The 71,612-nt window shown below is 39.1% G+C and overlaps 4 protein-coding genes across 5 annotated transcripts; 1 reads left to right on the forward strand and 3 right to left on the reverse strand.

Moving 5' to 3' along the window:
• Nucleotides 1-11,296: 11,296 nt before the first annotated feature.
• On the reverse strand, nt 11,297-18,945 carry ngb (neuroglobin). 2 transcript variants are annotated; one of them, XM_081393974.1, is made up of 5 exons: nt 18,756-18,945; nt 18,278-18,513; nt 17,181-17,289; nt 11,979-12,098; nt 11,297-11,803 (listed from the first exon to the last, which is right to left on the reverse strand). In XM_081393974.1, exons 2-5 carry the CDS (start codon nt 18,373-18,375, stop codon nt 11,651-11,653), a joined length of 480 nt encoding a protein of 159 aa, XP_081250100.1. In that variant the 5' UTR covers nt 18,376-18,513; nt 18,756-18,945; the 3' UTR covers nt 11,297-11,650. The 2 variants fall into 2 exon arrangements, with proteins under 2 accessions (XP_081250100.1, XP_081250101.1); XM_081393975.1 differs by lacking the exon at nt 18,756-18,945 and having other exon boundaries at nt 18,278-18,574.
• A 9,898-nt stretch (nt 18,946-28,843) lies between these two features.
• fam161b (FAM161 centrosomal protein B) lies at nt 28,844-36,214 on the reverse strand. Its single transcript, XM_081394477.1, has 9 exons — nt 36,034-36,214; nt 34,617-34,927; nt 33,392-33,807; nt 32,279-32,610; nt 32,064-32,185; nt 30,100-30,267; nt 29,929-30,028; nt 29,674-29,840; nt 28,844-29,343 (listed from the first exon to the last, which is right to left on the reverse strand). The coding sequence occupies exons 1-9, from the start codon at nt 36,049-36,051 to the stop codon at nt 29,262-29,264; spliced, it is 1,716 nt and encodes a 571-aa protein (XP_081250603.1). The 5' UTR covers nt 36,052-36,214; the 3' UTR covers nt 28,844-29,261.
• A 190-nt stretch (nt 36,215-36,404) lies between these two features.
• On the forward strand, nt 36,405-47,559 carry coq6 (coenzyme Q6 monooxygenase). The gene is made up of 12 exons (XM_081394497.1): nt 36,405-36,948; nt 37,390-37,524; nt 39,225-39,283; nt 41,047-41,173; nt 42,431-42,561; nt 42,671-42,778; nt 42,901-42,963; nt 43,108-43,215; nt 44,877-45,079; nt 45,690-45,805; nt 46,508-46,674; nt 47,436-47,559. Exons 1-12 carry the CDS (start codon nt 36,753-36,755, stop codon nt 47,463-47,465), a joined length of 1,443 nt encoding a protein of 480 aa, XP_081250623.1. The 5' UTR covers nt 36,405-36,752; the 3' UTR covers nt 47,466-47,559.
• Nucleotides 47,560-47,700: 141 nt separating this feature from the next.
• Nucleotides 47,701-57,372, reverse strand: entpd5a (ectonucleoside triphosphate diphosphohydrolase 5a). Its single transcript, XM_081394498.1, has 13 exons — nt 56,872-57,372; nt 56,017-56,096; nt 54,626-54,769; nt 54,084-54,159; nt 53,458-53,493; nt 53,277-53,365; nt 53,108-53,187; nt 52,941-53,002; nt 52,751-52,852; nt 51,875-52,018; nt 51,712-51,768; nt 50,368-50,483; nt 47,701-50,162 (listed from the first exon to the last, which is right to left on the reverse strand). Exons 1-13 carry the CDS (start codon nt 57,152-57,154, stop codon nt 50,079-50,081), a joined length of 1,353 nt encoding a protein of 450 aa, XP_081250624.1. The 5' UTR covers nt 57,155-57,372; the 3' UTR covers nt 47,701-50,078.
• Nucleotides 57,373-71,612: the final 14,240 nt, after the last annotated feature.

The raw sequence follows: 71,612 nt of genomic DNA on the forward strand, positions 1-71,612 counted from the left end.
ATTTTTCCAGAAGTAACAACCCCAGAAACATTCTATAATTCTATACTAGTATGTTTGTTTTTACCACCGCTGGTCTGTATGCATGTGCTGAGATGTTCTTATGTGAGGACATTGACCCAACCATGGATGGATGGATGGATATAGATAAATCACTAATTTAACTGATTTTAGTGGGAAAGTTCAAATGTTACGATTAAAATAATCCACTGTGGACATAGTAGCACAACTTGTCTTTGCCAGGGCTTTTCGAGGGTTAATTACACTGATGTTTACCCTCAGCGGGGTGAGAATTCCCTGATGGTTGTAGTGATTAATATGTTGGAAGCATCAAATGTGGCTGAGTATATGCCACAGCTCACCTCTCTAATGACAGGCTGTGAAGAGCAGTGAGTCTGCATACTAATTACTGCAGTTTGGGCTGGCCCTGCATAAAGTCAACCTAATTATTAATGTGTGTGAGTGTGTATTTCTATAGAGAGATGGACGGTTGGCAGGTTTAAATGATAGTTAGTGTCATGGTTTTGCACTATTGTTCAAATGTTGCATCACATGAATCTAAATATTATATTTCACACTGAAAATGTGGCACATAAACACCACCTTGAAGTGGCATAAAAATATACAAAAGATATAATGCAACAATGAAGCAGCATTAATGTATTAACACAGGAATCACAATGTTTCCCGTTCTGGAATGTTTCTTGTCGATTCTCATGCACAAAAGCTAATTGTTGCCACCTAGCATCACCGTTAATCTCTGCTAAACTTTGATCCATTATCAACTGTAGTCATTTAACTTCCATTGAAAACTAAGATCTCCCGGTTACTTGAAAATTCTGGTCCTGTGTGAACGGCTCTTAGCTTTATGCAAATGAGTACCAATGGCATTTCTAATAATGGAGGTCATGTGATCTGTTTTCTTAAACAGTTGAACACTTTAGAAAAGTTGACACTAACCTAAACTCATCAATGTATAGACAGTGGTATATATTTTAAGTTAGTATTGTTGTTAGGGGGTAACAGTTTAGGACCCAAGGACCAGATGTTTGAAAGAAGACCCGGAGTCAGAATTATAATAAATTGAAGAAAAGTTTTACTGAAGATAGTTTGCAGTTTCATCAGCAGAAGTTCAGCTTCAAGACTTACACAGGAGTTCGTAGGCCGCCCCGCTTACAGTTACAAAGATCACAGCAGTTATACCCTTCACCAAGGTCTAAGCTACGTCATTGCTTCAGGTTGCAGTTTCTGATTGGCTAAGATATTTCCAAGGTTGGATTTGGCCAGACTCTAACTATAAACAGGAAAATCGTCTCAAAACATCAAGATAATGCGTTCTTTCTCTCAAGGAGAGCTACACTTTAGTCTAACTGGAAAGTAAGGTTTTAACAAAGAGATGGTCCCTTAAACTATAGACTTCATTGAGCCCTGTGACCATAGTTGTCAGAGTACCCTAGAAAAACAGATGTATGTAGTGACACATGTTGAAGACCTTTCTCAAACAAAACATCTTTCCATATTTCATTTCTGGAAGCCAGCTAAATGAGCAAGCAATGTTACTGCATTCATACCAAATACAGACATTAGAGAATACATGAAAAGAACATTTCAATAATCACACTGGTAACTTCTATAACAAAGTAAAATCTCACAAGCTTAGTGAACTCATGATATTTAGAAGGAAAAATATTGATTAATACCTTGATTATAATCACTCGTTACATATACATTGAAGTAGCAGTGGATTCCAATCCTCCCCCTTCAATGTATAGTTACAAAATGCCTCCTTTCTCAATATACAGTGAAAAAAAAATGTCCTTGTTGAATAAATGAAAGCAAAATAAGACCAAGCACAGGTACGTTTCATCAGTAATGTGCTGCACTCATGGGAGCGGTGGAGAAAGCAATTTTTCATACATCTGCCACAAGTGTCAACACAGGAGGAAAAAAAGAAATCAGCTTGACATTTTCCTTCTGTCTCCTAAGCAACCTTCCTGAGCAGGCAGTCTTCAGAAGGTGAATACCCCTGGGAACAGAACACGCTGCTTTCTCCTCCTCTGTGCCATATGCTTGGAATAGAACTGCTTCTGTTTTCCCTATTTGACTGCTACCTGTGTTTGTCTCCCCTGCTGTGCATGTGCATCTGAACAGCTTGATTTGTTATAAACCAAGCTGTTATGTTGGAATACTTGCATTTCATTTGCACAGGAATTTTGATCAAGTTAATCCTTCTTTGACTATATGCTTGACCATTTAGAGTCAAACATGAAATGGCATTCGCTACCAATTTTACATTTCGTGATTTTAGTTTCCATTGGTTGCTGTTGTATGGACATAAAAAAAACAATGAGATTTCTCAAAATATTCTATTTAATGTTCCACAAAAGAAAGAAAGTCATTCAGGTTTGGAATGGCATGACTGTGAGTAAATGATGACTTCACGACCGCTAAAGTATGGTTCTATATAGTATGAGTGTATGTAATATGAATGTAATCTGGATGTACTACATTCGCCATGTTGTCATTATCATGTGACCTACATGATGCCACTGTCAGTTACGTCGCTTCACCTGCATTCACAAATCTTCTCCCGTGGCCTCATGGGATAGCAAAGTGTCTATCTTTTGCACACTTCAGAATCTCGCCGGAAGTAGTAGGTCATCCGGGTACCTTTTTCCTACTCTTTTATGAGTACTGTGAATTTGGACATACTTTTTTTTGTTACATAATGTTTTCCACCTACTATAGGCAATTTCTATGGAATCTTGTTTTTGCCAAAGAATAAAAAATAAAGTCACAATTCTGACTTTTTTTCTCACAATTGCGAGTTTACATATCTCAGAATTGCGTGATATAAAGTCACAATTCTGAGGAAAAAAGTTTATATCTCGCAGTTCTGACTTTATAACATGCAAGTGCAACTTTATACAGTATCTCGCAGTCCTGAGAACTAAAGTCAGAATTGCAAGACTCACAATTGCGAGATAAAAAGTCGCAATTATCATTTAAAATGTTCTGTGGCGGAAACAAGCTTCCATAGATTTCGGCTGCAGCCACTGTGTTCCTGTTTTACCTACCTGAGTTCCTAGTTAGTTTCCTTGATTGTTTATTGTTAATTAATCCCTCACACTTTTCTGTTCAGTTTGATTACCCTCTCCATGTATTTAATCCCGGCATCATCTTAGTTTTGCTTGTTTGTGTTATCCTGTTCTCTTACGTGTATCTTCTTGGAATTATAATTTTTTCTGTACTCCTTCTTCCTGTGCTTTACTTCAACCATTAATTGACTACCTTTAATCTTTTAACTGTGCAGGCCAAGTTATCGAATACTGACTATACTGTATGTGTTATGTAAATATGGATGGTCATATGTCAGCATGCTCTTGGTTGTGACTTCATAATTGTGGTGATTTATTATGAATGACCCATTTTAGCAGCATAATTTCCACAAATGGTTCGAGTGGACTGGGAAGAAAGCCTTGCATTGTGAATGTCAGTGTAAATACATAGTGCATTACGCTCTTTTATTTTAAAAGAGCAGGAAAAATCTATGATTTTAAAGTCATTTAATTTTCATCTTCTTCCAGATATGTCGAGACGCACTGCTTTTTGAATTTTGGCATCAATGTGTAGTGTCAGAACTCTTTCTTGGATTTACAGTTACAGTCTGCTGCAATTTTCTTGGCAAACACACTATGACAACTTTAAATGTGCAGAGAGTATCTGATAACCATGTGACCGCTTACTGTGTACAGTCTTGTATTTCCTGTCATTAGTGGGATCCTGAGGGAAACTAGTGGAGATGTCGAGGAGAGGTGTGAAGACTTTGGCAGAGGCTGTGTCACAGAAGGACTCTCATTAGAAGAGGGAACATCAACACCATGTACAGTAAAGTGCCACATTAGTTACTGATACTACTGTAGCTAATCCACAACTTTTACGATTACGGGTGAAAGTTTGACTGTTCAATCTCATGGTCAAACTTTGATATTGTTTACCACACAGCAATGATTGGCTTATTCATCTAAAGATTACAATTCTGTCAAGCTGTCAAGCAAAAAAAAAAAAAAATCACCATTACAAGTCTCATCATGTAGCTCTTACCAGCGGTTTTCACAGCCCACTTGTGATTCGCAGAGTGGGGATAAGCGAGTCGTGCAAAGTGTGAGAATGTTGATGCTTTCATGCCACATCAGAAACATTTTTATTTCAGTTTTGCTGCAGGGCATTCACATATTTGGGTATTTACATATTTCTGCCATGATACACCAGTGTGTTGGGAAAAGCTGCATTGCTTTCCATCGCAGCGCTCCTCACGCCCTGTTTGTAACAACTTTGTTTGCATGTACAGTTTTTTATTTGCATCTAAGGTTCAATGATGAACCCTTAACATTCATGGAACCTTTGCATTGGGCAAAAGGTTCTTATGGAAAATGGTTCCGATTATTACATTAACACTAGGGAAAAATTTTTTTTTTTTTTTTCAACTGTTCACTGAAATGGTTCTTCTATGGCATCGCTGCTGAATCCCCCTTTTGGCACTTTTACTTTTAAGAGTCAACTATGTAGTCCGATTCATGAACAAATGATTCTTATGAGCCACTTCTTTCAATCAGACTATCAAAAAGACTCTCAAACTTAAGTATGCTGAATCTTTCTGACAAATCCTTCACTGAATGAACTCTTCGAATCCATCAAATGACTAATAGTGAATTGTAAGTTCCATGTGTGATTTATTTAATGTGGGATCTAGCTTGAAAATTTTGGGGTTTTGGTGTCACTGATTTCAAACCTAGCATGAAGTGACTTCATGCACCATATTTGGCAGAACTTTAAGTTTTTAGTGGAGTTATTCCTATTTTAGAATAACAGAGGCGTAAAGAGTACCTGAAAACCATACTTGAGTAAAAGTCAATTACCTTGCAGCAAAAATGACTCCATTGGCAGTTACAAGTCACCAATTCCAATGCGACTTGAGTAAAAATCTTTACTCTCGGTTTTACAGACAAGGCTTAAAGGAGAACTCCGGTCAATTTTAACATTGAGCTCATTTTTTTTGTAAATTTGGAGTGCTGTCAGTACAGAGAACAACGACAAAAATCGGCGATATAGTTCCTTCAATATCCTGTAGATGGCGATATCGCTTATTTTAAAGCAGAAATAAACTGCTGCAGAAAAAGTTAGGTGCCATGTAAAATCCCAGGCGGGTAATCCATCGACCGGAAGTTGAAGCCGGCCGCGTGCTGCCATCTTGTAGCAGAACTTCACTTGCGTTAGCATTCCATTGACTCCCATTCATTTTGCCGTCACTTTGATAGCGAATAACTTTACATCTGAGGCGTTTAAAGACTCCATTTGTCCATTATTTATTTCTAAAGAAACACGACAATGTATAAAGGAATCCATTACCTTCTATGTACATTATGGCCCTGTAAAAACACTTTTTGTAAAAATAGGCTAACGATTGCGCCATAACCACTCGACTCTCTGTCGCACAGTAGAGAAATTACCGTACAGACAGGAGGAGAAGCTCACAGGCAATCGGGGGGACGTCAAGGGAGAAGCCCATAGATATATTATACTGTCAAAATAATTAATCAGAATACTTACTCCTGCTCACTCACGCCAAAGAACTCTTTGCTCAAGCTCGCCGTCTCTGCAAGATTAACGTTGGCAGTTTGCACGCACAGCTACTAGAAGATTTACATCTGTCAGACAGGTTGCTCACGTCATCAAGCTTAGTTTGAGTCTGCGCGTCAGGAACGGAAGTGCTAAAAAAACACTAAAAACGGGTTTCACTTGTCTCAATTGAGTTCCAATGAGATGGCTCTGTCCACTTCTTATACTGTCTATGTGTAAAATGTAACAAATTATTACATTACTCATCACCAATGTATTATTGTAAAGAGTATGTAGTCAGGTTGAGAGTAAAAGTTGCTAATATCTTTGATACTCAGTAAAATGACAAAGTAGCCAAAAAGATAGGCTACTTTAAAACAGTAACTAATTATATTTACTTAAATACTGTACTTCACTGAGAATAAATAGCCATTTAAATTAGCCAGGAATTGTAAAGATATTGTAGATTTTTCATTATGAAACAAATAATGCTTTATACTTTGATGGTAAACCAGAACACTGTGACAAGTAAATGTGAACTGAATGCAGTCAGCGCTTAAAAAGATCCCAAAGTCACACTCCAGCACACTCCTGTCCTCAACAACTCTTCTCTACTGTCTGAGTCTTAAAATACAAACACTCCACTCACTCTCTCACTGTGCTTGTCATGGTTGTCATGGTAATTTCCAATGCCCTGCTTCCAACACATTGCAGACTTTCTAAAAATAATGATTTTTTTAGTCTGTTATGTTTTTATTATTATTATTATACTTATTACGCCTTTTTATCGCCGTCTCTCCCCTGCTGTCTGATTGTCTGTCAATTTTACACTTTATTTAGCTTTTGGGACAGATATAGCTGAAGTGTTTGTGGCTTCTATTCTTCTGTATTGTCAGAAATATTCTTAATTATAAATCTGGTATCATATAAATTCCAAATAGGAATCTCATAAATTATAAAAAAAACTAAAATAATGGTGTTATTATAGCAGTGTTGGATAGACGCTGGTATTTGCGGAGGCAGATTTTGCGAGGCAGAATGTGCCTAGACTTGACAGTCAGCCTTCAAGACATTTACAATAATGCAGTGTAATTGAATCCACAAACCCAGTGAGTAGCTCTCGCTTCTGGAGTTTTCCTCCATCTCATCCACTCTGACAATGTCACATCAGAGAGTGCAAAGGTGTGAACAGTGTTTCTTTTCTTTTATAACCATCTGATTGTTGGAACTGGGACATTGTGAAGAATAACATAAGTCAAATGCTATTTCTTTATACTTCAAGCCAGTGTGCCAGCGTTATATAAGGGATCATCCTCATTAAACAACGTCCTCATGACTTACAATTGATATAATTAACAAAAAAATGCCGCAAAAGACATTTTATTTATAAATTAAGATAAATCATTGGAATTCTATGAACTGTCTAGTTTATTTATTTATGCATTTTCTGAGAAATACCTTTTATTAAACCCTGTTATGCTGTAAAATGTCCTGTTTTAAAAAGAATGGGTATTAAGGGAGCACTTTTTTATCACTTTTGTATTATTATCTAAAAGTAATCAAAAAGTAGTCTGATTATATTACCAAAAATGAGTAATGTAATGGATTACGTTACTAACTACAATTTTTGTCATGAAATTTGGAATCAGTATGACGGACAACAATATTTGTAAGTAATCTCGAGTCGTGCAAAGTGTGAGAATGTTGATGCTTTCATGCCACATTTCAGTTTTGCTGCAGGGTATTCACATATTTGGGTATTTACATATTTCTGCCAGGATACACCAGTGTGTTGGGAAAAGCTGCATTGCTTTCCATCGCAGCGCTCCTCACGCCCTGTTTGTAACAACTTTGTTTGCATGTACAGTTTTTTATTTGCATCTACGGTTCAATGATGAACCCTTAACATTCATGGAACCTTTGCATTGGGCAAAAGGTTCTTATGGAAAATGGTTCTTCCGATTATTATAATGTTCTTAACACTAAGAAAAAATGGTTCTTCTATGGCATCACTGCTGAATCCCCCTTTTGGCACTTTTACTTTTAAGAGTCAACTATGTAGTCCGATTCATGAACAAATGATTCTTATGAGACACTTTTTTCAATCAGTCTATCAAAAAGACTCTCAAACTTAAGTATGCTGAATCTTTCAGACAAATCCTTCACTGAATGAACTCTTCGAATCCATCAAGTGAATTGTAAGTTCCATGTGTTTTATTTAATGTGGGACCTAGCATGAAAATGTTAGGGTTTTGGTGTCACTGATGTCAAACCTGGCATGATGTGTCTTCATGCACCATATTTGGCAGAACTTTAAGTTTTTAGTGGAGTTATTCCTATTTTAGAATAAACAGAGGCGTAAAGAGTACCTGAAAACCATACTTGAGTAAAAGTACAAATACCTTACAGCAAAAATGACTCCATTGTTACAAGTCACCAATTCCAATACGACTTGATCAAAAGTCTTTACTCCCGGTTTTGCAAACAAAGCTTAAGCCTACAGTTCCAGACTAAAATGCATGTTTGAGCTGTTTTAACTGAACGCAACTTTTTTCAACAATATTTGTAAGTAATCTACCCAGCACTGCATATTGACACAGTTGTATGTATATATGTATACTGACTGCAAATATTGTTGTGTGGTGCAGTGATATGTGCATACGCCCATTATTAGACATTTTTGCACTTAACCCTAAAACATTCAACACCAAGAAATGTAGTTCTAGCATGACAACTCTGGATATTTTTAGCATGGTAATGGATATGAAAATGTTAATGTATTTGGTCTCGGCGGAATAGATAATCAACTGCTGCTGCTGTTATTATTGCTGTTGTTGCTGGAGAGCAAGTACAGGAACATGTTACTGCCAATACAGATCTATACAGGTGGAGCTGGGGAAGGTGGAGGGTTTTAGACAAACTCTGAAAGCGCGCCGTAAACTGCTATAGTGAATGCTAACCAGCCATTTCAATGTTGAGCAGCAAGCTCATTGGCTGACATGAACCAATAGTGATTGGCGCTTTCAAAACACGCTTCATGAAGCTTCAAAACCTTTACGAATCTTTTATCAAAACTATCAAAGTCATGTGATTTCAGTAAACATGGTTTCGTAACGTCATAACTGTTTCAAAGCGTTTTGAATGGTTCACCGCTGGTGGCCGATCTCTGTAAACCCATTAATCATGAGGTTTTATGGGTTTTACCTGATCTCTGATCAGTTTTATACATTTGTACACATTTTAATTAGACATTAGTATAATTAAAAGGAATAATACTAGTTAATAGTGTCTTATTGCCCTGTTTAGCTGAGCCATCCATGGAACAAACAAAACAAAAATTGATAAAAGAACATATATTACATATAGGCCTACTTGATATTTAATCGTATTAGATTTAGTTAATTGCATTTGATAGATTTTACTTTCAATTAAACATTTGCAGTGGGTTTGTACAATGTGTTTTGTTGCATTTCCACTGTACTGACAAATAGGGGTCACCGTGGAGAAGCCTCGAAGCCTCGACACAATACGGCACTTTTGCTTCAACTGTTTTAGTGTTCCTCGAAGCCTCGCTCTGCCCACCACTACCAATCAGCTTGTGCCCAGTAGTTAACGCTGTAAATATCATCAGCTGCGATAAGGGCCGCACATCAGCCTAAGCCATCTAGAGTTTTATGACAGAACTAGGCATTAGGTTTATTCTGATTATAAGAATATTAATTTATTAACAGGGTTGAAATAATGTACTGTTTTAAGGTTAATAATAATAAATAAATAACATTTTAGCTACAGCAAGGCTGAAACTTATTTGGCATTCAGTGTAGCATCAAATGGTAGTTGCGTAGTCTGTCAATGGAGGGACAAAAATCTCTCAGATTTTATTAAAAATAACTAAATTTGTGTTCCAAAGTTCTCACGACATGAGGGTGAGTAAATTATGACCGAATTTTCATTTTTATTTTCAACCATGCCTTTAAGAATTAACCATAGAAAAATGTCACTACAGTATATGTCTCCTAAAGTTTGTCAAGTTCAGCAGTTATCCACTGTTTGCCGATCAACTGATCGATAAATATTATAAATAGCCTATTAAAAGGATATCTATCGAGAGTTCAAACATGCTAAAATGGAAACTCAATTCATTGATTTCGAGCAGAGACCTATAAACAAGTTATTCTTTATTTCTGTCGTTTATTACAAATAAGCTTCAAACACGTGTTTACATAGAGCCTTGACTGATCCTGATTCTAGTTAGATTGGTGACTGGCCAAAGAAACAGGATGTACAGTATAAGTGAAATATAACTTTTTTGGTTACTGAGTAGCCAGGTCATAACATTGCTGTTTAATATCAGCTGCTTCAGTGAGGTAGACATTGAGACAATTTAGTCACAGAATATCAAGAGAAAAAGCACAAAAGCAAACACTACACACAAACACACAATACTTCAATGGTCAATAAACATAGATTATCACAAAGGAACACTTTCACTTGAAAATGTTATAACCATTGCATCTTTGTAAAAGATTTTCAATACTAATAAGCGGATCATTCCATTAAGACAGGTTATAGAAAAGCCATTAGGTGGTACATATTCAGAAAAAGAGAACAGTCTTTGAAAGAGAAAAAAAAATCATACCTTTTACACAAAAAAAGTATCAGTGCACCATTGAGCAATACATGAAATTAAATAATCAATCCACATACACCTAAATATACAGAAAAGTCTATATACCTAAAGTAGGTATTGTCATATAAAGTAACATGTAAAATGTACCAGCAGTTTCAATATCTGTGACAGTTGTACTTGGCCTGAACCATTTAAAATGTAGAAATATCTCTCATATAAAGAGGACAACATTTCTACAAAGCTATTTAATGTTTCAATGATAGCAGCAAAACGGTTGTCATCGCTTTTAACGTTTTTCTATAGCTCATAATTATGGCAACAAATATTCTTATCTTAGATAAGAGTGTGTATGTTCTTAACTTACAAGGTTGTAATAAGCCAACTAATGCAATTTACTATTTTTAAAAAATATTATTCAGAAAGTTTGCTAACAAAAACTCTGAAATAAAGATTCTTATATATAGCTAACGCCCACTGGAGCGGATCGTTTATCATAAACACTCTTTGACTATCTACAATTCTAAATAAGTGAACAAATCATCTGGTTATGATATAACAGTCACTTTATGTTAAGTAACAGTCTACACAAGTCTTTCGTAAGTAAGCCTTGGAGTAGAGTGCTTCGATTATAATCCCATACAATGGAAATGTAAATTTATGACATGGCACAAGTTCATAAATTAACAGTCTGAAAATTCCAAAAGCTATTTCGGATGTAACAGTTCTCGTCATTTACTTTCATCGCCAGAAAGACTGATAATGGTTGATGAATGTGGCGAACAAAATTTCACATGAACATTTGGATGGCATCAAAACATTATGGCTACTGATTGCTTCATTTGGACCATATTGCCAAATACTACTATGCTCAGATAATTTACTGAACATCACTAAACTTAAACTAACATAGCACAGGCAAGACTATTGAATTAATTCAGTGTAATTTAAGGTTAAAGTGAAATTGTAGTGACTCCAAATGCCTTTATCTAAACTGATTCCAAGAGGCGACAGAATAAAACAACTTTTTCAAGTTGACCAAGCTCACATGTGCATAGTCAAACCTCAATACATTGAAACATCAATACATCAAGACAGTCATTTAAGATAGTTTGAGGAAATACATTTAGTCATTACTATATGTACAAAGCAAATTTTGCTTTTGAAGTTTCAACCATAAACTATCAATGTCCTGGACTCTTGAAAACCTTACAGGCTTTGTCATCTCTAACTACAATCTCAGTCTACATTTAGACCAAGCTACCAAAAGTTAGGACTTTTCAGGGAGCCAAAACACAACTCAGCTGAACTTACTTTCCCTTTTGGTGGTCCCATATCCAAGCCCCTCATTCTTTAAAAAAGATTTTTGAGAAGATACATCTGGTGACCTCTATAGTAACCTCCTTCTCAGTTGGACTTATGTTCACCATTCTTGGCCCAGCCTCTGGTCATGGCTGATACCACGATGCTGTACATATTGAGCCAGGCCTGGCGCAGTGGTGTTGTGTAGGCTGGACCCAGGCTGGACTGAAGCATATAGAGCAGGGACTCTCCAACCACCTAATGAACTCATGAAAGAATCCAATCAATCAACCATTGGTCTGAAAAATCACAATGACTGTGTCAATGTCAATCTCAAGGTCTTCTTTGACATTTGCGCGTTACGGCTGCAATTTCTAATTTCTGTCATCATAGATCACTAGTAAGTGATGACTAGACCTTGAAGTGTACTCACAGTGAAGGACTGGGGCTTCACCCCAACTGCCTGATGCTTTCTGCCCAGGTTCAACAAGAAGTCCTCCAATGTATGCAGGTCGTCAAGATGGCTCACGGCTGCATCGATCACTAACATGACCTGGGAAGATATACAACCACTCTTGAGCTGGTTTTAACATTTCTGTAAATTCAGTAGTTGGGCCAAAATTTGTATAAAAATAAACATTGTAGTCCTTATATAGCCCCACCCCTTTTCAGCGCTGCGCTCGTTGTGTTCTGCCTTCCGGTTTGTATTTCCGACGGTAAGATCTTACGGATTTATGAATGAACGGCTCGTTTTAAAATCTTCCCGGTCTATTTGTTATGACATCCGCCTCAAAAATTACAATGCTCATGATAACTTTTGCTAACTCCTACAATTAGGGCTGTCACTTTACGTTCGAAAATCGATTGCACAATCGATTGGACCAACCAACGCAAGGTTCGAAAACAAAAATAGGGAATCGATTTTAACGGTCTTTTCTCGGAGCGCGTCCAGCTCGTCGCGATACGCCCGCAGCGAACGCGCGTCACACAGCAACGGCAGGCTCTGACAAACACGCATAACAGCAAATTATCTTTCTGCATAATGCGTCTCTTTTTACTACAAAACTGAATTCTGCCGGTATGCAGACAGTCTCATGCATTCAGATACAAATTCGGGCTACGCGTCTACAATCGCCTACGTAGGCGAAATTTGTTTGACATTTCTAATCGTAAACACAGCCATGTTGAAGACTGAGGTAATGTTTTTCATTTATGCTATGGCAGTCCACTCTGCTTATTGTTTTTCGAGAATGTTGCACTCCTGTTTGTAACTGTGTACGAAACTTCACGCCAATAAATCATCAGAAATATTGCAGACTTGTGCACGCGGCGTCTCAAGCGCCCTCTTTACGTTCGTCCTAATGCCTGTTCGTTGTCCGTGGATTTGCCCATATTTTGCGTTTAAAATGGAAACGTCTTTAGACATGGAAAATCGATTTTACAATCGATTCAATGAACACTTATGTCTCAAAAATCGAATAGGATTTTTTCACAAAAGTGACAGCCCTACCTACAATAAGTAAATCCACTTAAGCTAAGTTCAAACACAAAATTTCTCTGGTGCATAAGGTCTATAGAAGTGTTCATTTGCCAAAATCAGTGGTGTCCAATCCTGGAAGGTCAACATCCTGCAGAGTTTAGCTTCCACCTGTGCCAGTACACCTGCTTGGATGTCTTGAGTAATCCTGAAGATTATGATTAGCTAGTTCAGGTGTGTTTATTTTGGGTTGAAGCTAAACTCTGCAGGCCCTCCAGGAGCAGGATCAAACACCCTGGCCCTAAATGATCAATGTGGCTCTATGGTGCAATAAACAACAACTAAACATATCAATGGTCTTTCGACAGATTTCGACAAATTAGTGGCCAAATTTGCTAAAGAGTGGTGCCGTGAATTTATTACAATACCCCTGAAGTAAGCTAGTGCAAGCTTTGCTGAAATGCATCATGGTCATGGCTTACTTCTGTAGATAGTAACCCTCATCCTATGGAAACTCTTAAAAGTGCATTTCTTACCACTGGTGTAGGGTTAGGATTAATTTGTCCATCTTGACAAAACCCTTGCTCCTTGAGGATCGAACCAGCAACCTTTTACTGGCCTAGCATATCCACTTTAGCAACGACGCCACAGCAAAGCTTTTTCTCAGTTCTATCTGAATGCAAAGACTGGTCTTTCCAGGCTACCTTGAAAGAGCTCGGAAGGACACAAGGGCACGGAACGCATCTTTGTGAGAACTGAGATGTGCTATGATCCTGTTGCAGGCCGTCCCAGCACAGTTCAATTACTTGCGTTATTTTTTTTGATTATTTTACCATGGGTATTTGTGCAAAGGAGTGTGGACAGTATATTAAATATTGCCTATGCTTTGCAAATATTAAGATTTGGTAATGCTTTATTTTACAGTGCCATTGTTACATATGTTACATGCACTATAAATTCAGCATAATTACCTGCAACTAACCCTAAACCAAACCAAACCCTAATCCTATAGTTGTCACGCTCATGGGTAGATGATGAAGATGATGAATGAAGGATGCGTAGTCAAAAGTACAAAAACAGCAAAGGTTTAATTCTCAATGGGCAAACAAACTGAACAGTGTGCTGGTGCACAAACAATAACCGACCATGATGAGTGAAAACCAGGAACTTAAATACACAGACAGATGAACACAAGACAGGTGATGCAGATGATGATGATGAACAGGTGGGTAACGAAGGGAGTGAGTTCAGGTGTGGAAACGAGGATTCTGGGAACTGTAGTGAGAACGAAGACAGGACGATGACAGGCGGTGAATGTGACATTACTCCCCCCTCCCGCAAGGCGCGTCCCGCGCTGAAGGCAGCATACGGGAGGGGGGGTGGGCATCCTGGAGTCCGTGACGGGAAGGTGGCACAGGTTCAGGAGTACGGACTCCAGGATGGTGGCAGGACAGACAGAGGAGGTGATCAAGACAGTGCAGACAGACCAGGGGACCAAGGAGATGCAGGCAGATAAGGGGAGCATGGCGGTGCGGACCCGTCGGGTGGCCGCGGCGGTGCGGGTCCTTCGGGAGGCCACGGCGGTGAAGACCCTTCAGGTGGCCGTGGCGGAGAAGACCCCTCAGGCGGCCATGGCGGAGACGACCCCTTGGGTGGCCATGGCGGAGACGACCCCTTGGGTGGCCATGGCGGTGCGGACCCTTCGGGCGGCCATGGCGGAGACGACCCCTCAGGTGGCCATGGCGGAGACGACCCTTCGGGTGGCCACGGCGGTGAAGACCCTTCGGGTGGCCACGGCGGAGAAGACCCTTCGGGTGGCCATGGCGGAGAAGACCCTTCGGGTGGCCATGGCGGAGAAGACCCTTCGGTTGGCCATGGCGGAGAAGACCCTTCAGGTGGCCACGGCGGAGAAGACCCTTCAGGTGGCCATGGTGGTGAAGACCCTTCAGGTGGCCATGGTGGTGAGGACCCCTCAGGTGGCCATGGCCCCTTGAGTGGCCAGGACGGAGCCCTATGGCCCCCCCCCAAAAAATACTTGGGAAAAGTCCCGGGTACCAGAGAGGGCTCGGTGCAGGGCAGCGATGAGGGCTCGGTGCTGGGCAGATCCAGCGACGAGGGCTCGGTGCTGGGCAGATCCAGCGACGAGGGCTCGGTGCTGGGCAGATCCAGCGGTGAGGGCTTTGTGCTGTGCAGATCCAGCGGTGAGGGCTTTGTGCTGGGCAGATCCAGCGGTGAGGGCTTTGTGCTGGGCAGATCCAGCGGTGAGGGCTTTGTGCTGGGCAGATCCAGCGGTGAGGGCTTTGTGCTGGGCAGATCCAGCGATGAGGGCTCGGTGCTGGGCAGATCCAGCGACGAGGGCTCGGTGCTGGGCAGATCGAGCGACGAGGGCTCGGTGCTGGGCAGATCCAGCGGTGAGGGCTTTGTGCTGGGCAGATCCAGCGGTGAGGGCTTTGTGCTGGGCAGATCCAGCGATGAGGGCTCGGTGCTGGGCAGATCCAGCGATGAGGGCTTGGTGCTGGGCAGATCCAGCGATGAGGGCTTTGTGCTGGGCAGATCCAGCGACGAAGAGGGCTCTGAGCTGGGCAGGACCAGCGGCGAAGAGGGCTCTGAGCTGGGCAGGACCAGCGGCGAAGAGGGCTCTGAGCTGGGCGGAACCAGCGGCGAAGAGGGCTCTGAGCTGGGCGGAACCAGCGGCGAAGAGGGCTCTGAGCTGGGCGGAACCAGCGGCGAAGAGGGCTCTGAGCTGGGCGGGACCAGCGGCGAAGGCTCAGTGCTGGACGGGACCAGCGGTGACGGCTCGGTGCTGGACGGGACCAGCGGTGAAGAGGACTTTGGCTCGTCAGGGCCGATGAGAGGAGGAAGGTCGCTGAAGACATCTACCCCATTCATAGGCTTGGCGGGCACGACGCTGTCAGTCACAGGCGCGGCGGGCGAGACGCTCTCAGTCACAAGGGCAGCGGGCACGACGCATACTGCCTTGGTCTCGGCAGATTTGACGTGAAGTGCAGGCTCGGCTGGACTGGCGTGAAGTGCAGGCTCGGCTGGACTGGTGCTCTGGATGAAGAGGGGTGGCTCAGCGGAGATAGCTGGTTCTGGATTAACTTCCACCGTGAAGGAGGAACCACACACCCAAAGAGTGCGGTCGATGAACTCCGTGAAGGGGAGGTGAAAATCGCCCCACAAGAGCATCTGATCTAGTGGATTACTCAATCCACTCCAAAACGTCATCTTCAGAATATGAGGATCTTTACTCACATCTTGGAAGTAGTCAAGGTATACTTCAACATATTCTTCCAGAGACAAACTCCCTTGCTCCATGTTTGGTTTTGGTCGGTTATTCTGTCACGCTCATGGGTAGATGATGAAGATGATGAATGAAGGATGCGTTGTCAAAAGTACAAAAACAGCAAAGGTTTAATTCTCAATGGGCAAACAAACTGAACAGTGTGCTGGTGCACAAACAATAACCGACCATGATGAGTGAAAACCAGGAACTTAAATACACAGACAGATGAACACAAGACAGGTGATGCAGATGATGATGATGAACAGGTGGGTAACGAAGGGAGTGAGTTCAGGTGTGGAAACGAGGATTCTGGGAACTGTAGTGAGAACGAAGACAGGACGATGACAGGCGGTGAATGTGACAATAGTAAGTACTTGTAGTTACTTATTATTACTTAGTACTTACATGTATAATAACACTGTAACAAAGACACCTTTAAAGAAATTGTAACCTAATATTCTTTTAAATATGCTAATAAAATGTACTGAAGGCTTTCTACATGTCATTGTCACAAAACAAAACGACAAATGTTTACTTTAATGAGCCACCGCACGTTTGTGTTTTTGTAGCGGTTTTGTATTGTTTGAACACAGTCTTCCATTTATCGTCCACGCACAATGAGTTCTGGGATTTCCAACTGTTTGATTCTCTCAAGTCTACATTAAATGCATCCTCGATATCAAGAACACATCCAGGTAATTTCATGCATTCTTTGAGCATTGGAATTGAACTTCGGCAAGTTGATGATAATGTTGAACGAGAACACAAGGATGCAAGATCGCATAAGAACGCATATTGAGAAATGGCCCAAAAGTAGGTTCCTGCACTTTTACTTTTTTAACAATTGTGACAGATTTGACCTTTGAGCTCACCTTGGTGACATGATCGAGGAACTCTGGGCTGGAGAGGCATTCAGGTGCGACCCCACAGTTTGTGCTGTAGCTGAAGAGAGTAAGTAGTGCTGGATCCAGCTCAAATAACCTATCAAGAAATGTTACACTTAATCAGTCAACATTACAGAGCCGTACACTGACATGGATCTTCAACCACAGGTGCCTATTTCTAGTGCTGTCAAATCGATTCATCGTGATGAATCACATTTAAAATAAAAATTTGTAAATATATGCGTGTATGTGTGTGTGTATATATATATATATATATATATATATATATATATATATATATATACATATACATATACATATACATACATATACATATACATACAAATACACATATATTTACAAACTTGTATCTTAGATACGATTAATCACACTACTTCACATAAAATTAAATTAGGTAATTTAAGTCATTTAACCTTGACTAATAGAAAACAGAAAAATGTGTATTATTTTTTTCTTTGTAGCTTTAAGTCCCTTCACTTTTTTCCCCAAATAAAGTCATTTTTAGACTTTATGGTGAGTTTGAAGAGAAATACTCAGGAAAGTGATACTTGGTAGCATCTTTCCTCCGACAAGGTGATTCTGATGAAAATGATTTTGCTGCTCCCTGTCGCCAAGCAACAAGTCAAGCCTCTTACTGAGCTGCGGTTAGAGGAACAGACAGCGGGATACTGATGGGGAATTTTTGATGGATTTAAAGAGATGACGCTTTAGTTTGTTGGTAATTTGTTATACCAACATGATTAGTATAATCTTTGAGTTATGGAAAGCAACAATCTTCCATTTTGATTGCCAATTACTGTACTGTATGCATTGTGCTTTACATAAAAAAACCAAACCATTTAATAATTTAAAAAATAGTTAATTATGTAAAAGAATTTATTTTATTTATTAAATTATTTTGACAAATGTAAAAACAAAAACACACAATGTACTGTAGATGCAAATGAAGTGCGCCACACAACTCTATTTGCAACTTTCTAAATAAACATGCAGACTAAGTCAAATAGCATTATCCCTGACTGCAAAAGAGTTTCAGCCAGCATGCAGTGCGACAAATACATTACCTCGTGAACATAACAATTCCATGTGGCACCTTGTTCTTCCCCAGACTCTCCCAGCTGTCCCGGATCAGACCCTTTTCTTTTTCAGAGAGTTTCTCCATTGTGACCCTCGGGTAATGCTGTGATTCCTGGTCGTCTTTCAGCGTCGTGGCATCAAAATGTGTTCTTCAGTTTAAAGCAGGACCTCCTGAATTCCCATTTCCAGACTTCCAGAGTTCAGTCTTCAGGTATGACCCACCCTGTGAAGTGCATATATTTGCAGATATCATTCGCCCAGGACAAATAAGACTTATCAGAGAAGCGTGCATGAGGGATTATAGGATCAAAAAGCCTTTCAAATACATTTCATTAATGCATTGTAATCAATTTTACTGCCAACGCTTTCCGACAAATGCTTCATGCACTCAACATCTAGAAGAGAAGAAACCTAACTTAGCCCTGACTTTATGGTCACAATAAACAGTGTGTGAAGCTGACGTACCGTTCCTTCACTGCTCTAGAGGTGACCTTCTTCTCTCACTGGCTTCGTCTGTCTTTCTCTGGCATTAGGACGTCTGTTTGTTCACTGCGAATATGTATATGTCAAGCCTGCTATCCTTGTGTTTGCTCTCTCTCTTTCTCTCTCTTTCTTTGTCTCACTCTCTTCCTCTCTCTTTTCCTCTTTGCTCCCCCCGCTCTCTCACACACATGCAAACACTCACTCACTTTCTCTCTCTTTATCTCTCCCTCTATCTGCTCCCTCTCCCCTTTCTGCTGCATGTAACCTCATAGATGCTGCTTGATGTGCGTTCAAACTAAGACGAAGAGACCGTGTTGGCAATCTTCTGCATTTTCTGCATAAAAAACAACAACGTATAGATCTATTTTTAATCGATCACACTGTAACTGTCCTAAATGTTCTCATCCTTGTGATATTGTGTTCATATGGACAGTAAATAAGGATAGAATGGAAATATCTCTGATCTCAACTGCTCCTAGTAATAGCACCATGTTACGAGCCATAGCTCCTCCTACAGGTGAGAGTCTGGCCGTCAACAAAATAACAACACCTTCATGCACTCTTTATGCATATAATCAAAGAAAACATTTAAGGAGATCTGATATGAATGAGTGAAAGAAGATAAAGATTCAAAGTACTTTGTTTTCGAATAGCCTAACTGTAAAGCATCAAATAAATATGTTCCGTGGCTTGCATGAGGTGGTATTCTTGCACACAATTAGTTAAATTAACTGCATCACTGCATTCTTAGTGTTTAGAAGTAGAGATGCACCGATACTAAATTCCTCAGCCGATACGATAGCTGATTATTCAGAAAAATATCTGCCAAATAGACATCCCGAGAGTTTGATTTTCTTAAGGAAAAAAAAACCTCTCCCAAATAATGCTGCAAAGTATACAGGGAACCCTTTCATTTGGTACATTACTATAATATTAGAGGTTAAAATTAACAATAGAGCTATTATATTCAACTGCTCTTTATTATCAGATATAATAATTACTCTCAAATAAAAACTGAAATGTTTTTATGTTTGCAATTTAGTTGCATATAAGGTAGTTCATAAACACTTATATTCATTGTAAAATTTAAGCTATTAAAACATTCATATATCATTACAGTATAAACTCCTCTCTAGTGTTTATTTATAACGAACAACATTTTAACAACTTTCCTGAGGTAAATGCAAGTTTAAGTGAAATTTTAGCACTAATTGAGCGATTACATGAGACACGATTCATTTCTGTAAGTTGTAGCCTACTTTATCTTTCAACATACCTTCTGATGTTCATGCATGTTTTGTTTTTTTTCGAGCTTGTATTAAAGATTTTTCTAACACTTTAATTTAAAGTGAAAGAAAAGATTCATGCTTCACGCTGCTGTTTGAACTGAGGCGCTACTACAGCAATCTGTCACGTCACATTTAAGAGCGTCAAAATGCTATTTCATCGCTGCATCTCTTCTTAAAAGCATCTCTTCTTTACTTAAATAAAGATTCCAATTAACCAATTAGAATTGTAGAGCTTCGGCCCATCAGAAAAACATGAAAAAGTTCTTTAGAAAATAATTTATGCGCTACAGAACCCAAACCATCTGAAGAATCTACAGTATAAATGCATCTCTCTCTCTCTCTCTCTCTCTCTCTCTCTCTCTCTCTCTCTCTCTCTCTATATATATATATATATATATACTGTATGTACAATATAACATCGTTAACTTTTCTCCATAGAACCGTATACTTTGAAAAAATGTCTGTCTTTCTTGAACATTCACTACCGTTTTAAGTTTAAGTTTAATTTTTTATAGAAATTAATACCTTTATTTAGCATGGATGCATTAATCAAATGTTACAAAGAAAAAATCTATGATGTTCCTTTGAACTTTCTATTTGAGCTTTCTATTTCGATCTTTTCTATTCTCTAAAAGGAATGTTTCTTGAGCATTAAATCAGCATATCAGAATGATTTCTGAAGGATCATGTGACACTGAAGACTGCAGTAATGATGCTGAAAATTCAGCTTTGCATCACATTTTAAAATATATAAAAATAGAAAGTCATTCTTTTAAATTGTAATAATATTTCACAATATTAGTGATTTTTTATCAAAATAAAATGCAGACTTGGTGAGCATAAGGGACTTTCAAAAACATTTAAAATAGACAAAGACTGAGTTCAAGATATTAGTCAATCAGTTAATGTTTGTTTTGTTTTATTATATTTTCTTCTTGATCACATGTAGAAGGTGAACAAATATGTTTTTCAGGGATTCCCTAAATAATTTGCACATTATGTCCCACTTGATTCAGAGCTATATCTAACGTGTTGTCAATGTAAGGGACATTCAGTTGTGACAGCAAGACCCAAAGCACAGGAGAGAGCACAGTTGCCATGGTGACCTCGCAGGAGCACTTGAACTTTCAGTTAGCTGTCACTCAAACGCAGCGTTCTGTCCTCTGAAACTGACACATCAGTTAAGTCATTTTGGGTGTGTGCATGAAACATAGATAGACATAGAGTTTGCCAGTCAACTTTATTAAATCTAGCTACAAATCTAACAGAAATCTCCACTGACACATGACAAAATTAAATGAATTTCTTAGAATGGTATCCTTAGATTTGCACCATTTTCAGAATGTGAGGCTGGAACTGCCAGGGCAGTTTTTTGTCAAATTTATATACCCAAAAAGTTTGAAAAAAAAAAATGGAATGCAGTTGTATGTATCAAGCCACTACTTTATGACATGGTAGTGTAAATGTTTCATAAAATCGCAAAAATATACATTTCATCAGAATATATGGCTACTTTTAAATGGTCATCACTGAAAAATCTGGGAGGATTTTGCCAGAAAACTGACTGCAACTAGGGCATTAAAAGATCAGGGAAGGAGGTCAGGAAGAAGTGGACTTTGCCAGCCTTGCTAAAAGGAAAAGGGCTCTGCAGAGGACAACATTTAATAAAACAGGTGGTGGGACCAATGAGTCCCCCCTTCTCACTGCAGAGGAAGAAAAGGCCTTGTCAATGCTTGGCACAAGTGCTTCAGATGGCATTTGTGGTGGTATTGACATCCATGGAGGAGTAGGGGTAACACAGCCTGAGCCAGAGTCAGGTCCTTCATCAGTTTCATCTGCCATCTCCCAACACCTACCATCTCCTAGTCCTCCAAACAACCCTCCCAGGCCTCAGCCTCCATCTTCTGTTGTCCAGACTGCAGCCACACACCTCAGCAGTTTGAGAATGTTTGTAGTTGTAGTCAGGGCATATGAGAGTGTCCTTACTTAACAGGGAGGAAGATGAAGAGGTGATGGAGGAGGAGGACAAAGATGGCATGGGACCACATAATGGCCACACAAGAAATGCCCAATACATGGCTGGTTTTCATGCATGTCAGCAAGTCATTGACAGATTTTTTTTTTTAGTTCATCCCTATTTTGATTAAAATTATTAAATTAAATTATTTATATATATTTTTTTGTTTTCTGCCCTTTTTAATTATTTCATTTATACATTAATTTAACAAAAACTAGTAATAAGGTGTACAATAAAGTACAATCAAAACCTTATTATAATCACATTGCATTTGAATAAAGTTCAAAGTGTAATCTGCCGGTTGTCCTGGAGGTGACCTCATAACTCTGTCTTCTTGCGATGCACTTGGGGATTTACGATTACTCCAGAGCTCTCGTAGATCCATGCTCCATGATTTTCAAGTGCTACTTAAGTTACGATGCTTTTGCGAAACAGATTAATATTAAGATCAGTCGAACTATCGTTTTTATGTTCTACTTAGGCTTACGATGCTTTTGGGAAACGCAGCCTAGGACAAATTTTTTTCTTTTTTTTTTTTGGTCCGGACCAAGCGAACCAAGTAAACCAAGTGAACCAAACTACAAGTGTGAACTTACCCTAATCAGATCTTTTCAGGCAGACTGTCCACACTATTAATTGCAGGTAATCAAATACGATTTGTGAGTCCAGACATAAACAATCTATCTGAATGGATTGCTTTGGTAGCTAATAATGTAGGAATATACATGTATGTGATGAGGCTTTCAAAACGGATGCAGGAAAAATGGAGGTGCATCATCTCGCTCTCCAAATAAGTGTCCTGTTGATTTCGGTGCAGAACTCCTCCGTTGGAATCTGATTGGAATCACATCGAACCACCTCCATAAGTGGTTTGAATCTGATTTTAAAAAATCAGATTTCATGCATTTTTTGCTGTCCACATTTTCAAAAACCCATCTGGATAAAAAAATCTGGATATGCAAAAAATCAAATTTTTGCTGGTAGTCTGAACATAGCCAGAGACCCACAGAGATACACGGAGCTGTCTGCTCTCTAATCGCTCTCGCTGTACTTTGATGTCATACAGAGTCGAACACACCTATTGTCAGGTTGTTCAAATCACTTTGGTTGAGCTAGATGACTATGCACCTTCTTTTAATCAGTTACCATTTAGTTAATCCAAAACATCCTGTGGCAAGGGGGGCTGGTTCAGCGAGGTCTATGACAGGAGAGAGAATCGGCAGACAAGTGTGGTGTAAGTGGATCAAGTGCAAATGACAAACACCTGTGTCTTGTTTCAGAGAAACCATAAAAAGCCAGCTAGGAGATGAGAAGCGGCAGAGAGGGACTGACTGAGACTCGGTAGCAGCCATTGTGAGAAAGCTCTGGCGAGCTCTGGTGGACTGAGTTATTGAAAGCGTCCGCAGCGCGAATTTATGTTTTTGTGTGATCTACTGGTTGTGAAATAAAACACAAGTCAAAGTCAAGCCGACCCTGTTTTCTTCCTTCTAACATTATTTTGAACCTGTTACAAACCTGGGAAGGAAGAAGCAGCCGCCGCCATTCAATCTCCGTCAGGAACGCCGTTTGCGGATGTCATCTCATCCCTCACGGTCCTCCATCAGGAACAACATCAGGCGTTGCTGGACATGAGTAACAACCAGGATCGTCGTTTCCAGGCGATAGTCCAGCCCCAACAGCCTGAAAAGGGCCATCTTACACCGGGTCGGCCGGGGCCCAGAACAACATCGCCAGCGGTTTCAATCGCTGGATCTGGGCGATAGTGCCCGACCCTTTGTGATGGCCCAACAGCTCCGGGACTCCTGCCGCAAATGGCTGTTGGCTGAAGGAAACGATGTTGAATGGATCATCAACCATGTGATACTGGAGAAGTTCGTCACTTGCCTGCCCAGAAAGACGGCAGAGTGGGTCCAGTGCCACCGCCCGACGTCGCTAGACTCAGCCATTCAATTGGCAGAGGACCATTTGGTGGCGTGCCCAGGGGTCAGCGAACCCCTTCCAGCAGTCCCTCTCTCTCACACTTTTTTTCTCCCTCTCCCTCTTCCCCTCGACCTGTCCCTCTTCCTAGTTCCCGTCCTCCATGCCCGCCTAGAGTCTGGATCTTGTCTGGACCATGCTGGTGGCCCGCGAGCTCCGCCCAGGGGGACACTGCCGGGACCAATGTCACTTCCTCTCCCCCGCTCTCTTAACACCAATCGCTTGATTCACTTCCTACCACTAGAGTGGAGGGTAGGTCTGGGCCGACCTGTTGGCGTTGCGGGGACCCGGGCCATTTCATTGACAGGTGTCCGGTAGGGCTGGGCGATATATCGCATGACATTGTTAGGCGCATCTCGTCAGTAAAGCCGGTTCCTTGATTAGTAGTAAATCGCCATCACCTGCTTTCAGATGGAGCGGCATTTACTACAAAGAGCCTTGGTTAACTGACAAGCTGAGCCATATCACATTAATTATCGCAGGCGATACGTCCGTGATATTAATGCGATATGGCTCAGCTTGTCAGTTAACCAAGGCTCTTTGTAGTAAATGCCGCTCCATCTGAAAGCAGGTGATGGCGATTTACTACTAATCAAGGAACCGGCTTTACTGACGAGATGCGCCTAACAATGTCATGCGATATATCGCCCAGCCCTAGTGTCCGGTAATGGAGGTGAGGACAATGATCCAGGTCCCGGATGTCCCATAGGCTGTCCCCGGTCAGGCTGGCTGGTACCAAATACCTGCGATTATAAAGGGGGTACCTATCTGGCTCTGGTGGATTCAGGATGTAACCAAACCTCAATCCATCAGAGCCTGATTCAGTCCGAGGCATTGCACATGAGCCGCATGGTTCAGGTATGGTGTGTGCACGGGGACGTGGTGAAATATCCTATAGTGTCCGCTGTTATCCATTTTAGGGGACAAAAGCATAATGTAGAGGTGGCAGTTAACCCGCAACTCCGACATCTGCTAATTCTGGAAACCAATTGGCCTGCTTTTAGTGAATTATTGGGGTATTTATGTGCGGATATCTCTTGTGGAAAGGAAAAGCAGGAAAGGGGCACAGCCGTGCAGGTCGGAAAGGCGTAGCCGGGTCCACTGAGATCAGAACCAGGGGAACAGAGCGCAAATGAGAGGCTGATCCTCTAGGAGTGCGATGACTTTCCCCTGGAACAGTCTCAGAATGAGTCATTAAAACATGCATTTGAACAGGTCTATTCTATTGACGGTCAACCCCTCCAGCCTGCTCGTCCACTCTCTTATCGTTAGTTTGCTATTTTAAAGGATCGGTTGTATCGAGTGATTCAAGACACTCGGACCAAACAAAATAAAACCCAGTTATTAGTACCAAAAAGCCATCTGGAAATGCTTTTAGGTTACCTGAACACACACAAAAAAGTGGTTCAGACTGAATTAGAGGTGATGCTCGAGATGGGGGTAATAGAAGAATCCAACAGTGACTGGGCAAGCCCGATAGTTTTAGTACCTAAAACCGACGGCTCTCTTTGTTTCTGTGTGGATTACCGCAAAGTTAATGCTGTGTCGAAGTTCGATGCGTATCCAATGCCGCGGATTGACGAACTGCTTGATCGGCTGGGCACCGCTCATTTTTATTCAACACTGGATTTAACTAAAGGGTACTGGCAGATCCCCTTATCGCCTCTATCCAAAGAAAAGACAGCCTTTACAACAGCATTTGGATTATACCAATTCGTTCCGGGTTGTTTGGGGCTCCAGCCACGTTTCAGCGCCTCATGGACCGAATTCTCCGGCCGCATGCTGCATATGCCGTTGCCTACCTAGATGACATCGTCATTTATTTATAGTAATGACTGGCAGCGTCATATGGAGCATGTGCGCACTGTCCTGAGAGCGCTGAGACTGGCTGAGAAGTGTGCTGTTGGGCGTGTGGAGGTCAGATATCTGGGTTTCCACTTGGGTCACGGGCAGGTGCGTCCCCAAATTGATAAAACCGCAGCAGTTGCAACTTGCCCAAGACCCAAGACCAAAAAGGAGGTGAGACAGTTCCTGGCGCTGGCAGGATATTATAGAAGGTTTGTGCCTAATTATTCGGACCTTGCCAGCCCGATGACTGATCTCACTAAAAAGGAAGCACCAGATCCGGTCGAGTGGACGGAGCAGTGTCAGCAAGCTTTCACCCAAGTAAAAGCTGCTCTATGTGGTGGGCTGCTCTTACATTCTCCTGATTTTTCTTTTTGCAGACTGACGCATCGTACAGGGGGCTAGGAGCGGTCCTGTCCCAGGAGATAGAGGGAGAGGAGCGGCCGGTGCTTTACATTAGTCACAAGCTCTTTAAGAGAGAGATTAAGTAGGGCACCATTGAAAAGGAGTGTTTAGCCATCAGGTGGGCCATCCTCACCCTCCGATAATAGCCGCTTTCCGACCGGAGGAACCTTTTCACAGTTCCTAGAACTATTGGCTATAGTACCCGGATGTCGGCGTGTTCGCACCGCAGGAACTAGGAACAATTTTAGTTCTAGGAACTCCATTTGTAGGAACTAATTTAGGTCCTACTTCAGAGTAGGGTCTAAACCAGCACTATAGGAACTATCCGTGACGTTAGTGTTCGCTGATTGACCGAACGCACGCGGAACACCAGCACCCGCCATTTTTAAAACAGCTAGAATGTAAACACACAGATTATAGCCTATATATTTACTCCATAAACTAACTATACCAACAGGGAAAACAGTGATAGATGGGTCTCTAAACCTTAAATGCTGAAGAGAAAATCCAACGCAACTTTGAGGGGACCAAGCCAAACATGATTAAGTAGGCTAATAACCTTTTTTCATATGCTGTCTACTTTCTATAACAGTTCTATCTAATAAGATATTAACTAATAAACACAGAGAATGCGACCATTGTTTGCTCTGGCGTTCTCAGCGCCGCCAAAATAAAGGTCCGTCGCGCCGTCAAAATAAAAGTCACCGTGCTTGCGTCACTCCCTTACCCCTCCTACCAGTTCCTATGGCCACTTGGCCAGTGCGAACGCAAACAGCAAAACCGAGTTTGGGGGAGAGTAGTTCTTAGAACTGTTTAGAAGTGGACAGTTCCTAGAACTAAGTTCCTAGAACTACTTGGTCGGAAAGCGGCTATTATATCCTGGGACGGGAATTCACCCAGACCACACACCCCTCCAGTGGCTCCACCGCATGAAAGATACCAACGTGCGGATCACCCGTTGGTATCTGGTTTACAGCCCTTTAAGTTCCAGGTGGTCAACAGGCCGGGGGCACAGACGGCTGTGGCTGACTTCCTCTCCTGGAGGACAAGCGCGGTGTAAGTGGATCAAATGCAAATGACAAACACCTGTGTCTTGTGTCAGTAATTGGCGTGAAGAGACCATAAAAAGCAACCTAGGAGATGAGAAGCGGCAGAGAGGAACTGACTGAGACTCGTTAGCAGCCAGTGTGAGAAAGCTCTGGCGAGCACTGGTGGACTGAGTATTTGAAGGACTGAGAAAGCTCTGGAGAGCTCTGGTGGACTGAGTTATTGAAAGCGCCCGCAGCGCGGATTTATGTTTTTGTGTGATCTACTGGTTCTGGTTGTGAAATAAAACACGAGTCTCAGTCAAGCCGACCCCGTCTTCTTCCTTCCAGCATTATTCTGAACCTGTTACACATCCATAAAGTGCTACAGGAATGAGTCCTAAAACCTGGAAATGAGTTTTGAGACATTTTTGCATTTATTGTTGTTGTTGTTATTGTTGTTGTTGTTTTAAATGCTTAAGTTAAAATTGGAATATCGCATAAATTAGAATATCACAAAATTTGAATATCGCATAAAACATGCAAATAAAGCAGCGTTTCCATCCCATGTTGGTGGAAGGGAACATAGCTAGTGTCACACCAACACCAACTCAGGGCTAAAAGAAAACCTACAGTTTATCACTTGTATTTTATTAAAAAAAATTGACATGACTTTAACAAATCTTGACCTCCTGACATTCCCATTACCAGTGAAGTACATACTTCTATGCATACTCTAAGCCCTACTGTACCTCATTTAACCAAGAAAAAAAAAAAGTATTTCCAAAACAAAATGAATGGGTATCGTTAGGTGAAACTGGGAGGCCATTTTTAAATGTGAAGTTCGCTCATTTGCCTCAGACCAGTAATTATTTATATTTCAGCCCTATGAGCACAAGGATTTTTCAGTGTCATCATTCTTTCAATCATAAAATAAACAACTTTATTCTGAAATTGACAGGGCTGGCTATCATATTTTCTCCAAAAGCCGGCTTTTACCCATAAAATGCACTGCATGCTACACAGCTCGTTTCAAGTAATTCCATCTAAAGATTATCAAGTCAAAGCAAAAGCAGAAATTATGCCTTAAAATCTTTAAAATAAGCAAAAATGTCCCATTCCAAACACAAATTCCTTAAAATAAACACTAAAAATTCAACTAGGACTGAAGAAAATGTCCCTAAAGAAGTGCAGTTGGAGTAAAAAGATGTTTATGTGGCCAAATGCACTAGCACAAACTCTTTTTCCAATAGCGGATAAATACACAGGACTGTTTACTCAACCAGTGCTGACTCTCTCAAAATAGCCTGACTTCAGGAATGAGAATTTCAGATGGAGTTTCATGAATAAAGCTATCCTCTGTGACAGTTATAGTTTATAATTATAGCAGACATTCAAAGCCGCATTTGACAGACTCTAGGTGGAAGATGTGTTTGTGCTAAGACAAGGATTCCCCAATTTACCGTTTGCAAACTTTTAAGGAGCCCAACACCAGACCCAAGAGCTGTTTCTGTGGTTCATAATATGATTTAATGTGCAGTAAGCAGAACTAAGGCAAATATACAGCTTTTAATATGGTTGCCAATGGTTTTTTTGTGGTTATTTCTTTCTTTGTTGGGTCGGTAGCCCCCTAACATACTTAGAATCATAAAATTAAACTTGCTTTTGATTTCTGTTTTATTAAAAATCTTATGGCGCCCATATGGAATGTCTTGAATATTCATAATCCCCTCTGTATTGTAAATCCATTAAAGTTTACTTAATTAGCACAATATGTATAAAACAAATCTACAATCAAGTTTAAAAAATACATACACAACATAATATTTCAAAACTGAAATGATCTACCAGCGATTTTTTGTCTGACCACAGTCTCCCCTATGGAATATTGAGGGAATACACTGGCCTCCAAACAAAACATGACATTCTGTCAGCACAACTCTTCCTCTTTGGTTTCCACATTCCCTTCTTTTTCCTCCTCATTTGTGACACTGTCTTCCCCACTTCCTGCACTGTAAATAAAACGATAGTAGAACCGTGTGACTGCTACATCATAATATTTGCATGGTTACTTTTTCACTATGCCAGTGACAATAAAGCTTATTCATGGATGACTTAAAATCTTAAAAAGAAAGATCTTTGATAAATAGATCTTCTCATATGTCAAAAGAAAACCACATCTATTATTTTTCCATTGAGCAAGATGATTTTAGTTTGAATGGGTCACAAGAGAGGAAGTCATGTCAAACCTTTCATCAAAACTATAAACGCTTTAACACACTGTTAAATCTTTGCATTGGCCACACTTATTTTAAACTCCCACCATTCATGTGTCTCCATACCTCTTCTGGGTTTCGCTTTCAGTGCTGTTATGATCCTCATCCACAGACTCATTGTCCACATGGTTTGTCTTACTTGTTTCTCCCTTTGATCTCACGAAATTTTCGTCCAAACCTGCTTGTTCCAAAGTGTTCCTATATCTGCGTTCAACATTATTCTTGGCATTTTCCTGAAAGCATTAGATGTATGCATATGGTAAAATTTAAATATGTTGAATTATTTATAAAAGAATAGATTTTGAATTTCAATTAGTGTACCTGCGACACCTGCTCAAAGAGGTACGGGCGAGCTGTCACTCGTGATTTGATTTCCTTCAGCTCTTTTTGATAATCTTTCATTCTCTCCAGATCAGCTTGCCTACATTCACAAGGAACCATAATCATTTATTACATTCCTTATGGCTTGTTCATTCATCACAGTCGTCTCACCTATGCAGTTTGAGTTTGTCCTGGTAGACCTCTTTAAGACTCTTATGGGGGTCCATTGCTTTGGCTCTCATTGCCACTGCCCTGCTCATGGCTTGAGATCTGATTCTGTGCTGCTTCATCCACTCGGCATTCTCCTGCTCCTTGAGGTCCTTCAGCTCCAGAGATCTCCTGTATGACAGGCAGATTAAACATCTTATTTATTAAATTGCCCCTGTTATGCTATTTTAAATGTTACTGATTTTGTTTTGGAGGTACAACAGGTTTACATGCATCCAAGGTCAAAAAACACTTTTAATTTTCTCATATTATACGCTGCAGCATTACACTGGAAATCCAGAGTTCTCGCGAGAGCACAAGTTCAATTACTCTGGAGTCGAGTAATGATGCTCATTAAATATGCCCTTGTATCCGAGCTGCACCAATCACATCGGGTTATCTGATATAGGCGGGCCAGAGGCGAGCTAAACAGAAGACGACAGCGCTGTGACGTCAAAGTCATTGGTAAACATTGCAAGATGGCTATGGATGAACACCAGTTGTTTTAAACCGCTTTAACCGCTACAATGAACGAGCTAGACTTGGCTTTTTATCTAAAAGAGGAACAGAAGACGGCGCTCGAATCGTTCCTTTGCAAGACGGACGTTTTTGCTGCTTTGCCGACCGGATACTTCAAGAGTCTAATCTACCAGTTAGCTCCGCTGGTAGCTAAGCCTATGGGGCTTGTTGTGATTGGTCATAGTGTTATCCAATTGCGTGCAGTGAGATTTTCAAATGCATGCTTGGTGCCGCCCCTCGAGCTGCGCGATTTTCATTAGTCGATGCCAGACCCTTAATCTTCCAGATTTAGGTCTGGATTTCCAGGCTACTGCAGCATTACGCTGTGTCTGAAATGGTTCAATCAAGAGTTCAGTCTCTCTAAACCCCTCCTTTTCGAGAGTCTACTTTGCTCTGATTGGTCAGACGGCCCAGTCTGTTTATGATTGGCCTACCGCTTACAGTGTGTGTCAGAAATGAAACATCCACTACCAAATCTGTATTTCAGCTCCATACGATGGCGTCGGTTTTACTGTATCAATTCCGAGCCCGAGTCCTCATCCTTTGGAAGTGCATGCATTTGCAACGGAGAAAAAACCATCTTCTCAACATTTCGGCAACACGAACCAAACTCTTCCAGTCTCAGCTACAACTACAGCGTTTGAGGACGGGGCAAAGTAGACATTGTTCACGGGCAGTCAATGAAGATCATAGGCTGGCATTATGCAAATGTATACAAAACTATATAGGGTGATGCAGGAAGTAAGACTGGAATTACTGACGACTTGTTTCAGGCAGTTCAGAATTGGTTCTTTCTTTTAGGGGACAATAACTCTATTTATCATGCACTTTGATTTCTGAAACTTTGCAGAACTTTTACTCAACTCAAAACTATAATGAGGCACTTTAAATAAATCAACACTTTTTTATGGAATTAATAAAATTATGTGTGCATACATACAGTAACATCTATGGTACATGCATTAAGTTCACAAAATAATAGTCATATAACAAGCCAAAATATGGTGCAAACATGGTACAAAATTAAAAGAAATGTTTTAAAGTGAACACATTTTATGTCTGTAATAATTAATTTTAATATTCTAAGCTACATATTTTTCAAATTTCCCATTATTATAAATATTTTATTATTGTTTATTGCTTTAAATAATTCATTTTAGTTTTGATTATTGCTTTATCAATTATTCCCTTAAACATATAAAAAAAGTTTATAATAGTAAAGAGGTGGAATAAGATTTGATTAAAAGAAAATTAATACATTTTCTTTCTTTGAAATACAGTGAAGTCATGAATTATGCTAAAAAAAAGAGAGAGAGATTTTGATTGAGTGTATTATACAGGAAAAGTCAGATTTTATTGAAAATTAGTCATTCATAAAATTGTGAAAATGTAAGCAGCAACAGGCTCACCTTACAGCCATGGATCTTTTCCTGGCAGCATCTGTTATGTAAGTCGGAAGAGTATCCATAGACAGTGATGTCAGGCCACCAAATGAACTGCTTCTCTTTAGACTCGTTTTGTCTGTAGATTTCTAGTTTTGAAAAGTTACAAAAAAATGATGTTAAAGGAATCTTCAAAAGTTAATCAAGCCACTAAAATCAATTCTACTCATGAAAATGGCGACCTGTGGGTTTTCTGGACTCCTGTGGCGAGGCTGTAGTGCAGATGTGCGAAGCTGGAAGGGTTTACACTGAGTGACATCTCTCCTCTCCGCTGTCTCCATTGCCTTCTGTTTAAAGGCCTGGTAGAGCTTGTCAAAGTCAGGCACGGCGGCGTTCGTTTTAGGTCTGAAGGACAGCTTCTGGTCCAAGTAACCCAGCATCTTGTTTTTGCTCTTCTGAGCACTGCGGGTCTGGCTATCTGCACTGGCTTCATTCCTTAGAATGGGAGCTGAGGAAGTTTTCAGAGTCTCCTGGGCTCTCAGATGAATGCGAATCTTCCTTTGCTGCTCCTGTTCTGAGCCACCATCACATGAACACAGTTTCAGAGTAAAATGAGGGTGAGTGCATTGTGGCTTATTTTAATTAAATTAAAAATAAATGTACATTCTTCAAATTAAACTTGAATTTTGTTTTTTTGTATTTTTGTTTTCATTTAAATATGTTTAATTATCAGTTAAATATGTTACATATGGTGTTTCGTACATGCATATATTAGGGATGCGACGATATGAAAATTATGGCCGATACGATAACCGATAATTCTTTATATTTGAAAACCGATAACCGATATATTGTCCGATAAATCTAAATCCAAGTTTTTATATAATTTTTGAGAGCCTGATTACATAAACAAAAGTCTCACCATTAAAATCCATGTCCCTAGGTTTAATATATCGGCCACATTTTTTTATTGGGCCGATAACGACAACATTAAAATGAACATGAAACGAAATGGTGGATGATATATTGTGGTTTGGAATAATTAAGATGTTTTACTGCTTTGAAAGAAGTCTCTTATGCTCACCGAGGCTGCATTTATTTGGTCAAACATTAAGTAAAAATAGTTATATATAAAATAACTGAATATACTTTAAATGTTTTATATATTTTCAAATGTTATTTATTCCTTTGATGGCAAAGCTGAATTTTCAGCATCATTACTCCAGTCTTCAGTGTCACATGATCCTTCAGTAATCATTCTAATATGCTTTTGACCCATAGTGCAAGTATATAGTATAATAGTATAAAAAACTATGTTCTACATTATTATGATTAAATGTTCATATAAATGGCACCTTTCAACTGTTCAGGAAACCTGGGGTCTGAGGCTGCTTTGGGTATAGGTTTCCTCACACAAACTGGTTGTGTTTTTTCAATTTTATTGGCAGAGCCCATCTCCTTCTTCTTCTCCTCCCTCTTGTGGAACCTGAAGGGCTTTTGCATGGTCAAGAGGAAATCTCTCCTCTGCTCACGACCTTCCTTCCTCAAGCGCTCTTGTTCATGGATGAGGTTATCATAAAGAGGCTTAGAGATGTGCTCAGGGACCGGAGCAACGCAAAACTGTTTCTGACACTCAACCAGGTCTGCCTCCTCTTTGGCTTTTTGTGAATCTTGAGGGAGAGGCTTCCTCTGTCTCTCTGTCACCATTCCCTGAGAAGTTTTTGGTGCCTTGATTCCACTTGGGGTAAAATTCTGCAGAATCAGCTTTGACCTGAAAACAAGAGTTGAAGATGTATGTTTCAAGCCAAACATTGTTATTACATTTAAATGATTAATTCACCCCCCAAAAAACATCTGTCATCATTTACTCACCATCATGTCGTTCCAAACCCGTATGGTTTTCTTTCTTCTTCTTCTGTTCATCTTCAGAACACAACTACCACTTTGATGCTTCAAAAAGTTCATCAAGAGATCGTAAAACTAATCCATATGAATTGAGCAGTTAAGTCCAAATTTTCTGAAGAGACTTGATTGCTTTATATGATGAACAGACTCATCATTTAACCATTCATCAACGCACACATCATTTGTGGTAAACAGAAGATCAAGCATGCTTGCTTGACGAGTGAGAACCAATAAGGTTCATTGTATTGTTCATTGACGTATGAGGTTCATTCTCGTGTTACGCAACACGTTTGAGCTTCAGCAAGAACCAATGAAGTTTCTTCTCACGCGTCAAGCATGTACGGTTAAGCTTCTGTTTATGTTCGCTGATCAATGTTTAAATGTGAATAAAAGCCTAAATTCAGTCTGTTCATCATATAAAACGAGTCTCTTCAGAAAATTGGGACTAAACCGCTTAATTCATATGGATCAGGTTTGCAATCTCTTTATGAACTTTTTGAAGCGTCAAAGTGGTAGTGGCGTAGTGGAGTGGAAGCTCTCAGATTTGATTAAATTATTAAAAGTGTTAAATAAAAAATTTGTGTTCCAAAGATGAACAAAAGTATTACAGGTTTGGAACAACATGAGGGTGAATTTTCATATTTGGGTGAACTAACCCTTTAAGATTGGAATTACCTGTGGTGTCTGCGTTTCTCTGAGTTTCGGCCATCATGATCTCTGATGCTCGGCTGCAGTATATTGGCTTTAAGCATCCACTCAGTGCTGCTGGTGAGCAGTGAGTTCTGCAGGACCCGCTTCTCCAGCCCGGTCTGATGCTGAAGCTCCAAATTCTCCAGCTGCTGCTTGCGTTTGGCCTTCAGAGCCTCCAAATGCACCTCAAGAGATAGTTCAGATTTCTCACGGTCCTCATTGAAGGACAGCAGCCTTTCCGAAACGTGCACATTGTCTCCCTCTTCAGATCTAGGGATAGCTAAAGTAGAAGAGATCTGGACGGACAATATGTATTTAGTTTGTTTGTTGGATTGATTGATTGATTAAATGATGAACTAAAGGAGATAAATTTGTATGACTAGCACTTGACTAGCATGTTTATTGCCTCTTTAAGATGAATCACTCCTCATTTGTAAATTGCTTTGAATAAGTCTCTACTAAATGGGTAAATGTAAATGACACAGTCAGCCATGAAGATATGTAATTTAGCATGTAAAAACACCATTAAATGTGCATTATGGCATGCAATATAAGTTATATAACTGAAACTACTAACTGAATGAAGATAAACAAAAGTCTAACAGGTTTGGAACAACATGAGGGTGAGTAAATGATGACAGAATTTTCATTTTTTTGGGGTGAACTATCCCTTTAACTTAAAATCTCAGGGGTACTTCAATTAAATATATTAGGTCAAAGAGGTTCAGCTGACAAAAAGGTTGGGGAACGTCTGCATGTAAATATGAAATGATGTGAATTTGTACATTTTAACGTGTTTAAAAGACAAAAGCCTTCCAAAGACAGTGATACATGGTTAAATGAGTGATAATTCAGATAATAATGAATGTGTTCGTCAGGAGCTAATTTGATATGTGATGTTGCAATGTTGAGAAAACAGCACTTCTTAAAAGTGAAACGATTTCTGTAAAGGTTAGGCTTAGAGTTAATGTTAGCCATAATCAATAAGAAAGCCACTAGTCTGATTAGCCTACAAGTATGTACATGTAATTACAATTACTTATTTTTTGGAATCTGATTACATAATCTATATTACATGTAATCAGTTACTACGCAGCAGCACTGTAAAAAATGTCATCAAAATATTGAGTTGTCTGTTGTTGATTTTCTTAGCTAGAGGAGCCCTGTTGAAATGAATGTCAACAGCATGTTGTTGTTACTATGGCAACCCCAAACACTCATAGTTACGCTCTGTTATTGTTGTTCGCCGCTGTTAGAAGCGATTCAAAATAACTGTATAAGTTACACAATAATAAAAACAAGCAGATTAATCACTGTTAAATCTATAAATGCACTGGAAATATATCAGATCGTTTGTTTCTCATTTTATGATAACCTTCCGACATCATTGCTTTACTCTCACCATCGTCATCTGATCCATGGCGTGATCAGGCCCGCTATGAGGAAATCATTCAAACACTCATCCATTTAAGTTACTGTTAAAGATCAAGACACACTCCATTTCCTTGGAATCGGCAAATATATGATCTCTGCGCCGATGACAATCTCCACCCACCAGCGGCTGAACACGCGCACAGAATCCTAAACAGCATGTCCTTCAGGAATGTTAGATACAAAATACCATATTTTCACAGCAAATATTTTATGCAGCAACAAAACACGCATACGTGATGTTGACTGATAGACAATACATTATTTAAATAAACCAAACGCACTTGTTTTTCCTCCACGACGGCAGATGGCGCTAAAGGGAACAGGCATCCATCATGCTACACAGTACGTTCTCAAACGATTCTGAGAAAGAAGTGAAAGTATTTAAAAAGACTCATGTGTAACACTTTAGTACTAGTGCTATTTGACATACATCTCACTTGTGGACCGGAGTCAAAATTAAAATGTTTTGTGAATGCCCATGCTCCATTTTCATTATTTCAGTGGCTTTTAGCACCCGGAAGAACTGTAGCAAATAGAACTCTTACGGGTTACAACAACATGGCTGGATGACAGATAAGAGTTCGCCCTTATTGTCAATAACAGGACAGGTTTAACGGGGGCTGTTAGATATATCTTTTCAGGCTTGTTAGTTGCAACAAGTTGTTTCACGTCTGTTTTTCCGCTAGAATGTTGACTAGACTCGGTGTGTTCGGGATAGGACGGCGGTGTGTTTCAGTGAGAGCACTCAATGGAGCGCGAGCGGCGCGCAGAGGCTTCGCGTCCTCCGTGTGCGATGAGGAATCCAGCACATCTGAAAACGAGCTCTTTGACATTATAATATCTGGCGGGGGAATGGTGGGCACCGCTATGGCATGTTCGTTGGGTGAGTGAGTGAGTGTGTGTGTGAGAGAGAGAGACATGCATGCGGTGCACCCGCTTTTGCCCCTCAGCTTCACTCTGCACTCTCCCACGCTTCATCATAAGCACAGTGTTTGCAAACTTCCCAGCTGTAATAAAGTCTCCCGCTGCTTTCCTTCACCCCTTGTTTTTTTTTTCACGCAAAGGAGAAGTTGTTATTTTGTGTGATGAAAGTGTTTTAGCTGGAGGTGAAGGGTGCAATTGCGGCGGCACTGCAATGTGACGTTCTCATGCCGTAGGATGCTAAAGTAAGCAGTGTGCAATCAACGCACAGATTTTAGATGAACTTGAACGAGTTCATATGCAAATGTGTTGGTAAAATCATGCAAAATGCGAGAATCAACCCCACGGTGATATTGCAAAGCAAATAAATCATCCTGTATTTTTATCTCTGTTCTTCTTTCAGGTTTAGATCCTAATTTAACAGGGAAGAAGATTCTTCTGCTGGAAGCTGGTCACAAAAAAGAGATGGACAAGGTTCCTGAGACCTTCAGTACAAGGGTCAGCTCCATCAGTCCAGGCTCAGCAACACTTCTTAGTGGTATGGACTTTTATAGCTTTTTATGTTTATTTCATAGTGTGTGATTCATATAACATTAATATGGATCTATAGAGGAACACCTATCAGAGATCTCGAAATCACTTTGATATACGTCACAGTAGGGAAGAAGACTTTCGCAACTTCCATTTAGTGTGGCTTTGAAGGGATAGTTCATCCAAATATGATATTCTGTCTTCATTTATTCATCCCCATGTCTTCCAAAAATGAACAAAGTGCATCATTAAATAGCCTACATCATAGAAGTAGTCCATACAACTGCCGCACTATATTCAGAGCAGTGTTGGGTAAGTGACTGTAAGAAGTAATTAATTACTAGAGCTATTTACATCCTTAGCAGTGTAATTAGATTACTTTCTAAATCCCATCAACCTTGACCAGTTGAACAATGCAAGGATAGACATGAAACTGCTCTCTAAATTCTTTCAAATAAATAATGTCAAATATTCTTGAATAGACCAAAGTATTTAAAGGGAGACATTTTAACATTAGTCGTTACATTTTGATGTTAAATCCATTATTGTTTTACCTAAACTTTTTCTGTAGTCTTTACCGTATTTAATGCAATAACATCAGAAGTAACTGTAATTAAATTACAGAAAAAAATAAGAGTAATTCCTTATTTAACTTTTTATGGGAAAAGTAATTAAATTACAGTAATTAATTTCAGGGGTAATGCATTACACCCAACACTGATTCAGAGTCTATCGAAACCATATCTTTGTGTAATGAACAGTATTAGTGTGAACTATTTGAATAGTTAATTGAAATTTAGCTGAAATAAAATAGAATATAAATAATACATGGCACGTCAATGAAAATGAGAAATGCTGTCCTTGCAACTTACTGAATAAAATAAAATAAAGCTAAATAGAAATATTAAAAAACGACAAAAGTACTAAAACTTAAACTAATATTAAATTAAAAACAAAAATATAATAAAAATAAAAGCTAATTCAAAATATGATTCACTACTGTAATAAGAAATGATACTAAAATAACACTAGTGAGGTCTAACATTTAGGATGTGATAGGGTAGTACTTTATTTATTCCCTGGAGAAAATTTAGGAGAATAAAGTTTATATATATCACTTTTGCCCTTAGTGATTTTACCCTTTCATAATTGTTTAGCATTTACCTTAAACATTAACTGCATATCAAATCTCTTACCTTTATTATAGTTAATGTAGTTCTTTATCTCAGATTCTGAAATAAACACTTACAGAATGCGGTTGACAAGAAAACAATAGATTTTAGTAGCACAGTAGATGTGATGCTGAGGACATTGAACTGCCCTCGGTTGCCTGGCTACACAGTGTGTTTTGTTGGATGAAACATATGCTTTTGATTGTGTCCACAGAATGCATGTTTGCATAATGGGCAATGTTGGGCATCATTTAGAACCAGTACTTTGGGTAATGTGGGGGCACAATCCAATCAAAAGGCCTGTGGCGAGGATAAGTACATCTGTTCCATTCAAAGCTCTGAATCTGCACTCCTGTCATTATACCTATTTACAGTATAATGTTTGTATATGAAAGATTCACCAGGAAGTAGGTCAGTAGGTAGCTCTCTCTGACGTGCGGTGTACTTTTTTCCATTGCTATATTCATTTATCTTTGGCATTGAATGAGTAGGAACAAATGTGGTGCCTTTGTAATTGCATCCTATTGTGTTTCAGGTCTTGGTGCTTGGGACCATATTGTAAATATGAGATGCAAGCCATATAATAAAATGCAGGTCAGTAAAACCAGTATGTTGTAACACTATGATTACTAGTGGTGTACCAATATGCAATGATATGCTACTAAATGATCATCATATTCGCGCACCACGGTATTACCTGTTGCTTCATAGAATGTCAACCAAAACACCTTTTTAATACTTTTTATTAGTAAATATATAAATTAAGTAATCAGATAATACACTAAATGAAACTTGCATCATTTAAAAAACAAGTAAACACTTAAGCAAAACATTGAGTAACCAACACAGTCATTTACTATGACCTTACCTGCTTATTTTCCTGAGGGCAGGAAGCCACTCCATTAAAAACAGCTGTATCGTGCTTTGCTCATCGTTGTTTGCCTATCATCACACTGTAAGCAGCCACCCATAAATTAATGCTACAGAACCACAGCCTTCGAATACAAAACATACATTAGAGATGCAGAACCTCAAACTCCACATCGCAACGTGACAGTTAAGCTCGGTTTTGCTTGCGGCCACAGTTTATCTATTAGAGTCTTATTTAGCGAGATTACATAAATTTAGCCCTGTGTGTGTCTACTAATTACGAAGATTCATGTGCGATGCGGGGATAGGAGTTCAAATCTGTGGAGAGTGTGGAGATCACAAGTAAAAGGACCCTTCGTTTTCTATGCTGTGGTGGGGTTTCAACTGTAAGATGTGGATTTTTCACTGCCAGAATGAAATCCTGTGGTTTCTGGGCAAACTAAGGGATGTCATCAGAGTGCGCTTTATAGTGATATACCTCGCCCATTATACCTCTCCTGCAAGATTTTTTTTGTTTGTTTGTTTGTGAGTGCCAAGCAAGGATGAAATTGCGAGGGAAATGAGCTAGGTTCCCTCTTGCTCTCCAATTAAACTCAAGCGGTTAGAGGAAAGCAACTAAAGCGGGTTTGGGAAGTGCCATGTACCAGAAAAAAGGTGTTTTTTGTGGAGTGTGGAGGTTCCCTAAAGTGTTATCAGCTAGATTTTCTTTCCTCCATATTGGTCTGAACCTTTTCTGGTATCTTTGTTGCAGAAATGATCCTGTTAAATGGGTTATTTTGGCAAGGGATGTTTTAATTTGGCAATGACCTGAAGTGCATAGCAACTCCAAAACTTATCAACAGCTGTGTTTTTCCAATGTGTAAAATCCTCATAATTGTGGGTTGGTCACGTTTTAAATCTTCCACGTAACCATGTATCAAAAATTGCAAAACCACTACTATTAGTGGTTTTAGCATGGCTGTATAACAAGGATAGAACAGTCCTTCTGAATCCATGTTACACATGTATTTAATTGTTTGCTAGTCACCTTAGTTACAAGTCATTTTAGGTTTTTAAAAAATAGCTGCGTCAATCACCAAGACTTTTTTGCACTTAAAACCAGCTGCATGTTTTATTAACAAAGTTGCAAGGCAACTTGGATGAAACAAACTTAGCCCGACAGTAATGTTAGCATATTTGTTATTTATTATTGGCTTAACTATAAATACAAGCATAAATCGCCACAAAGAATGGCATTTTACATTTCTTCCTCACCCCAGTGCGTTTACAAAGTCAGGCGTGCAACCTCAAGGGCCGTTGGTGGCTTTTGTTGAATCTAGTTTGATGTTTGGTTAGAGTATCTGGCAAAACTCTTGGCTCAGTCGAACAGCTTTGATGTGTTCAAGTTCAGTGAAGCACGTGCTTTCTGGAAATCCATAAATAGAGCCCGAGCGGTCACTTAAGGATAGAGTTGTAAACCACAGAAATAATTTGTCTCTTTGCTTTAGGTTTGGGATGCTTGTTCAGATGCCCTGATTACATTTGATAAGGAGAATCTGCAGGACGAGATGGCGTACATCGTTGAGAACGACGTCATTGTGGCCGCCCTCACCAAACAGCTGCACACTCTCTCTGGTGACAGACACATTTGGATGTTTGATATATGGATCCATTTATTTATGTGTTTGTTTTTATAATCATTGCTTTGCTCACTGAACTTTGATCATTACATGATGATATATCCTTGATCGTTGCTTTTGCTGTGCTCCTCCCATGTTTCTCCCAGAAGTGGCTTGCACTGTCGAGCTCTGAGTGGGCTCCCTGTTAATTAGTTTTAGGGATGGCTTGGCAAATGATGTCACCACAAGCCATTCCTTCCTGTCTTGGCAAAATGTTTATTTGTACTCCTTTTGAACATCTTTCTTCTCTTGTTTTTTTCCTAAAGATTCCACTTCTTTGGACATATGCGTGTTTTTCCTGCTATTTCGATCATCCAGCACATTGCTTTTGATGGGAGTTAGAAGCTCCACGAGAATTGCCACCCTGTTCGGACACGTGCAGTGGTCTATTGACCCATTTAAAGAAACCACATTCCTTTCCAGCCGTAGCATCTCGCTCGCTCGGGGTACCCGAGCACGGACAGCGTTTTACTGTAACGTTTTGTTGTAATTAACTAAACTGTTCCAAGGCTCCGCATTTGGCTTTTCCATGCCATGCTCTGTAAAACTGCATATTTTTAAAAACAGGCCTTTTTTAAAACGCATCTTACGTTTAACAGATGTGCGGTAGCACGTGCGTGTTCACGTGTTTGTCAAGTTAGTGTTTTTTAACGGTCTTCTATTTCTGCTGAAGTACTAGATGAAAAGTACATGCATTAGCCAACTGTTTTTTTCCATTACTCTGCTTTCAAATCAGTAAGAAGCCAATATTTCTCACCCGAGTTGTGTGCAAGAACTAGTGTTCAATTTTGTGGACAGAAAGGGACTCCAAGTCCGAAACGTAGGCGTAATTCTGGATCTTTTCATGTGCTAGACCGCCAGTGATTCTAAGTAAAGTGGATTTTCTGCTTCCTTTACTTTTGTTCGATGTTGTGTGCAGGATATTGGCAGCTGATCACATGTATTGCATGGCCTGCTTGTAGATAAACACCATTAGTAAGCTGTGAGTGACTAGCCAAAGCCATCAAGAAAATTGTCAATGTTAGCAAGCCTCAGCCAGAGGAAGGAAAACAACTTTGTGTTTTATGAGGAGGCTTGACGAGCCTTCATTTTTTACTTTGTCACAGCCAAACCATGTATATTTGGATTTTTTCCCATTTCTCAAGTGGAGCTGAACAAGATTTGGAGTAATGCTCCTTTTGTTAATGTGTTATGATGTTTTGGCTTTTTTTAGACCATGTTGAAGTGCAGTACCGAACAAAAGTGGTGAAATACACCTGGCCCCGTCCGTACCAAGTCTCTGAGTCCATCCCTTGGGTTCAGGTGACTCTAGCGAATGGAAAGACCATCCACACCAAACTGTTGGTATGTAGAATATGTCCGGTGTTTCATTTGATATTAGAAACCAAACAGTGCACAGCTACATAAGCAAAACCTCAGAATTTCTGAAGGTAGGTGTGATTGGCTCTTTCAGATTGGTGCCGACGGGCCGAATTCAATGGTGCGGAGAGAGGCGGGCATCCCCACGGTCAAATGGAATTACGATCAGTCAGCAGTCGTCGCTGTTCTGCATCTGTCTGAAGTATGATGGTCCTCCAGTTTGAAGTTCAAATCATATTGCGTCTTATTGTGTACTTATTGTGAATATTTGAATTCACATGCCACATTACGGAAGAAAAATGTATTTGCATTGTTGTTTTTCAGCCTACAGAAAATAACGTGGCCTGGCAGAGGTTCCTCCCAACTGGCCCCATTGCGATGCTTCCTGTGAGCTAAACTTGTGTTTATTTTACTTGTAAATGATGTCAGTTGTGCTTGATTTGTTTTATTGGCTCGTCATGATATCGCTTAGTGGTCAAATGGAAAATGCATTTCATGCCCAGACGTGGTGTATATGTGTCTGCTGTGCAGTTGTCAGACAGTGAGAGCTCGCTGGTCTGGTCCACCAGTCATCAGCATGCTGAAGAACTTCTACAGCTGGATGAGGAGAGTTTTGTGGATGCCATTAACTCTGCATTTGTAAGTAAACACTAACCCTGTTGTCACACTTGCGGTTCACCTCCTTAAACCGAACAGCTTACGAGTGCTGCGCTATTGCAAGATTTCTCGACAAAAGTTCATTTCCGTATGTAGAATAACGTAATAAAGCAGTGGTTTTTGATTGAAATGTCATGTCATATCATTGCTCTGCATTCTCTTCATTTCGGCTGAATGCCCTCAAATTGACCCTCACACCCTTTTTTTTTTCTTTTTGTTTGTGTTTCCATCAAAGAAACTCCTCTTTTCCCAAGCTGCCTATTTTTACTGGCCTTACTGGTCACAGGCCTTTGCATCTGAGTCACGCTTGCCATCAGAACTGGTTTGCTAATTAAGCCCAAGGTTTGCCAGTGTTGGTCATTACTCCACAGAATGTTTTTTCTGCAGACCAAACTCAAATTTGTGGCCTGGTCGGCATTTTACTTTAATTAGGCATGCTTTTTGCATCTCTGTTAAAATACCTTGTCTTTTGAATGACTGCTTTGAATGCACAAAAGGAAGAAGGTATAGTTTGCCTCTAGATGTCAAGATGAGGATAGCGTTAAATGAAAATTATGTCATAATTTACTTGCCTTCATGTTATTCTAAATCCAATGACTATTTTCAAAATTGCGGTGTTCCACTGAAGGATCTTTACACAGCTCTTTCCCATACAATAAAAAGCAACAGTGACCAGGGTCTGTCATGATCCAAGAAAAAAACAGACTATAAAAGTGTCAAGAAATGTAGTCCATACAAATCATGTACTCTATTCCAAGTCCTCTAAAGCAGTAGTTCTCAACCTTTTTGACCCGAAGGCCTCCCATTGTCCAAAGTAATGTTCAAAGAAAATACAAAGATATTTTCATTCAGAAAACTATCCAAATTTAATATTCAAAGAACCTCCTAATATTTTTAAGATATTTCCTCCACTATTTTTGCTGTAATTATGACAGGACTGTGAAACTGGGAGTGTCGATATAGTAATTAACAATTCATTGAGTGATTACAGTTTTCAGCTCCCTAGTTAAAAAATACTGCTCTAAAGCGTTTTAAGAATTTTTCTGCTTTTTTATGTGAAAATCTTCCCCTTCTGTGGCGCTCATACGAATTTCGATGTGAATCGTAAGGAATGTAAAGATTCTGATTCCAAATTAATTTCTGGTTCTTTTACAGTTTTATTAACAAATGTTCATTTTGAGGCAGAATTTTGGCAGATTTTTGGAAAACAATTCCTACTGTCATTTACTGCAGCCTGTCAAATAATGAGATGAGATAAATCAATTGGCTGCGTGTTTTATAATATAGGACTCTGAATGATTTCTCAAACCTGCTTGGATTAGAGCACATGACTCGTATGGACTACTTTTGTGGTGCTATATTTTGTCCTTTTTTGAGAAGTTCCACTTCCAGTGCTTCAAAATTCATCCTTTTACATGTTAGATAGAAGAAACAAAGTCATGATTTGGATTTTAAATGACATTAGCAAAAGTCAATGATTTTCTATTTTCCTTTAATTGGCCTCTCCACTTCTCCTCACTCTTCACTTTGTACTTTGCTCATCTTTCCATTAAGTTTGAGCTTATTATGAATAGAGATTCTTGCACATATCTTTCCTCTGTTGCCATTGTCTGCAGTTCTCTTCTCTGTTTCACTCTGTTCAGTGGAGTAATGAGAACCATTCTGAGCTGGTGGAGACTGCCGGCTCTGTGTTCCGGACGGCTCTGTCTGTCCTGATGCCTGACAGCGGCTCTGCACGTCAGCTTCCACCTAGCGTTGCAGGCATTGGCCCAAAGAGCCGGGTTATGTTCCCGCTAGGCATGGGTCATGCCACAGAATACATCCGCCACCGAGTGGCACTCATTGGGTATGTTTGCAAAGTTAGTGCATTAACTGACTTTAGGTTTTGAGTATTTGTCTTTGGATTTATCCATAAGTGCAGTCCTATTTATAGGTAAAGGAGATATCTCTCAATGTGCATGTTTACATGTATACCAATACGCTGATAACCTTCAAAAATCAGTTCATTGAAATACATGCAAACTAATAACCCAGCCACAAATTAGAAGACTTTATTAAATAATCAGCTTATTCCCCACTAGTGGCAACAAATTGTACTAATTCGTGTATCTGACTATTCTACTCTGACCTTACAACGATAAAGGAAACTGGATTAACACGTTTGCATTACCACATGCATTGTCGCCTTATTAAGCATAATCGGGCTAAGAAAGTGCATGTAAATGCGTTCCATATGTTAGGTTTATAGTTCAGCCATAATCTTTATGTGGTTGTCTGAGACGTTAAACCTATGTGATGATGTATTTAGGTTTGCTTTTATTAGAGGTATTACATTGGATCTAAGGTAAAATAGAGGCCACATGGAGGAAGTTTCAGCAGCTTTGGCCAGTCCTGTTAAATATGGCTACTGACTCTTGAGGTTTCTTCTCTACATTTCCTGATCTTTCTAATTTCAGAGATGCTGCACATAGAGTCCATCCATTAGCAGGCCAAGGTGCCAATCTAGGCTTTGGCGATGTGGCCTATCTCACACAAATACTTAGCCAAGCAGCGTATAATGGAAAAGACCTTGGTAAGTGTTCCAACATAAGAAGAAAGTCGAATGTATGTGCACACCGGATTTGCACTTGTGTGACAATTTTCAAATATACACATCAAATATTTTCATCTAATAAGGATTAGATTAAATCATCTAATGTGCTTTTTCGAAAAAGCATAATTAAAAACTCATAAATTATATCAGCTATATTGTGAAGAACTAACTCACGTTGAGGAAACGTGACAAAGAAACATGAAGGCCTTTTGTTGGTTTGGAATTCTGCTCTATGTATATTTAGGTCTTATTTCATACCTGAAGTATCATACTTTTGGTTCAGAAGAGCCCAGTGGAGCTATCTGTGGGTTTTCATAAGCTCTTTTCCATTTCCTTGTATTGGGGGTGGTCTTTAGTAAAAAATAACTGGTTGTCCTGGAGCAGTGTACAGTGTTTTGCTAGTCACTCCTGCCAAGAACTGCTAATAAATGTCTTTGTAGCCACAAATGGAAATCTTATGAGGAATTGTTGACATCAGTTTCTCAGAAAATCAAATATGTAAAAAGAGCAGTAACTGACATTTTCTATATTCATCCAAATGGTAAACATTGTATTTTAATCAGGAAAATCTCCAGAATGGCAACAAGTACCAAGTTGATCACAGAAAGGTCAACTTCTTAAGAAAAACTAAAAGTTGTACTTCAAATGCAAATGGTTTAACCGCTGATCCTTGACCTCTAGGAGCCATGCAGCATCTGTTGGAGTATGAGACTGAACGTCAGCGACACAATCTTCCCATGATGGCAGCCATTGACCTCATGAAGAGGATGTATTCCTCTAATGCTGCCCCAATGGTTCTACTGAGAACCTTCGGCCTTCAGGCTACCAATGCACTGCCACCACTTAAAGTATGATCACATCTCTTTTTCTTCCCACAAATTCTTCAAAATGTTATTTTTATTTCTTGCTCTGAAATTATTGTACAATTTGTTCCCTTCCTCCATCGTATTCCTTTACTTAGGATCTTGTTCTTTTCTTCAGCTCTGTGGCGTTCCTCTCGTGTTCTCGTTCCTTTCTGTCATCCGTGCCTCTCTCTTTGCTTTGTTGTACTTCCAGCCTTTTTTTTTACCTCTCCAACTTTTGCTCCCTCTTTCACTCTTCCTCTGACTTCTTCCCCTTTCTAACCCCCCTCCTCCCCAACTTGTCCTCTGATTACATGCCTTTCTACTCTTATCCGTGCCTGTAATTTACATGGTCAGGAGCTACTACTATGGCTATGTTTAGCCCTAAATTTACTGTTACCCAAAGTGTGTGGGTGGGGTTGCAGGGCTGTGCATGGTGGTGTTGGCTTGTGTTTTCACACTCCTTTTATTACAGGCCACTCTTATGAAATGGCTTCATTCCTTTACTAAGCGATTCCAACCAGAGGTTGGAACTTGTCTTAAGCCTTGAGGGATATCTCCCACATTCTGTGATTCTATTATAAACGTTACAGCCTAGTGTGTGTGTGGCTCACATTGTAAGGAGGACTTGTGTCACCCTTCATGTTCAAAAACGGGAAAGATCTGCATTTCCCTTATTTAGATGATGAAACATCACTTGTTACTTATAAATATTGCTTTCCTGAATGTCACTTACCTGTATTATATTTTTTTTCTTGTACCCACAGGAGCAGATCATGGCTTATGCCAGCAAGTAAAACACTTGGTGCACACTGGATATTTACTGGATCTGTTATTATGAAGATTCTGTTCATAAGTGTAAATTAATAAATTATATTTTATTCCTCTGTCTATGTTGGAAACATTTCTATGGCATTGTTTCCAATTACCCAAATGAAAATGTTATATAAAATATAAGATATAACTCCTACTGCTCTGCCTTCTTTGCTAATGGAACATGTAAATATGTTCTACCAAATTTCTCTGACTGTTACTTTCATACTATAAAAATGGCCCATTGAATGCTATTAAAGTTGTGAAGGATAAATAAAGGCATGTTTTTAAAATAATTATGTAATTTCAAGGAAAATCATGCTTTCCTTGTATAGGAAACATATCATCCCTAAGAATTTTTAGGCTTGTCAAAAATCTTAAAAGAAAATGCCAATTTATGATTAGGAAGAACATCAATGTTCAATAAATATTTTCTATATACAATGTCACTCCTCTTGGTTGTAAATACATTTTAGAGCCATGGCATTTTAAAAGATTTTCACACACACAAAAAATGATGTATTTGTAAGGCCTCTTTTCTTGTACAACAGAACTCTGGTGGGAATATTTACAAGCTGATGAGGTATCTCATCATAAAATTACCTTTTGATTTGACTGGGGTTCTATGTCCTAAGTTATAAATTAATATCGACGAATAAATGTTCGCATTTCAGGTCGTATCAGCAACAGACTGTTGCTGGGGGGGGTAATTTCAGAAATGGCGCGAATTTGAATCGCCTACACTACAGAACTGTTTTTGGATGTTTAAATCATGGGAACTTTCAATTTTGTTGAACAAGGAGACCCATTCAACTCAATAGTAGTAGGTAAGCAACAATAATCGTCTATGAGATGATTCGTGTTTAGTTTCTGATACACACGAACATCAAGTTTTTATTTTCATTGCATTCATTATCATTATACACTGAGAGAATAATAAAGAGAAATGTCAGTAGTTCAAGAATACCTCAAGTTGAATTTATATAAGTTACTTGATGATCCAAAAGATCAAGTTTATTGGTTAAATGTATTCAACAAAAGATTTTTATTCATGTTTTATTCATACATGTACAATATACACAACACTGATTTGGAAAGCATATTTATAGCATTTGCTGTAGAGAATACCACTTATAATGGTGAAGCATACATGATAATCTCATGTCATATGTTGAACTATGACACACAATTGGTAAAAAAAAAGAAAAAGTAAATTACTGATATATACAGTCGTAGAAAACCGACATATAAAGGTATACTGAAGCTGATGGATTAAGAAATGCAACAACGTCACACAGCATATTCAGCAAGTATCCATGTAATAAATATTTGTACAATAATTCACAAAACGCACTTAACATGATACTGCCAAGTGAGCAAAGACTTACTTTCTGACACTGGTCCTAAATCTGTCAGCAGTATGCACCTGTCACGTTTAACAAAATCTGACCTAATTTTGCCCAATTACAACTGAGCATCTGTGCATACACACAGCAGCAACTTTTTAATGTTGTTCCACATTATAACCCCTTAAAACTACCTAAAACCATCCACAATAACTAACCAAGTTTAAAGACATAAAAGAGGTTGAAGGTTCTCTAAACTCTGTTTGCATGTTGTTGTAAAAATAACTGTTTAAATACAGTAATGAATAACATCTACTTTAATAACCTCTGACCAGTAGTCATTTGAGTTATATTATAGTAGACCATTTATACTAGGATTTAGCCATGTAAGCATCTGTATACCTTTTGAATTTGATGATGGCTGCAGTGCAAGTGTATTAAACTGCATGCCATTCAGTGTTAAAAACCATGGTTGGTTAGACCTCGGTTAAAAAAAGCACCTATAGAATTTCACCAGAAGTGATATCTATCTGAAAAGCTTCCACCTCAACTCTACAACTCAGCTATGGAAACCTCTTTACCATTCAAACAGATACGTGTAAATACATGCATTACTCATTAATATGTAAAACAGCATTCATGTGCCCATGTAAAGTGACTATATTTGATTTGTTCTGATCCGCAACCTGTCCAATCATCCCCAGTTTAAGTTTAGATCCCAAACTAAAACATTGACCGATGGCTGTAGCTCCTACAGCTACGTTAAAGTGTTACGTGCCACTATATGGAAATTTCAATATAATTCACCATAACCTAAAACAGCACTACACTACTGTGCAAGCACTACTAATAACAGATAACTGTAGAAGAAGCTACAGAACCTACACTACTCAACGCAATAGTTTTACATGCATCACACTGCACAATACCCTGCACAACAGCATGAATCAAGAGCTTTGAATGGGTCTGAGATGACTGCTGAAAAAAAATGTAAACATACAGTAGAAATAGCAAACTGGCCTGGCCATCTGTACAAAAATATAGTGATTTCTTTGTGAACAGTTCTTTGGGTGTTTAGTTGGTGAGGAAGGAGAGTGTTGAGATACAGGGCTGCAGTGCAGGACAGATCTGAAACCCACTTAAGAGTTTTAGGGGAGGAGGAAGGGGGGAGACTGCTTGACCAGGTGAGATTTTCCCCCTGCTTGCCCCATGTGCTCCCCCTTTATGCTGGTATCCACAAAACTGCAGGATTTAATGAATGTTGAGATTGTGGAAATGATCAAAGATGGCGCCGAGTGCCCAGCTTGTCTCCACGTTATTCACCTTTTTGGTAAGCTGTGAAGAAAAAGAAGATCATTAATCTATGACTAAAATTGTGCCGCCAAGGAATGTTCAGGCTCTTGGCACTTTAATTAAGCACAATCAAAAATGTACAGAAAACAGGTTTGAGATCTCCTGCATAGTGTATTTCCTGTAAATTTGTTCAAGCTTCACAGGAGTTTCCCATTTTTAAATTGTTGTTTTAATATTTCAGCCTCACCTGCAGAACAGTGCTATCCTTGAAGCCGAATCCCTCTTTCAGTAGGCATGTGATGTAGGTCATGTCCATGCACAAAAAGGGGCTGATTGGGCGGTATTTAGTCATCTTGTTGCACACTTGATTAAGAAAAAGAAAAGAACTATAATTAGTTTGCTATGGGAAGCTGCAACGATTGCTCATACAGTTAAGGATTTTAAGAAAAACGCTTAAGCCTTAGTATTAAACCTTGACGCATTTATCCTCCCACACGGTTTGTATGAGTTATTCCTCAAATTGGGTGGCTTGTTGAGTAAAAAGTACTACCCAGTACCCAGAACACCCTAGAACTAAGAACTACTTTGAAAACCTTTGCAATGAGTTTTGCACAGACAATGTAAACATTTTGTAACTCTTTGAGTGTAGAATTGGGCAATAAAAATACATAAAGACAGGATTAAAAGACTAAAAGACGCCCACATGAGATAAGCATAGTGTTGACTCTATCTAGTGAGGACAGACTGTTGATTGTCAGGCTACTGTGTGTCAGAGTCTGGGGAAAATTACGTAAGACATTGAGGCACCAGCACTGTGTTTGCTACAACCGTCTAGCACATCTTTGTGAAACAGGTCTTCCCAATGTTTTGTTTTTCCTCCAGCTGACAAGGTGACTTGTGAAAGTTTGGGAAGAGGGGAAGAAAAGGAGAAAAGTACAAAAAAATAATTTTATACACGTGTGCTGATCGTGCTCCAAACCATGAGACATGCCAAGCAATACCAAGTGTTCCCACACAGAGTGAGACATTAAGTCCTGCCTGCCTCCAGTTAGATATTGGGCATTAGGTGTTGTCTCACGGTCAAGGAGGAGGGAGTACCCACAGGGCTGCTGCCATTGGGATAACCAACGTGCCAAATGTGGTTCATCGGGACCATGCGACAGTGTCAGTGTACAAATAAATGCCTTACATAAGGCGCCAACTCATTCCCCCTAGTGATAAATCTTCTCTGTGGACATTTACTGTTTGACACAATCTACCACGTGAGCCATATTCTATGAATCAGTTTCAGGCCTCAAACTGACGTATGCGTCACATTCTGTACAAGAACTCATAACATAATCTTCTACGCAAAGGGCATGGAAAAGCTGAGATAGCGGGTTGGAGAGTTACAAAAGAAGGTAGAAGTATTTGTGTGGGAGAGGCGCAACCTATGTTTATGTGGTGGCAGAGCTATCATTTTGTGAAGCCAGTGTGATTGTCGAGAACCTCAAATGCAAATAAGCACCAAGGGTTTATGTTTGTGCAATGTGTGCGGCAGGACTTTGACCCGAGTGTTCATTGGAGATTGGGAGAATGTCCAAGGACTTACCTTCTTTGGCTTTTTTTTTGAAATCCCTGACTTCCACAGTACCACCACGAGATCCGTCTAAAGGATTGAGACAATACATGTTTGTTCAGCATAATTTTTAAAGATGATGCATGTGTAGACATTCCGTAACATTGACCCTTATCCCTAATGTAATCCTACTCACCAATGAGACCGGTATCCACAGCTCTGTCATAGTAATGGGAAAAGGCATAGAAGACGCTGCTTCCCTTGACCTCAAAGGGCTGGTGCACAATTCCTTTCACCACTCGCGTCACCTCTTGGTAGCACAACTTGTACCCTGCATAACCTGGAAATAAAGGACCAAATGGATTTATACTCCTGTTATTGAGATCTTGTAAATTGCAGTTGCAGGTTTACCTCACAGCCTTTTATCGTAAACCTAACTTTGTCCTTTCTCTCAAATTCTCCAGGGAAAGATTTTCTCACAGGAAGCTCCAAATAGGCAGCTTTCATATGACCTGGAGCTAACTGGTTGGTCATTTCTACCAGTTGGAAACCATATGGACTGCTTAACAAGGCCCATCATAACTGGTAAATCTGCACTACAACATTGCTGAAGGGAGAAAGGGGCAGGCTAAATGTCAAGCCCGTAACTGAACTAGTTTAATTTTTATATTCCTATGTGAGTGTTGAATCAAGAGTGTTGAGTGAACAATTTTCTCTCTGCTTAGATACAGTGTTCATTTTAGTATTTCCGTGGAGCCAGAAATGACAGTAAATATAGAAAAAAAAAACCCAGAGAAGTTAACTAAGGTAAAATCAAATTGATTTTAAATTCTGTTATATTCTGACTCATAAAAGGAAGCTTGAATTCAATGTGAGTGTGACATTTTTGTATAACAGGATATAGAAAATAAAAAAAGGATTAGATATGTTTTGTAAGACTTTATCTATTGAAAATGTATTGATTTGTGAAAAGCAGTGTTCAACTTTGGAGTATGACAATGAATTGATCACAATAAAAAAAGTACATTGATTCATTCTAACTTTATTCTATTCTTAATCTGAGGTCACTCACCATCTGGGGTTCCACTGACTTTGTAGGTGTTGTCACCAAAGCTCCAGTCTTCTCTGAATTTTTTTGGCAAACAAGAACTTCTGAAAACTTTCCAGTCAAGTCCTGAAGGTTGAACATTGTGAGAAAATATATTAATCATCAATTATAAAACATAAAGTAAACAAACAAACAAAAAAACATTAATATTTACCATCAGCACCAAGAGCACCAAGAGTTGCCAGTCTGCCAGCCATTAATCCATTTCCAAGGTAACTGGAAATGGGAAAAGAGTAAAAATGATGTTGGCAAATTGTTGCATATTGTTTGTCTTTGTCTGAAAAGGGACAAAATAACTATTGTTTCATCGAGTTATCTGACCTGTGAGTATACAGCTCATAAGTCTTGTTGAACATATTGATTTTGGCAATGTAGTCTGGAGGAGCAGACAGCACAGTTTTCTGTGAAAGAAAATAGTGTCAATGTAAGGCAGTGTAATACTGAAACAAACATATTAGCCAGTATGCCAACTTTTGTCTTATCTTTATACCTTTAATTTAGGAAGGAACGTAATCTGAGTTGAACCTCCACCCAAATCCAGGATCCCAACAGTTTTCTTTGTTTTAGCATACAAATGACCTGCAATACAAAAGTATAATAAACTTGTGTAAAATTAACTTTAATATCAGTCATCCAAATCCATGAAAAACATATTTTTAGCAATACTTTACCTGTGAGGAAGTTTACTGTAACCCATGCCAATACCCCTGTAAAATAGAGAATCCATGTTACTGAGATGCATAATTTGAATACTAAAAATCAAGTTTTAACTCTAAATAATATGGTAAACACCAGTCACCACTCAGACATTATTTAACATTTGAAACAGTTTGATATCTGACACCTGCAAGTGTTTTTTTATAGACATATTCAGTAAATACAGTACTGCATGTTTATTATTAAGGTTTTTGTTACTAATGTCTTCATAGAAAGTGTACATCTTATGTTGGGGCCATCAAAGAACAGCCCAGGTAATTAAACATGTCTGAGATGTGAAATTAGTCACACCTCATAAAACCACCGGACAAGTATGCGAATGTCTGGGTTTGCGTGAAACGAATGTCAACTTAAATTAAAAAATGTGGAGGATTATTTTATATTGCGCGTGGGAGGCTTCCAGACAAGGTTTAATCCAGACAGCTATATTAAATACTCAGGTCGCTATCACAATAACAGACACAGGAAAGCTGGGGTAAAAGGGATGTTTCAAAGTCTGTGCATTGCATCATGGGTTTAATTTACATTTGTGCTTCATTATCTTGGATATGTTAAAGAGAGAAAAGTTACAGTATAGTACCTTCATTGGTGCCATTCATTATGGTGATACTGTTGTTTGGCACAAAGAAAGGAGAGTCATCAAAAACTTCTTTGACCTAAGGACACAAACCAGAATTTACATGTATTAACCATAGTGTACAATTTCAACTCTACAATGTAATGAAATCTAAGAGTTCATGACTCATGTGTTCCTCTGTAGTGTACACCATAAAAAAAACCCATTTGGTTGTTACAACATAAATATTCAAGCCGGCTCTTTTTATCTGGAGTCAACGGGAAGTGCACTGAATCAATCTTGGGCAAAATTGTCTGAAACTGGGCAAGCTAGAAACCACAAGTGCGGCTGGTGTGGTGGCATTGAATACGATAATTCAAAAGGCATTTGGGTTCCTTTAACTCCAGACAGCCTCAGAACAGCTGCTTTTGCACAGTACTGGTTTCTCTTCTCTCTTACGTTTCCTGTCTTTCTTTCTCTCTCTGTCTCGCACACAACGTGGTTTGCATCCCTTTGGGATGGTTGGTTTCTCTACCAAATTGTCTGAGAAAGAGAGGAAGCCTTACCTCATCCAACAGGGCTTTGGCTTTTTCTTGAGGCAGCAGGCGCAAGCCAGCAGTGGCTTTCAGAACCACAGGTGTTTGTATCCATTCCTCTTTGGGAATCGTCTTCTTTGCCACCTTCAGCAGTTGCCTAAGGGTTTCTCCCCCCTAGCAAATGGAAAATATGTACATATTATTGCAAATACACCACAGTTCCTCAAAGAGAACTCAAAGGAACCATCCTAGCCCTGTCCTGTAACATAATATGATCTATAAACAGTTGAACTGGCATCTTGTTTGTCTACCAGCAACAAGGTTTTTCAATGGAGAGCAGAATAATTAACCATTTCAATGTCCTTGGCTCATGGCTACATTGAGCATGGGGAGAAAAACCCATCAGTAGAATACTGGCATAAAGCATTTTTTTTATTAGAACATCTGCAAAAAGTACATCTGCAAAAAGAGAAATTACTGTGTGGTCACAAACTAAAGTAAAGAATCATTGCACAGTCTATAATTCCACAGTGCTGAGTTATCTTCAGTGGAAATATATAAATACATTTTTTTTTAAATTATATATATATGCTTTCTCCATCTGCACTGCACAGACAAGACTGGAAAAAGTCAAAGACATTAGAATGTAATAGAAATAACATTCCAAAGAAAAAGTTATTGGTTCTGACTTGGCTTTAAATCCAAGACTGGTTCTACTTGGAGATGAATCTATGTTACCTCGATATTCTTTCTACAATATTAGATTTGTTAAAATGGCATTGATGGCTGTTAACAAGTGTATCGCACTGAAATGGAAAAGTGTTACACCCCCATGCTTCAATATGTGGTTGAATGAAATCATGTCCTATATTCCACCGGAAAGAATCATGTATAATTTGAAAAAGAACTCGATGGCCTTTGACGAGGTATGGGGAAAATTTATTCTTTTAATGAGAAACTCTGACGGTTAAATTGATTTTTTTTTTTTTTTTTTTTTTTTTTTTTTTCTTTTTTTTTTTTTATTATTGTTTTTTTATGTGTATATGTATACTTTGTGTACAAATGGATGTGTGTGTACACATATGTGTGCGTGTGCATATGTATATATATGTATATGTATATGTTTGTAGGTGCGGTATGTGAGAGTATGTATATGCATGCAGTGGTTGTGTAGATGCATTTCTATTCAGATGCTTATGTTAAGTATACCCTTCCTGTTGATATGTGGGGTGGGGTGGGGGTGGGGGTGGGGGTGGGGGGAAATTCTCTGTAATTCTTAAATTTCTTTGTTTTGTAACTTACTTTTGTGAAAACTTTTTGGTAAAAGAATTGTCTGCTGAAATACTTGAGAATTAAAAAAAAGATTTGAAGAAAAAAGAGAAATAACATTCCCTGATGTTATAAGAAAGTTAGTGGCTTACCACTTCAGGCATATCTGCATACGCTGACAATCCAGGCTTCACGGCATGGTACATCTCATTGTCAAGCACTGGAAGCATCGCTGTGGGACACAGAGACACAGAGAGGGGACAATTGAAGACGTATGCTATTAGAAGGTGCACATTAGCGATGGACTGTGGGCAACTTGACTCCATCTCTTAAAAGGTTATTGTGCATGAGCAGAGACTTTTGGTTATTGTATGTTTACCACAAATGGCGACCACCAAGATTTTTCCAGACAGGCAAATTAAGAGTTTCTCAAGGCTCAGAGTTTACCTCATCAGGAGTGATGCCATGTCTCCATTTGATGGGTGTTTTGTGGAACCGATTACTGCATTATCAGCTTAAACCCATAATCTTTAACATATTGCTCAGGGTTGCAATTTATTAAATGAAACTGCAGCTGCTTATTACCCATTGTTCTCCATCCCTCTTTCCTCTTCCCACCCCTGTGTTTCTGTTTGCCTTCACACCATGCAGTGAATGAACCACGGCAAACACAGACACAGTAAGCAGACGTGCTGTGAGCCACAGGCTCCTGAGAGGGATGCAGTAAGAAAGAAATCAAGAGAGAGAGAGAGAGAGAGAGAGAGAGAGAAATGAAGAGGGCAGCCGTTCACAGCGTGTGCAAGGCGGGACTCTTCAAGATCATTCTGAGTTCATGGTCTAAGCTACACCGAAGCATGGATGTGAGTCAGGACAATCAGAGCAACACATCTGGAGAGGAAAATATTGAAACTCTAGCTACAAGAGGAGCAAGTAGGTAACCTGGGGATCTGCAGAGCTCATTTAGTGCGTAAAAAGGGGATATGGCGAAAGGACATGGAGAGACTTACCTGGGTCTTTTTGAATGAACCTGTAAATGTGGATACGGGTGCCGGTGCTGCCAGCATCAAACATGATCCCATAAAAGGTGCGACTGAAGTTGACCGGACGAGGGGCCACTGCTTCCTTCACCACAGGTACCTCTGGAGGAAGCTGATTGTCCATGTTGGTATGGTAATTGAACGCACGATAGCGGTTGTGCATATAGTGGTTGGAATATGTTGCCTCTGCCAGAAAGTACCCGGCAAAAAGCCACATGGACACCACCGTCAAGAGCAACATCTGCTGAGACATGGTTTCTTTCTCCCACGCCGACACTACAAACAGCTGAAGGCTTGACTGGCGGTTTGTCGAAAAGTGACTCAAGAGTTTTTATGGAGGAGGATGTGTTTGCTGTTTTTGCCCGGTCTTGTTGAAAGTCTTGAAGGGTGTGCAGATGCAGCGACAGTCTACAGAAAAGATGAAGAAGGGAAGAAAGAGAAGATGGAGAGAGCCCAGAAAGAGAGGGTGAACACAGAGACACACTCGGGACTGGTCGGTCATCTGTTTACAGTATATAAAGACATAAGTTCTTGGCTGGGGGCCATGCCAAACAACGGCATCCACCAATCCTGAGCCTCTCCATAGCAAGCCCTCTGAAATCCATCCTCCACCATCCCCTCCCCTTACTTATAAAAAATGGACATGGAATACCTGCTAAAGAGTGTTGTTTCTTTCTCGTCAATTACGTGCAAGGCGTTCAAATTGGCAATACCCTCCCCCATCATCTGAAGTGGCTTAGATGCTGCTAAAATGTCTCCAGAAGAACAAAAGAGAGTATATATTAAGACTTCAAACCAGTTGGATTGCTAGGAGTAAATGCATTGGTTTAAAAATACATTTTATGGGTGTACTTAATTAAAACTTACAGCTTTACTTTCTACTTACGGCCAGTCTTGTTACTTCACCACTTTTTCTTTCTCCTAACAAGCATTAAAACCTACTCATGCAAGCTTCCAATTGCTGCAAGCCAGTTTCCTTTCCAAGAATAGTAGTTATATCATGAACTGGCTTCTAAAGAATCTTAAACCACCGTTTAACTGGGATCTTGAGATTCTGTGTTACATGTAGTTAATTTGAGTTATTTGTCTCGTAATTTCTAAAATAGGGCTTTTCCCTCCGTTGCTCGCTTTAAAAGAGGTGTAAAGAGATGTAGACATTATCTAATTTATTGAAGGAGTTTGTGGCAAAGATATAAAATGGCATTATTATCATTAAACTTCAGAGCTCAAGCATAGGGTAGACAAATGATTCTTGTGTTGTTTTCACATCAGTTGCCAGGTATTTTGGCACGGCAGATGGTAAACTTCAGTGTCTGTGTACTTTCAGTGCCCACAGAGTAGTGGAAGATCCTGTACTCAGGACACGTAGGGTCACATTTTAGACACAAAACACTTTACAGTTTCAGAGGTACAGTAAATGACTAAATTGGCTAAATTATTTTCTTTTCAATTTACTTTCAAAGACTTGTAGCTAGGCAAGAAGATATTTTAGGATTATACAGAGAGAAAGCGTATGAGTGATTGCATTTTCTTTGGTGGAAGTTTTGCAAAGCTTCTTTATGTCTTCTTTATTGGTTTTGACAGAAAAAAGCATGTAGGGATCAAATCCTGTGTGCAGGAGCAGACACCATTGAAAACCTCATATGAACTGAACAGAAGGGTTTTAGAGGGCTTTTCTCGACTCTGTGAACCTTGGTCTCACATCAAGGAGGGTTGCTTTAATGAATTGTTGTGCAATCCTAAAACATTCAGGCCCGATGGAAGGGTTGCATTACGATGACATGTCTTTTTCTCTTTCACTTGCAACTAATGAAAGTGGTTCACCGCACGTCGAGTTAAGAATGGCTTTCATTGCCACTGCCGGTGAGACCCAGCTGAGGGACAGGGAAAAGGAGAAATAAGGGGCGGTGGAGCCAGGTCTGCGATTTTAGTGCCTCGAGGGGAGATGAGAAGCACCGAGAGGGCAGAGGGAAGGAGGGAGGGGACCTGGGTGGAGTTTGGCAGTGGCTGCGCTCCCATCATGCCATTCCAGTCCCCGGACAGTCGGCTGAGCAAAGCAACAGTTCCAACGTTGTAATTTGGAACTAAAAATATTACACTTTCTTTCCTCTTTTTCTTCTTTTTTCAAATTGCGGTACCCCATTATGGTCTTTTCTCCCGTGCCAAGCATGCATGTGCAGGCCCTCATATTGACTTCTGACAAGTTTCAACCGTTTTAACACTTTCAACCGTGCCATAGCAACACTATAGTGCATCTATGAACTAATTTAATAGGTGGCTGGCCTGCAAGTGTCATAAAAATGATCCTGCAAAAGATCATTATATGCAGGCTGTGATGCTTCATGAGGATTTCTGTCCTTCAGGCTGGACAGGTCTATATGGCACCACTCCACAATATGGTGACTGTTACATCTGCTGTTAAGAGCACCCTCAGCTGTTGTTTTTTTGGTCTCTAAATGAGCACTTATGTTCACACATATCTGAGACAATTACTGACAAGGCAGTCTGTACATCCATGGAATTATGACAATACATCATAAACTGTGTTTATGGCATAAAGCAAGGCAATTACAGTACACTGTTTGACTGATGCAATAAAAAATAAGCCATGATGAGCGCCAAAGCCAGACACAATCCAAACCATTTGTGCAGTGTTGACTGAAACATGTTTTGCCACAACGAAACAATAATAATTTAGAATAATTCGTTGCCAGCCCAGTAGAATGTGCAATGCATTCTTTAATTTAAATGATAATAGAGTAACAAAACAATAGGGTACTTTTATAGTGCATAAAACAAAAATATGACAACAAAATTGTGAGGTTTGATCATGCGCAAATGAACTGAATGTGTTATTCCTTATGCAATATGCATTGCTTTTTAAAGTAATAGTTCACCCAAAAATAGAAACGTCATCATTTACTTATCCTCATGTATTAATTCTTCTACAAAACGCAAAAGTAGATCATTTAATGAATGTTGGGTATTTCAATACAATGGCGGTACACTGCGACTCGCTTTTACACTAACTTATTGTCATTTTCCAATTTCAACAATCAGTTTTGATGAAAAAGTCACATGTTCACACAAGATCCAGTATAGAATGTACATGTAAATTAATTTTATTTGGCAATCAAAACACCCATCTTTCACTTAAAATTGTTTTAGATTTTTATTTTGGCGATACCTTTTCAAAAGGTACACTTTTGTAACTAAAGGGTGCATATTGGTAACTTAAAGGTACATATGTGACCGTGGACCACAAAACCAGTCTTATGTGTAATTTTTTTTAAATATAGATTTATACATCATCTGAAAGCTGAATACATAATCTTTCCATTGATGTATGGTTTGTTAGGATAGGACAATATTTAGCCGAGATACAACTATTTGAAAATCTCCATTTCTATTGGCGATTGTGCTGCATTCACTCACAAAAATTCATGTTTTATATATTTAAGGTGGGAAATTTACAAAATATCTTCATGGAACATGATCTTTACTTAATATCCTAATGATTTTTGGCATAAAAGGAAAATCTATAATTTTGACCCATACAATGTTTTGTTGGCTATTGGCACAAATATACTCGTGCAACATAAGACTGGTTTTGTGATCCAGGGTCACATATTAGTACCTAAAAGAAACAAAAGTTTATCTTTTGAAAAGGTAAAACCCCAGTGAAAGCTTTTGTACCTTTTTTTCTGAGAGTGCAGGTGTCCGGCCCAAGAACTCGTAATGAAGAGACCAATTCTTGTAATGACAGATTTGATGATAATGACAGTTGTATATGGGGGGTGTGGGAGAGGGGTGTCTCTTCTTTCATCTCTGTCATAGCAATTAGCTTTATATTTAGTTGCCCAACAACATAGACGAACTTAAAGCCAAGAGCCGCCATAAGGTTATAGTAGCTACACCCTGACATTTTGACATATGTTCTTTAGCCTTTTTCTGCCTGTGGAATGTTTTATGGATACACTCCAGCTTCATCAAAAACGGAACAGAAATGACCGGCTTGGAAGCCGGCAAATAACTTGAGTACAAGGCATGCAATGTGAGGGTGGTGCTGCTGGATGGATTCAAAATGATTCTGTGCTATGTTTACATTGTTTTTTTTTTTAGAAGCGTGGCCCTTGAGAATCTGCTAAGTCAACTGCAATTGTGTTTAAGTTTTGTGGCTAATCCAAATCTTATGCAATACTGGCTTTTATCTTAAATTTGTTTGGTGGCTCAATGGCATGTCAATCACTGGCTGAAGTTGCTCTCCTCTAGAAGAACTGGAAGTGAACCCCTTTTGCTTACATAACCTTATGCAGCCTCGGTTACCGCTCAATTCTTTGGTTTCTGAAGGCTACACCCTAGTGTTGCAAACAACAGAGTGCCGACCATTCCGTGACCCCCTTTTTTATACACAAGTCCCCACAGACTGAACAATTTTTCAAATGAAATCATAGGGTGATGGCAACCAATCCCTTTTGATCACAGCCATGAATATCAAAATAAGATTCTATCTAAAGACTAAGCAGCACTGTCAGCAAAGAAATAAATCAGTCAACTACAACAAAATATAATTGTTTCTTATGACCGGTACACATTGTATGATTTTGGGCTGTCCCAGATGAAAAATGACCAATTGTGGTGATTTCTGTGGTCGTGGCTCCTAAACGCCGTTCAGTGAGAGAGGTTCAAAGACTGCTGTTGTTGCGGTCTTGCGACCAAAGATAGCCTGCGATCATTTTCTGACAGTGTCAGAAGTTTAGCATGATTATCTCAGTGTGTTTGCTGCTATGACATACGTCTACTGACTAACCAATAAAAATGCAACATGAATTGGCATATTGATCAAAGCGACGGGTGTTAAAACTTAAAACTACTTACCTCAAGCTCCATTTACAAAATAGGCATGCCAAGTTGGCTTCTTTTCCTTAGAAACGGCCGTGTCCATATTCTCCTCTTTCGCTTGCTTCTCTTATTTTCTTCGCACATAAAACCTAAATTGCCAAAGTGTGATTTATCTTGCTTTATTTGTTTACCACTAGCGCACTGTGATGGTGTTTTATTCTTTTATATATTTACTTGTCAACAAAGGTGTCAACATCGTACAGTCTGTCTACATACATGTCATACCCAAGTTTATTAGATCTATGTCGTACAGTGTGATTTGTAATGATCTTATAGTATTGCCGAAATCGCAAAGTCTGTAGCAGGCATAAAACTGCTTGTCAAGTTACAAAACTCACCATTATACATGAACACTAATGACTTTCTTTAATACATTTTAGCAGCTTCCGTAAAACTGTGTCTGAATATGTTATGATACACATATTTTCACGTGGAACTTGCATGTTTTTCCCCATGGATAAAGTGTGTAATAATGCCTGTTTATTTTTTCCACTTGTACATTAAACTCAAGAGATGTTGCATTTGTCATAGTAAAAACTCACAACCAATGAGACCAAATATTCTTCAATACCCACATGTCCATAATCCTGTCACCGGAGAATGTTCCCTGTTCAATTTGCTTGATATTTATTTGTCTCAGAATGTTCAGTGACAATGTTTGCCAACATTATGAACATGAATTTTAAAATGTTCATTTTTAGTTTTTTAGTTTTTGTGTCCCTCACGTGTCCAATGAGCTGGTGGTGGCAACTGGCAAATTACAAAAGAAAACTTACAAAGAAACTTGAACCCTAAAGTTATTATTATGCTGAGGCAAGCGTTTTATGAACCCAGTATTTCAATCATGAAATGCATTGCAAATGCTCATTGAAGTGTAACATCACACCACACGTTTTAAAGTTTGAAAATGAGCTGTTTTGGTCAACAGCTGGTTTCCATTTACCATCCCTTACTTCATACTGGTAAAAATGGGTCCCAATAAGTGTTCAGCAGAGAGAAAACAAGAAGCTTGGTCTGGACAACCTTAAAACACCCCTTTTTAGACACTCATGGAAATTTCATATTTGCCAATTTAGCAAAATCCTGGTAAATGTATTGTTGTGGTGGGCTCAGATGTCATTTCCAGGCCCACTTCCTTTGGCATTCACGTTATGTGATAAAACATTTGAGAGAGGGCTTAGATAATGGAAACAAAGCGATAGAACGTGAGTGTCTGCTTTTTTTTTAACAAGTGAAGTGGTCTGACATGTGACTAAAAACAGGGTGAAATTCAGTCAGCCAAACTGTTATTTCATCAAGGATTTTCCAGCTGTGTCTCTTGTGACCCAGCCATTTTTGACAGCAATTAGAAAAGGCAAAGGAAGAGAGAAAGGCATGAAATTCAACCACAGAATAATTGACCTTTGATGTGGAGATTCATCTCCTAATTCAGTTTGACAGTACGGTCAAAACCTTAAGACAGTGGCAGCTATGATTAAATTTGTGTCAGTGTTTCAAACCAAAACACACACATAGAAGCACTCACAAAAAAAATAAAATTCAGCTATATAGTGTACAGACGGTTGACTGCTCTTGTCTTTAATAATGGGTATTCTGTCTGAATTATGTTTTTGAACTCTAATTTACTCAACAAATTTTATTTAGCTGGGACCCACAATTTGTTCCTATACGAAGAAAGTAACATTTCTTAAAATAATGACATTCATGAAATAACATCATATACCACAAATAATGTCATTTTGTTTTATACATTTAAATGTTACATTTATCAATCTGTTCATTTTATGGGATATATCAAATTATATTAATTTCTTTACAATATATAAATATATAATATCTATTTATGTTTTAGGTAATATTTAAATGTTACTGATGGCTTTCGATTATACTGTATACTTTATTGTTTCTACATTTATTTGGAGATTCAATGTGAAAATATGTATTACAATATAAAAAATATATTTGAAATTTTAATATTAGGGGCAATTAATCACAATTAATTACAGGAAAAAATTTGACCTGTTATTGACAAGATTTTTATATACAGTATATTAAATTATCAACATTTTTGGAAGGTTACTGATTTTTTTGCAAAAATGTAAGAAATCGTTAACACTTTATTTCAATGGTCCACTTTATACATTCAACTAACTTTGCAACTACATGTCAACTAACTCCCATTAGAGTGTTAGTAGACTGTAAACTGTTGGTTCCGATTAGTAGAATAAGTTGACATGTAGTTGCAAAGTTACTTATGGAGGAATATCTGTTGGGGAGCATCAAAATAAAGTGTTGGCAGATATTAAGCAGACAGTCTACTAATACTCAATTGAGAGTTAGTTGACATGGAGTTGCAAAGTTACTGATAGTTAGTAGAATGTCTAAAGTGGACCATCGAAATAAAGTGTTACCAAACATTTTTTGGAAGGTTTCCAGTCCCTTTTTATACACTGTTCATGGAACAAAAAGGAATGTGAAAAATAAAACAAAAACAGAATGAATTTGTGATAAAAGTGATGATCCAGTCAGCGGAAACTTAATTTACTCCAGTAAAAGTTCTAAACTGAAATTTTAAGTGTTGTTCATTAAATGTGGTCAATAAAATATAAAGCACAGAATATAAGGTCTTTAATTATAGAATCGGTAGCTGGTATTTTGCTATTGAAGAACTATCTTTTCTCTGCCCAGAATCACAAGAAAAGGGCATAGGTCAGACTTTGTACTTATCCCAGTAACCCTTTAGGTTGCGGTACTGGCTTTGCAGAATTACATTCTCAAACATTTTCTTTTAAACGTTTTGGTTCTGGAACAGGAAAGAGAACTCCATATTTGCTGTAATGACTAACTGTTAGATGACACTGCACTAACGTACACTGTCATTGAGCTTGAAGTTACATAAATAAAGACTACAGCAAAGTTATACTGTAAGTTCTGCATGGACAGAAAAGGCAATAAACCCTCAAGGTCTTTTCCATATTAGCAGTACACAAATAAATGTTTGTTCACACAGCAAAAGAATACGGTTGTCAGTCCTGTATTGAGTCCTAAAATGAAAATTAAATAAATTCACCCTGGTGTTGTTCTAATGCTCTATGCTCTTCTTTCTTTTATGGACCACAAAAGGAGTAAAAAAAAAAAAAAGATGCTTAAGTATCACAAATTGATCCAATGAGACACTTGTCGTATATTACAAGTGTTCTGGGGGTATACGATATGAAATGAAATGTATTATTTAATGTAAAAATATGTGTGCGTTAGTGTCTCTGTTAGCGCCACATGTTCATTGCAGCTTAAACAAGTGGACTCCGCAACTGCATAGCAGTAGACTGTGAATTAGTCTCTGATGAAAAATTAAGCTTTAAACACGTTAAAGGGATAGTTCACCCAAAAGTTAAACCTACCACTTTGACACTTCAAAAAGTTCATTAAGAGATCGTAAAACTATCCATATGAACTGAGTTTTCAGAACAGAAGAGACTCGATCGCTTAAAGGGATACTCCACTTTTTTTGAAATATAGGCTCATTTTACAACTCCCCCAGAGTTAAGGCCCGTTCACACAAAGGACAATAACTATAAAGATAACGATAAAGATATAATTCTAAAAATCGTTCTCCATATTAAAGAATAACAGAGTTCACACCACAACTATAACGATAAAGATGTGAGGAACGATATAGTTGGGATCACTTTCAGAACGATTTTTTTCCAGCTGTCGAACGATAAAACACTGACAGCCATTCAGAATCCATTCTAATTTAAAGGTCTCGCGCATTTAAAATGGATCTGGATCATCCGGGCGCGCGCATGCTTAGAATAAAAAGACCGTTATCGGTCGTTGGTGTGGACGCATATATAGTTATCTTTATCGTTATCTTTATAGTTATCGTGCTTGGTGTGAACGGGCCTTTAAACAGTTGAGTTTTACCGTTTTCGAATCCATTCAGCCAATCTCCAGGTCTGGCGGTACCACTTTTAGCATAGCTTAGCATAGATCATTGGATCGGACGAGACCATTAGCATATCTCTTTTAAAAAAATGACCAAAGAGTTTAGATATTTTTCCTATTTAAAACTTGACTCTTCTGTAGTTACATCGTGTACGAAGACCGACGGAAAATGTAAAGTTGCGATTTTCTAGGCTGATATGGCTAGCCGAGCTGGGGACACCTGCTGCACTCATGGTACGGCAGCAAAGTTTCTTGATTATTACGCAGGAATGAGAGTATAGTTCTCATTCCTGCGTAAAGTTGCGATTTTCTAGGCTGATATGGCTAAGAACTATACTCTCATTCCTGCGTAATAATCAAGAAACTTTGCTGCCGTACCATTCATTCCTGCGTAATAATCAAGAAACTTTGCTGCCGTACCATGAGTGCAGCAGGCGTCCCCAGCTCGGCTAGCCATATCAGCCTAGAAAATCGCAACTTTACATTTTCCGTCGGTCTTAGTAAATGATGTAACTACAGAAGAGTCAAGTTTTAAATAGGAAAAATATCGAAAATCTTTGGTCATTTTTTTGAGAGAGATGCTAATGGTCTCGTCCGATTCAATGATCTATGCTAAGCTATGCTAAAAGTGGTACCGCCAAACCCGGAGATCGGCTGAATGGATTCGAAAACGGTAAAACTCAACTGTTAAACTCTGGGGGAGTTGTAAAATGAGCCTATTTCCAAAAAAAGTGGAGTATCCCTTTAATATGATGAATAGATTTAATTTAGGCTTTTATTCACACATAAACATTGATCAGTGAACATAAACAGAAGCTCAACCAAACCTGCTTGACGCACGAGAACAAACCTCATTGGTTCTCGCAGAAGCTCAAACGTACTGCGTAACACGAGAATGAACCTCATTGGTTCTTGCTGAGACTCACACCTGTAAGGAAATGCGGTTGTCAATCACAAAACCTGACCGTGTGAACGTATCCTTAGTTTCTATTAATGCTCAACAGCAGGAATGCTCAAAGAACAACAAAAAATAACAACCTTTGAAACATCCACGTTTTAGACACCCATAGAAATGTCATATAATAGTAGCATTATTTTAGCCCTTTCTACTCAGCCTTCATTTTATACGTGATAGAACACCTCTTCTCGAAAATAAACTTGTGGAGACAGTCTAGTGCAGCTTGAGTGAAAAAAAAAAAGAGTGGGTTTTTGAAGAGAAAAAAAAAACACTGCAAAAATGGTGTCTTTGTATAGAAATTTGCTTACAGAAGGAAGCAGTGAGGATCGCCCAGCTAGCACTTTACAGTCCATGATTCTACCCTCTTTCCAATTATAGGCTAATTTTACACATCAAACTGCACTGTCATACAGTAAATGGAAAGAAATAACCTATGTTTAAAAAAAAAAAAGGTTATTATTGTGACCATTCTATATTTTCCCCCTTGGAGACGGTATACATCACCTAAACCAATGATTACCTTGACCGGATGGGACTGTTCTCCAAACACAGTGTGGGAAGCACTGGCATGCGTTTGATTATGATAGTAAATGTCATTGTGTTTAGCTTTTCATAGCCACTAAGAACCATGTAAGTTTATTGTGATTAGTTCACCTAAGACATGTCAGCAAAACACCTATCTAGTTCACTTATGTGGAAATGGGTGGAAGCCTCTTGCCAGGGAGATTTGGAGTATTTCCACTGGGCAATCCTTCACCTGCTTCCCCAAACCTAGCACTTGAGGTTAGCCTAATTCAATTAGATGAGTCAGACTTAAGCAGAGCCAAGACCAGCCCAATGCCCCAGAATTGTTACTTGGTGGGATGTAAACGCAATTTGTGGGAGTTCCATGGCAATTTTGCATCATCTGGTCTCGCCTCTGACACATTTCTTAGTGCCCAAGGTATTTAAGATGGATGATTTGCAAATTTCCTCGCTCAGTGACCTGGCATTAGTCAACATTAAATCAAAATTGACCCTATTTCCTTTCTCATATATATGTTATTTTGCAGGATTCACCAAGTTTCTGAATGTTGTTCCATTCAGAGAAAACAAAAATGTAATTTTTATGCGAATTTTGGGTTACAATGATGATTAAAGCTGCAAGCAGCGATGAAAGGGCCCTCGCACCCGTGCCATCAACACTCGGTGGCTTTAGGAAGACAGAGCATGGTTGGGAAATGTACATTTAAGGAGGTATATATAGTAAGAGTATGTCAAAGTCAGTTACAAAATGTTTTGTATAATGGTGATAATAGCATGCTTCATGACTCAGCTAAGTGTTGCTAGCATGTTTAGTGTGTTTCTAGCATGCTTAGTACACAATAATTATGTGGTTAGTACTGCATTACTGTGTTAACCATGTCAGTTTCTGTTGCCAGTAGGTGGCGTTATGACTATAACTGAATATGAGCTTGGATGTGTGTTCAGGACAGAACTCTTATCAAACGTGTGAAGTTTGGTGCAAATTGGACATTGCCTTCTTGAGTAACAACAAAGTCATGTTTCATTGAATTAGCATGCTTTAGCACTTAGCTAAGCATTGTTAGCATGTTTTAACATGTTTCTAGCATGTTTAGAACTCAATGGCATTTTTAACATGTTGCTAGAACGGCATCAACGTGTTAAACATGTCACTTCCTGTTGCCAGTTGGTGGCGCTATTACTATAATTGAACATTCTCATGTAGATGTGTTCAGGCCATGACTCTTATCAAAAGTGTGAAGTTTGGGGCAGATTGGACATTCCATGCCTGAGTTACAGCAAATTCCTATTTAATTGCAATAATAGCATGCTTTAGCACTTGGCTAAGAGTTTGCTAGCATGTTTTAGCATGTTTCTAGTATGTTGTTAGCATGTTTAACACTTGCTGGCACTCTTTTATATGTTATTAGGAGTCCATAACAGTGTTAAACATGTCACTTCCTGTTGCCAGCAGGTGGCGCTATGACTGTAACTGAATATAAGCATGGTCATGTGTTCAGGACAGAACGCTTATCAAAAGTGTGAAGTTTGGGGCAGATTGGACATTCCATGCCTGAGTTACAGCAAATTCATATTTAATTGCAGTAATATCATTCTTTAGCACTTAGCTAAGTGTTTGCTAGTATGTTTTAGCATGTCTATAGTATGTTGGTAGGATGTTTAGCACCTACTGGCATTTTTTTATATGTTATTAGGAGTCAAGAACAGTGTTAAACGTCACTTCCTGTTGCCAGCAGGTGGCGCTATTACTATAACTGAATATTCTCATGTAGATATGTTCAGGACAGAACGCTTATCAAAAGTGTGAAGTTTGGGGCAGATTGGACATTCCATGCCTGAGTTACAGCAAATTCCTATTTAATTGCAATAATAGCATGCTTTAGCACTTAGCTAAGAGTTTGCTAGCATGTTTTAGCATGCTTCTAGTATGTTGTTAGCATGTTTAGCACTTGCTGGCACTTTTTTATATGTTATTAGGAGTCCATAACAGTGTTAAACATGTCACTTCCTGTTGCCAGCAGGTGGCGCTATGACTATAACTGAATATGAGCATGGTCATGTGTTCAGGACAGAACGTTTATTAAAAGTGTGAAGTTTGGCGCAGATTGGACATTGCCTTCTTGAGTAACAACAACATCCTGTTTCATTGAATTAGCATGCTTTAGCACTTAGCTAAGTATTGCTAGTATGTTTTAACATGTTTCTAGCATGTTTAGAAGTCAATGGCATTTTTAACATGTTGCTAGAATGGCATCAACGTGTTAAACATGACACTTCCTGTTACCAGTAGGTGGCGCTATTACTATAACTGAATATTCTCATGTAGATATGTTCAGGACAGAACGCTTATCAAAAGTGTGAAGTTTGGGGCAGATTGGACATTCCATGCCTGAGTTACAGCAAATTCCTATTTAATTGCAATAATAGCATGCTTTAGCACTTAGCTAAGAGTTTGCTAGCATGTTTTAGCATGCTTCTAGTATGTTGTTAGCATGTTTAGCACTTGCTGGCACTTTTTTATATGTTATTAGGAGTCCATAACAGTGTTAAACATGTCACTTCCTGTTGCCAGCAGGTGGCGCTATGACTATAACTGAATATGAGCATGGTCATGTGTTCAGGACAGAACGTTTATTAAAAGTGTGAAGTTTGGCGCAGATTGGACATTGCCTTCTTGAGTAACAACAACATCCTGTTTCATTGAATTAGCATGCTTTAGCACTTAGCTAAGTATTGCTAGTATGTTTTAACATGTTTCTAGCATGTTTAGAAGTCAATGGCATTTTTAACATGTTGCTAGAATGGCATCAACGTGTTAAACATGACACTTCCTGTTACCAGTAGGTGGCGCTATTACTATAACTGAATATTCTCATGTAGATATGTTCAGGACAGAACGCTTATCAAAAGTGTGAAGTTTGGGGCAGATTGGACATTCCATGCCTGAGTTACAGCAAATTCCTATTTAATTGCAATAATAGCATGCTTTAGCACTTAGCTAAGAGTTTGCTAGCATGTTTTAGCATGCTTCTAGTATGTTGTTAGCATGTTTAGCACTTGCTGGCACTTTTTTATATGTTATTAGGAGTCCATAACAGTGTTAAACATGTCACTTTCTGTTGCCAGCAGGTGGCGCTATGACTATAACTGAATATGAGCATGGTCATGTGTTCAGGACAGAACTCTTATCAAACGTATGAAGTTTGGGGCAGATTGGACATTCCATGCCTGAGTTACAGCAACTTCCTGTTTCATGGCGAAACATCAAAATTTGTCAGGCCGCCGAGGACCCGCCCTTCGACGAAAACTCAAGATCTTCGCAATTTAACGTCGCAAAGGCCTTAAGATTACACTCACCAAATTTGAAGATGATCAGATTAAAACTGTAGGAGGAGTTCGTTAAAGTATGAGGCCTGAAAATGTCAAAAACTGCACAAAAATCTGGGAGGAAGTTCAAAATGGCTGACTTCCTGTTGGGTTTAGGGCTATGCTCCAAGAGACTTTTTTGTAGGTATTAGGTCATTACATGTATGTACCGAATTTCGTGCACGTACGTGGAACGTTGCGGGAGGCGCACTCCGTTGAACTTTTATAGGTGGCGCTATCGAGCCGTTTTGCCCCGTCCAATTCTGAAACCTATATCAGATGTAAATTTTCGCCAGTTCTGACGCGTGTGCAAAGTTTCGTGAGTTTTCGCGCATGTTTAGGCCCTCAAAAATGCAATTCAATGCGGAGAAGAAGAATAATAATAATAATTAAAGCTGCAAGCAGCGATGAAAGGGCCCTCGCACCCGTGCCATCAACACTCGGTGGCTTTAGGAAGACAGAGCATGGTTGGGAAATGTACATTTAAGGAGGTATATATAGTAAGAGTATGTCAAAGTCAGTTACAAAATGTTTTGTATAATGGTGATAATAGCATGCTTCATGACTCAGCTAAGTGTTGCTAGCATGTTTAGTGTGTTTCTAGCATGCTTAGTACACAATAATTATGTGGTTAGTACTGCATTACTGTGTTAACCATGTCAGTTTCTGTTGCCAGTAGGTGGCGTTATGACTATAACTGAATATGAGCTTGGATGTGTGTTCAGGACAGAACTCTTATCAAACGTGTGAAGTTTGGTGCAAATTGGACATTGCCTTCTTGAGTAACAACAAAGTCATGTTTCATTGAATTAGCATGCTTTAGCACTTAGCTAAGCATTGTTAGCATGTTTTAACATGTTTCTAGCATGTTTAGAACTCAATGGCATTTTTAACATGTTGCTAGAACGGCATCAACGTGTTAAACATGTCACTTCCTGTTGCCAGTTGGTGGCGCTATTACTATAATTGAACATTCTCATGTAGATGTGTTCAGGCCATGACTCTTATCAAA

The sequence above is a fragment of the Scardinius erythrophthalmus genome, assembly GCF_964197995.2.
Source record: "Scardinius erythrophthalmus genome assembly, chromosome: 19".
Taxonomy (NCBI): Eukaryota; Metazoa; Chordata; class Actinopteri; order Cypriniformes; family Leuciscidae; genus Scardinius; species Scardinius erythrophthalmus.

Excerpts from the sequence above, each read along its gene's own strand:
- entpd5a (XM_081394498.1), bottom strand. The coding sequence starts at position 57,154 with ATGTCTCAGCAGATGTTGCTCTTGACGGTGGTGTCCATGTGGCTTTTT. Across the intron at positions 53,366-53,457 it reads TACAGTAAACTTCCTCACAG|GTCATTTGTATGCTAAAACA; the intron begins GTAAAGTATTGC and ends TTTGTATTGCAG. Across the intron at positions 51,769-51,874 it reads TGTGGATACCGGTCTCATTG|ACGGATCTCGTGGTGGTACT; the intron begins GTGAGTAGGATT and ends TCAATCCTTTAG.
- fam161b (XM_081394477.1), bottom strand. Across the intron at positions 33,808-34,616 it reads GAGAAACGCAGACACCACAG|GTCAAAGCTGATTCTGCAGA; the intron begins GTAATTCCAATC and ends TCTTGTTTTCAG. Across the intron at positions 29,344-29,673 it reads GAAAGCGAAACCCAGAAGAG|TGCAGGAAGTGGGGAAGACA; the intron begins GTATGGAGACAC and ends TTTTATTTACAG.
- coq6 (XM_081394497.1), top strand. The coding sequence starts at position 36,753 with ATGTTGACTAGACTCGGTGTGTTCGGGATAGGACGGCGGTGTGTTTCA. Across the intron at positions 39,284-41,046 it reads AGCCATATAATAAAATGCAG|GTTTGGGATGCTTGTTCAGA; the intron begins GTCAGTAAAACC and ends TCTTTGCTTTAG. Across the intron at positions 45,080-45,689 it reads CACCGAGTGGCACTCATTGG|AGATGCTGCACATAGAGTCC; the intron begins GTATGTTTGCAA and ends TTCTAATTTCAG.
- ngb (XM_081393974.1), bottom strand. The coding sequence starts at position 18,375 with ATGGAGAAACTCTCTGAAAAAGAAAAGGGTCTGATCCGGGACAGCTGG. Across the intron at positions 17,290-18,277 it reads GGAATTGTTATGTTCACGAG|GTTATTTGAGCTGGATCCAG; the intron begins GTAATGTATTTG and ends ATTTCTTGATAG. Across the intron at positions 12,099-17,180 it reads TCCTCGATCATGTCACCAAG|GTCATGTTAGTGATCGATGC; the intron begins GTGAGCTCAAAG and ends ATATCTTCCCAG.